This window comes from Oncorhynchus nerka, linkage group LG4 (assembly GCF_034236695.1).
Source record: "Oncorhynchus nerka isolate Pitt River linkage group LG4, Oner_Uvic_2.0, whole genome shotgun sequence".
Taxonomy (NCBI): Eukaryota; Metazoa; Chordata; class Actinopteri; order Salmoniformes; family Salmonidae; genus Oncorhynchus; species Oncorhynchus nerka.
Window position 1 is genome coordinate 95413716 of NC_088399.1, and position 62417 is coordinate 95476132.

At 48.1% G+C, this 62417-nt stretch overlaps 1 protein-coding gene across 1 annotated transcript; it reads right to left on the reverse strand.

The window, feature by feature from the left end:
• Positions 1 to 31141: 31141 nt before the first annotated feature.
• On the reverse strand, positions 31142 to 58467 carry khdrbs1b (KH domain containing, RNA binding, signal transduction associated 1b). The gene is made up of 9 exons (XM_029653364.2): positions 58187 to 58467; positions 55925 to 56049; positions 53699 to 53815; positions 48027 to 48173; positions 37976 to 38127; positions 37545 to 37749; positions 35771 to 35838; positions 32766 to 32824; positions 31142 to 32488 (listed from the first exon to the last, which is right to left on the reverse strand). The coding sequence occupies exons 1-9, from the start codon at positions 58281 to 58283 to the stop codon at positions 32382 to 32384; spliced, it is 1077 nt and encodes a 358-aa protein (XP_029509224.1). The 5' UTR covers positions 58284 to 58467; the 3' UTR covers positions 31142 to 32381.
• Positions 58468 to 62417: the final 3950 nt, after the last annotated feature.

Consider the following 62417-nt stretch of genomic DNA (forward strand, 5'->3'; position numbering starts at 1 on the left):
TGGGCTATCCTAGTATCTAACAGGGCTCTGGGCTATCCTAGTATCTAACATGGCTATGGGCTATCCAGGCATCTCTAACATGGTTAGTGGTCTGGGCTATGCTAGTATCTAACAGGGCTCTGGGCTATCCTAGTATCTAACAGGGCTCTGGGCTATCCTAGTATCTAACAGGGCTCTGGGCTATCCTAGTATCTAACATGGCTCTGGGCTATCCTAGTATCTAACATGGCTCTGGGCTATCCTAGTATCTAACATGGTTAGTGGTCTGGGCTATCCTAGTATCTAACAGGGCTCTGGGCTATCCTAGTATCTAACATGGCTCTGGGCTATCCTAGTATCTAACATGGGTAGTGGTCTGGGCTATCCTAGTATCTAACATGGCTCTGGGCTATCCTAGTATCTAACATGGCTCTGGGCTATCCTAGTATCTAACAGGGCTCTGGGCTATCCTAGTATCTAACAAGGCTCTGGGCTATCCTAGTATCTAACAAGGCTCTGGGCTATCCTAGTATCTAACAGGGCTCTGGGCTATCCTAGTATCTAACATGGTTAGTGGTCTGGGCTATCCTAGTATCTATCACGGCTCTGGGCCATCCTAGTATCTAACAGGGCTCTGGGCTATCCTAGTATCTAACAAGGCTCTGGGCTATCCTAGTATCTAACAAGGCTCTGGGCTATCCTAGTATCTAACAGGGCTCTGGGCTATACTAGTATCTAACATGGTTAGTGGTCTGGGCTATCCTAGTATCTAACAGGGCTCTGGGCTATCCTAGTATCTAACAAGGCTCTGGGCTATCCTAGTATCTAACAGGGCTCTGGGCTATCCTAGTATATAACATGGCTCTGGGCTATCCTAGTATCTAACATGGCTCTGGGCTATCCTAGTATCTAACAAGGCTCTGGGCTATCCTAGTATCTAAACAAGGCTCTGGGCTATCCTAGTATCTAACAGGGCTCTGGGCTATCCTAGTATCTAACATGGCTCTGGGCTATCCTAGTATCTCTAACAGATTTGAGTGGTCTGGGTTATGCTAGTATCTAACAGGGCTCTGGGCTATCCTAGTATCTAACAGGGCTCTGGGCTATCCTAGTATCTAACAGGGCTCTGGGCTATCCTAGTATCTAACATGGCTCTGGGCTATCCTAGTATCTAACATGGCTCTGGGCTATCCTAGTATCTAACATGGCTCTGGGCTATCCTAGTATCTAACATGGTTAGTGGTCTGGGCTATCCTAGTATCTAACAGGGCTCTGGGCTATCCTAGTATCTAACATGGCTCTGGGCTATCCTAGTATCTAACATGGTTAGTGGTCTGGGCTATCCTAGTATCTAACATGGCTCTGGGCTATCCTAGTATCTAACAAGGCTCTGGGCTATCCTAGTATCTAACAGGGCTCTGGGCTATCCTAGTATCTAACATGGTTAGTGGTCTGGGCTATCCTAGTATCTAACAGGGCTCTGGGCTATCCTAGTATCTAACAGGGCTCTGGGCTATCCTAGTATCTAACAATGCTCTGGGCTATCCTAGTATCTAACAAGGCTCTGGGCTATCCTAGTATCTAACAGGGCTCTGGGCTATACTAGTATCTAACATGGTTAGTGGTCTGGGCTATCCTAGTATCTCTGACATGGTTCAAGGCTCTGGGTTATTCTAGTATCTCTAACACGGTTAGTGCTCTGGGCTATCCTAGTATCTCTGACATGGTTCAAGGCTCTGGGCTATCCTAGTATCTAACAGGGCTCTGGGCTATCCTAGTATCTAACAGGGCTCTGGGCTATCCTAGTATCTAACAAGGCTCTGGGCGATCCTAGTATCTAACAAGGCTCTGGGCTATCCTAGTATCTAACAGGGCTCTGGGCTATCCTAGTATCTAACATGCTTAGTGGTCTGGGCTATCCTAGTATCTCTATCATGGTTCAAGGCTCTGGGCTATTCTAGTATCTCTAACACGGTTAGTGCTCTGGGCTATCCTAGTATCTCTGACATGGTTCAAGGCTCTGGGCTATCCTAGTATCTAACAGGGCTCTGGGCTATCCTAGTATCTAACAGGGCTCTGGGCTATCCTAGTATCTAACAAGGCTATGGGCTATCCTAGTATCTAACAAGGCTCTGGGCTATCCTAGTATCTAACAGGGCTCTGGGCAATCCTAGTATCTAACAGGGCTCTGGGCTATCCTAGTATCTAACATGGTTAGTGGTCTGGGCTATCCTAGTATCTAACAAGGCTCTGGGCTATCCTAGTATCTAACAAGGCTCTGGGCTATCCTAGTATCTAACAGGGCTCTGGGCTATCCTAGTATCTAACAGGGCTCTGGGCTATCCTAGTATCTAACATGGTTAGTGGTCTGGGCTATCCTAGTATCTCTGACATGGTTCAAGGCTCTGGGCTATCCTAGTATCTAACATGGTTAGTGGTCTGGGCTATCCTAGTATCTAACATGGTTAGTGGTCTGGGCTATCCTAGTATCTAACAGGGCTCTGGGCTATCCTAGTATCTAACAGGGCTCTGGGCTATCCTAGTATCTAACATGGCTCTGGGCTATCCTAGTATCTAACATGGTTAGTGGTCTGGGCTATCCTAGTATCTAACATGGTTAGTGGTCTGGGCTATCCTAGTATCTAACAGGGCTCTGGGCTATCCTAGTATCTAACATGGCTCTGGGCTATCCTAGTATCTAACATGGTTAGTGGTCTGGGCTATCCTAGTATCTAACATGGCTCTGGGCTATCCTAGTATCTAACATGGCTCTGGGCTATCCTAGTATCTAACAAGGCTCTGGGCTATCCTAGTATCTAACAGGGCTCTGGGCTATCCTAGTATCTAACATGGTTAGTGGTCTGGGCTATCCTAGTATCTAACAGGGTTAGTGGTCTGGGCTATCCTAGTATCTAACAGGGCTCTGGGCTATCCTAGTATCTAACAGGGCTCTGGGCAATCCTAGTATCTAACAATGCTCTGGGCTATCCTAGTATCTAACAAGGCTCTGGGCTATCCTAGTATCTAACAGGGCTCTGGGCTATACTAGTATCTAACATGGTTAGTGGTCCTGGCTATCCTAGTATCTAACAGGGCTCTGGGCTATCCTAGTATCTAACAAGGCTCTGGGCTATCCTAGTATCTAACAAGGCTCTGGGCTATCCTAGTATCTAACATGGTTAGTGGTCTGGGCTATCCTAGTATCTCTGACATGGTTCAAGGCTCTGGGCTATCCTAGCATATCTGACATGGTTCAAGGCTCTGGGCTATCCTAGTATCTAACAGGGCTCTGGGCTATCCTAGTATCTAACATGGTAAGTGGTCTGGGCTATCCTAGTATCTCTGACATGGTTCAAGGCTCTGGGCTATCCTAGCATATCTGACATGGTTCAAGGCTCTGGGCTATCCTAGTATCTAACAGGGCTCTGGGCTATCCTAGTATCTAACATGGTAAGTGGTCTGGGCTATCCTAGTATCTAACATGGCTCTGTGCTATCCTAGTATCTCTAACATGGTTAGTGGTCTGGGCTATCCTAGTATCTAACATGGCTCTGGGCTATCCTAGTATCTAACATGGCTCTGGGCTATCCTAGTATCTAACATGGTTAGTGGTCTGGGCTATCCTAGTATCTCTGACATGGTTCAAGGCTCTGGGCTATCCTAGCATCTCTGACATGGTTCAAGGCTCTGGGCTATCCTAGTATCTAACATGGCTCTGGGCTATCCTAGTGTCTAACATGGCTCTGGGCTATCCTACTGTCTCTAACATGGTTAGTGGTCTGGGCTATCCTAGTATCTAACATGGCTCTGGGCTATCCTAGTATCTAACATGGCTCTGGGCTATCCTAGTATCTAACATGGTTAGTGGTCTGGGCTATCCTAGTATCTCTATCATGGTTCATGGCTCTGGGCTATCCTAGTGTCTCTAACATGACTCTGGGCTTTAGGCTATCCTTGGGTCCATCAACAGCAGGTATCTCATTTATAATCGTTGCATACATTTACAAAAAAAATATCTACTTGCACTATTTCTGAAAAGACATACCACGTATCCCATTTTTAAAATCAGACCTGTGGTATTACTGTGCTCCCGTGAACAAGCATTAGAACTGAAAAACACCCATCATTCACCTTTCATTGTGACAATAACGCCCTTATAAGGTCAAGACAGTATCTAGCTTAAAGGAAAGAGCAAAGGCCAACTTGGCATGTTTCCTCTTGCTGTATCTGACCGTTTCTGAAAACAAAGTCATTGGTGACCTGTAAACAGATGGTTTGGTACACAATGTTTTTGCATTCACTTTTATACCGAAACTAAATATGCTACACTGCACTTGAACGATTAAACATTGTACTACAGTACTTACAGTAACCTCCTACACTTCACTGCAAAATAAACTGTGCACCTGTTCAATACTACTGTCTGTTTTTAACTGTTCTGCCTGTCGGATGCATAGAGGAAAAATTTAAATTCTAATAGCCTCTCTAATAGGCCCAATTAAATGAGATGCGCATGCTAATTTGTTGTATGGCTACTTGGGGAATATGAACATCATGGCCAGAAAAGGAGGAATTTATTTTTGCAATGATCATGGAAATTAAATAAATAAATAAATAAAAATGCCTATTTCTAATTATATGATATGTATATTAAAATGCAAAAGATAAAATAAATATTTTATTTTCCTCACCAATAGAAAATGATTGCATCTTGTTATTATATTTAGCACCTTGTTTTATTTGTTCTGAATAAGAGTCTGTCTTCACATATCTCAACTAGACAACAACAAGGCTACTAGACTACTACTGTACTACTACTAGACTACAACTAGACTACTACTAGACTACTGTACTACAACTAGACTACTACTAGACAACAACAAGGCTACTAAACTACTACTGTACTACTTCTAGACTACAACTAGACTACTAGACTACTACTAGACAACAAGGCTACTAAACTACTACTAGACTACAACTACAACAACAACAAGGCTACTAAACTACTACTGTACTACTACTAGACAACTAGACTACTACTGTACTACTACTAGACAACAACAAGGCTACTAGACTACTACTGTACTACTACTAGACTACAACTAGACTACTACTGTACTACTACTAGGCTACTAGACTACAACTAGACAACAACAAGGCTACTAGACTACTACTGTACTACTACTAGACAACAACAAGGCTACTAAACTACTACTAGACTACAACTAAACTACTACTAGACTATTAAGCTAAAACTAGACTACTACTAGACTATTAGGCTAAAACTAGACTACTACTAGACTATTATGCTAAAACTAGACTACTACTAGACTATTATGCTAAAACTAGACTACTACTAGACTACTACTAGACTATTAGGCTAAAACTAGACTACTACTAGACTATTAGGCTAAAACTAGACTACTACTAGACTATTAGGCTAAAACTAGACTACTACTAGACTATTATGCTAAAACTAGACTACTACTAGACTATTAGGCTAAAACTAGACTACTACTAGACTATTAGGCCACAACTAGACTACTATTAGACTACAACTAAACTACTACTAGACTAAAACTAAACTACTACTAGACTATTAGACCACAACTAGACTACAACTAAACTACTACTAGACTAAAACTAGACTACTACTAGACTACTAGGCTAAAACTAGACTACTACTAAACTACTACTAGACTACAACTAGACTACTACTAAACTACTACTAGACTACAACTAAACTACTACTAGGCTAAAACTAGAGTACTACTAAACTACTACTAGGCTAAAACTAGAGTACTACTGGACTACTACTAGACTACTACTAGACTAAAACTAGACTACAACTAGACTACTAGGCTAAAACTAGACTACTACCTGTCTAAAACTAGACTAAACTAGACTATTAGGCTAAAACTAGACTACTACCTGTCTAAAACTAGACTAAACTAGACTATTAGGCTAAAACTAGACTACTACTAGACTACTACTGTACTACTACTAGACTACAACTAGACTACTAGGCTAAAACTAAACTAGAGTACTACTAGACTATTAGGCTAAAACTAGACTAAACTAGACTATTAGGCTAAAACTAGACTACTACTAGACTACTACTAGACTGCATCTTGACTACAAATAGACTACTACTAGACTACTAGGCTAAAACTAGACTACTACTGGACTATTAGGCTAAAACTAGACTACTACTAGACTGCAACTAGACTACAAATAGACTACTACTAGGCTAAAACTAGACTACTACTATACTATTAGGATACTAGACTATGATTGCGCTGCTAGACTACTACTAGGCTACTACCAGACTACTACTATGCTACTGCTAGGCAACTACTAGACTGTGCTACTTCTAGACCTCTAGACTACAATTAGACTACTACCAGGATACTAGAATACTACTACCGGGCTACTACCAGACTGGGCTATCGGCATAGATCCAAAGGGTTTATGAATATTATGAGTGCAGACAGGATCAGACCCCCTCTATCATGCAATCCTATTTGTTGTGATCTAAAAGGCAATGATTGCCCTAGATCAGCACTCCTACTATGAGACACTGTAAGGCAAAACTGGCTTCTATTCACCCCCTCAAAGTCAATAGTTTGTAGATCCACCTTTTGCAGCAATTACAGCTGCAAGTCTCTTGGGGTATGTCTCTATAAGGTTGGCACATCTAGTCACTGGGATTTTTGCCCATCCTTCAAGGCTCCAGCTCCTTCAAGTTGGATGGGTTCCGCTGGTGTACAGCAATCTTTAAGTCATACCACAGATTCTCAATTGGATTGAGGTCTGGGCTTTGACTAGGCCATTCCAAGACATTTTAATGTTTCCCCTTAAACCACTTGAGTGTTGTTTTAGCAGGATGCTTAGGCTCATTGTCCTGCTGGAAGGTGAACCTCCGTCCCAGTCTCAAATCTCTGGAAGACTGAAACAGGTTCCCCTCAATAATTTCCCTGTATTTAGCGCCATCCACAATTTCTTCAATACTGACCAGTTTCCCAGTTCCTGCCGATGAAAAACCTCAGTTTTCTCTGGGTGATGAGTTGTTGGGTTCGCGCCAGACATAGCATTTGTCCTTTACGGGTGATTTTTGTCTAATCTAACCAGAGTACGTTCTTCCATATGTTTGGGGAGTCTCCCATATGCCTTTTGGCGAACAGCAAACGTTTGCTTATTTTTTTCTTTAAGCAATGGCTTTTTTTTCATAGCAAAGGGGAGAATACCACTTTTACATTTTTTATTTTTTGAAACAAGTTTTTTTTTTTTCATTTCACTTCACCAATTTGGACTATTTGTGTCTGTCCATTACATGGAACCCCCCCCCCCCCCCCCCCCATAAAATCTATTTAAATTAGTTTGTGATGCAACAAAATAGGAAAAATGTCAAGGGGGGTGATTACTTCTGCAAGGCACTGTGTGTGTGTGTATACAGTAGAGATGAATATGTGAATACTGTAGAGATGACATTCTGTGAATACTGTAGAGAGATGACATTCTGTGAATACTGTAGAGAGATGACATTCTGTGAATACTGTAGAGATGACATTCTGTGAATACTGTAGAGATGACATTCTGTGAATACTGTAGAGATGACATTCTGTGAATACTGTAGAGAGATGACATTCTGTGAATACTGTAGAGATGACATTCTGTGAATACTGTAGAGATGACATTCTGTGAATACTGTAGAGAGATGACATTCTGTGAATACTGTAGAGAGATGACATTCTGTGAATACTGTAGAGAGATGACATTCTGTGAATACTGTAGAGAGATGACATTCTGTGAATACTGTAGAGATGACATTCTGTGAATACTGTAGAGAGATGACATTCTGTGAATACTGTAGAGAGATGACATTCTGTGAATACTGTAGAGAGATGACATTCTGTGAATACTGTTGAGTGATGACATTCTGTGAATACTGTAGAGAGATGACATTATGTGAATACTGTAGAGAGATGACATTCTGTGAATACTGTAGAGAGATGACATTCTGTGAATACTGTAGAGATGACATTCTGTGAATACTGTAGAGAGATGACATTCTGTGAATACTGTAGAGAGATGACATTCTGTGAATACTGTAGAGATGACATTCTGTGAATACTGTTGAGAGATGACATTCTGTGAATACTGTAGAGAGATGACATTCTGTGAATACTGTAGAGAGATGACATTCTGTGAATACTGTAGAGAGATGACTATGTGAATACTGTAGAGAGATGACATTCTGTGAATACTGTAGAGAGATGACATTCTGTGAATACTGTAGAGAGATGACATTCTGTGAATACTGTAGAGAGATGACATTCTGTGAATACTGTAGAGAGATGACATTCTGTGAATACTGTAGAGAGATGACTATGTGAATACTGTAGAGAGATGACTATGTGAATACTGTTGAGAGATGACTCCACATCTTCATTGCCTCCATTTGACTTACCTAATTAAAAGATGACTATTAGCTTAAGGGCATTCTCTCGTCGCGTTGAGACAGCGAAGAGCGATACCAATGTCATCTATGGTGTTTATGATTGATAGATGTAGCTTGGCAAGGTGCTGTTTTTCCCCTGTTCTATACAATACATCATTCAGACAACTATCTAAACGCTGCTCTATCATGTATAACTTCGGGTGGAAGTCGTGCTGCTTTTAGTTTCTGGTGAGGTTGTTGCTAACTTTTAAAACAGAGAGTAGAATGAGGTGTGTCCTAGTCCCTGATCTAAGGCCAGTTTTGTGATTTCCTCCCTCAAGGATTATTAGGATTTGAATAGGTTCGCCGAGCTTAGATCAGGGTAGGTTTTTATCTAGAGTAAAAAGGCATGAGGAAGAGGAGCTGAACAGATGTGACTTTGAAACATCTTCATCGTCCTCTTCCTCAGTGTAATAGCAAGCTGTGAATGTGGAATAATGTAATAAATTGCACCATTCTATCACCAACCCCAGTGGCAGACTTACCATTATGCAAGAGAGGCAATTGCCTCAGGCCTCACATCATGAAGGGGCCTCGTGAGCTAAGCATAATAAAAAATATATACACTTATCCTCGCTTGAGCTCCCCCCCCTGCAAAATCTGCAGGAAGTTCCAAAGTTGCAAAGGACATGGGGGGGGGTTTGACTGGCCCAGGTTAATGAGGCCACATTGTTGACAAAAAAGGCCCCCAAAAAAAGTGAATTAATTCATCCATACAGCCGAATAATAATTCACATTTGTTATTTACATACATATATTTCATATCGATATTAATATAATCCAAGTGTTTCTCCTAATAGTGATAGTGTCATTAATCACCCCCAGACTGGCTTATAATAATGGACTATTCCACCCGGACAGAGTTGGTTTTTTTGCATTGTTTTACGCAAACGTAACTTTCATTGAAATTAAGCTGCAGCAATGAAGCGCTTTCAGAGCGGGTCCTCCAAACCACTGACCAACGCACACAGCCAGATGCCCGGCCCAGACAGAGTTGGTCTATTCCACCCTGACAGAGTTGGTCTATTCCACCCTGACAGAGTTGGTCTATTCCACCCTGACAGAGTTGGACTATTCCACCCTGACAGAGTTGGTCTATTCCACCCTGACAGAGTTGGTCTATTCCACCCAGACAGAGTTGGTCTATTCCACCCAGACAGAGTTGGTCTATTCCACCCTGACAGAGTTGGTCTATTCCACCCTGACAGAGTTGGTCTATTCCACCCTGACAGAGTTGGTCTATTCCACCCAGACAGAGTTGGTCTATTCCACCCAGACAGAGTTGGTCTATTCCACCCAGACAGAGTTGGTCTATTCCACCCAGACAGAGTTGGTCTATTCCACCCAGACAGAGTTGGTCTATTCCACCCAGACAGAGTTGGACTCTTCCACCCTGACAGAGTTGGACTCTTCCACCCTGACAGAGTTGGACTCTTCCACCCTGACAGAGTTGGACTCTTCCACCCTGACAGAGTTGGACTCTTCCACCCTGACAGAGTTGGACTCTTCCACCCTGACAGAGTTGGACTCTTCCACCCTGACAGAGTTGGACTCTTCCACCCTGACAGAGTTGGACTCTTCCACCCTGACAGAGTTGGACTCTTCCACCCTGACAGAGTTGGACTCTTCCACCCTGACAGAGTTGGACTCTTCCACCCTGACAGAGTTGGACTCTTCCACCCTGACAGAGTTGGACTATTCCACCCTGACAGAGTTGGACTATTCCACCCTGACAGAGTTGGACTATTCCACCCAGACAGAGTTGGACTATTCCACCCAGACAGAGTTGGACTATTCCACCCAGACAGAGCTGGTCTATTCCACCCAGACAGAGTTGGACTATTCCACCCAGACAGAGTCTGGACTCTTCCACCCAGACAGAGTTGGACTATTCCACCCAGACAGAGTTGGACTATTCCACCCAGACAGAGTTGGACTATTCCACCCAGACAGAGTTGGTCTCAATTCCACCCAGACAGAGTTGGACAATTCCACCCAGACAGAGTTGGTCTATTCCACCCAGACAGAGTTAGTCTATTCCACCCAGACAGACTTGGACTATTCCACCCAGACAGAGTTGGACTATTCCACCCAGACAGAGCTCAGACAGATCGCTCAAGAGTGACTTCGAAATTGGATGTCTATCCATGTCTGGTGGAGGTCAGGAAATGCATTCAAAACCGGTCACTAGGGGCAACAGTGAGCGCTACTACAATCAAGTAGTCTTGGGTTTTGCACACGGTGACAGATGGGCGTTTGACACTGGATCAGAAGGTTGCGTGTTCTATCCTTGTGGTGAAAACTCTTTTATTATTTTACCCTGAGAAATTTGACAATTTAGAGCAACTTGTTGCCCTGGCCCCACAGCATCACATCCACTCCCTTTAACATACCTTCTGAAGTTAATGTCTTTCACCCAGTCCCACTGGTCTCCATCCCTTCCCACACAGACACCTCTAGTTCCAACCCCCCCTCCATTATTATCACCCAGTCCCACTGGTCTCCATCTCTTCCCACACAGACACCTCTAGTTCCAAACACCCCCCCATTATTATCACCCAGTCTCACTGGTCTCCAGAGGGACACAGACACAAGGAGTTCCAACCCCCCCCCCCCATTATTATCACCCAGTCCCACTGGTCTCCATCTCTTCCCACACAGACGGGGGGGAAGGAGAGAGCTCTAGTTCCAAGGAGACCCCCCAGGGATTATCACCCAGTCCCACTGGTCTCCAGGAGAGACAAGGACACAGACACCTCTAGTTCCAAACCCCCATTATTATCACCCAGGACTGGTCTCCATCTCTTCCCACAAAGACAGGGAGGAGGAGGGGAGACCCCCCACCAGGATTATCACCCGTCCGAGTGTGAAAACATGGGGGCCGTGCCACTACTAGCTGACAACCAGGGAGTGAGAAGACGGAAAATGCTCCAACCCACAGCAATGAGTAAAAGCAGGACTCACAGGAGAAAAGGCAGGACTCACAGGAGAAAAGGCAGGACTCACAGGAGAAAAGGCAGGACTCACAGGAGAAAAGACAAAAGGCACAACTAACTCGTATCATTTAAAAAATACACTACATGGCCAAAAGCACATGGACACCCCTTCAAATGAGTGGATTTGGCTACGTCAGCCACACCCATTGCTAACAGGTATATACAATCAAGCACACCGCCATGCAATCTCCATAGACAAACATTGGCAGTAGAATGGCCTTAGTGAAGAGCTCAGTGGCGTTCAAACGTGGCATCATCATAGGATGTCACCTTTCCAACAAGTGAGATCGTCAAATTTCTGTCTTGCTAGAGCTGGAGGGACTCGGGGGGAGGAGAGACAGGAGGGAGGAGGAGAGAGGGAGGAGGAGAGACAGAGGGAGCAGGGAGGAGGAGAGACAGGAGGAGGAGAGACAGGGAGGAGGAGAGACAGAGGGGGGGGGGGAAGGGGGGGGGGGAAGGAGAGACAGGAGGGGGAGGGAGGAGGAGAGACAGGGAGACAGGAGGAGAGACAGGGGAGGGAGGAGGGAGGAGAGGAGGAGGGGGGGAGGAGAGACAGGAGGAGGAGAGACAGAGGGGCGGGGGGGAAGGAGAGACAGGAGGGAGGGGAGAGAGAGGGAGGAGGAGAGACAGGGAGGAGGAGAGACAGGGGGGGCGGGGGGAAGGAGAGAAAAGGGGGAGGGAGGGGAGAGGGGAGGAGGAGAGACAGGAGGGAGGAGGGAGACAGGGAGGAGGAGAGACAGGAGGGAGGGGGGCGGGGGGGAAGGAGAGACAGGGGGGGGGGGGAGGGGGAGAGAGGGGGGAGGAGAGACAGGAGGAGGGAGGAGGGAGGGAGAGACAGAGGGGCAGGAGGGGGGGAAGGAGAGAAAAGGGGGAGGGGGGAGGGGAGAGACAGGGGGAGGGGGAGAGACAGGAGGAGGGAGACAGGGAGGAGGAGAGACAGGGGGGGCGGGGAAGGAGAAGGGGGAGGGGAGAGGGGGGAGGAGAGGGAGGGAGGGAGGAGGGAGGAGGAGAGACAGAGGGGGCGGGGGAAGGAGAAAAGGGGGAGGGAGGGAGGGGAGGAGAGACAGGGAGGAGGGAGAGACAGAGGAGGAGGAGGCAGGGGGAAGGAGAGACAGAGGGGGAGGGGGAGAGAGGGGAGGGAGGGGGAGGAGGGGGAGGGGGAGAGGGAGGAGGAGGACAGAGGGGGACAGGAGGGGGCGGGGGGAGGAGAGACAGGGGGAGGGGAGAGGGGGAGGAGAGACAGGGGAGGGAGACAGGGAGGAGGGGAGGGAGGAGGAGAGACAGAGGGGGGGGAGGAAGGAGAGACAGGAGGGAGGAGAGACAGGGGGGGGGGGGAAGGAGAGACAGGAGGGAGGGAGAGGGAGAGAGGGGGAGGGAGAAGGGGACGGGGGAGAAGGAGAGACAGGAGGGAGGGGGGAAGGAGAGACAGGAGGAGGAGAGACAGGAGAGGGGGAGGAGAGAGGGGGCGGGGGGGGAGGAGGAGGGAGAGAGGGAGGGAGGAGGAGAGACAGAGGGGGCGGGGGAAGGAGAGACAGGGGGAGGGGAGAGGGGGAGGAGAGACAGGGAGGAGGAGGACAAGGGGGGCGGGGGAAGGAGAGACAGGAGGGAGGGGGGAGGGAGGAGAGACAGGGGGGGGGGGGAGAGACAGGGGAGGGAGAGAGGGGGAGGAGAGACAGGGAGGAGGAGAGACAGGGGGAGGGGGGGGGAGGGAAGGGGGAGGAAGACAGGGGGAGGGGAGACAGGGGGAGGGGAGACAGGGAGGGGAGAGACAGAGGGGGCGGGGAGACAGGGGAGGGGAGGAGGGGGAGGAGAGAGGGGGAGGAGAGACAGGAGGGGGGGGAGAGAGGGAGGAGGAGAGACAGGGAGGAGGGGAGCCGGGGGGAAGGAGTGGAGGAGCAGATGCTGGCGCTCTCAGACACACTTCCCTCACAGCATTATGATACTTGGACGTTAAACTGAGGTGAGCCAACATTATTAAACTGAGGTGAGCCAACATTATTAAACTGAGGTGAGCCAACATTATTAAACTGAGGTGAGCCAACATTATTAAACTGAGGTGAGCCAACATTATTAAACTGAGGTGAGCCAACATTATTAAACTGAGGTGCAAGCCAACATTATTAAACTGAGGTGAGCCAACATTATTAAACTGAGGTGAACAAGCCAACATTATTAAACTGAGGTGAGCCAACATTATTAAACTGAGGTGAGCAAGCCAACATTATTAAACTGAGGTGAGCAAGCCAACATTATTAAACTGAGGTGCAAGCCAACATTATTAAACTGAGGTGAACAAGCCAACATTATTAAACTGAGGTGAGCAAGCCAACATTATTAAACTGAGGTGAGCCAACATTATTAAACTGAGGTGAGCCAACATTATTAAACTGAGGTGAGCCAACATTATTAAACTGAGGTGAGCCAACATTATTAAACTGAGGTGAACAAGCCAACATTATTAAACTGAGGTGAGCCAACATTATTAAACTGAGGTGAGCAAGCCAACATTATTAAACTGAGGTGAGCCAACATTATTAAACTGAGGTGAGCCAACATTATTAAACAACATTATTAAACTGAGGTGAGCCAACATTATTAAACTGAGGTGAGCAAGCCAACATTATTAAACTGAGGTGAGCCAACATTATTAAACTGAGGTGAGCAAGCCAACATTATTAAACTGAGGTGAGCCAACATTATTAAACTGAGGTGAGCCAACATTATTAAACAAGCCAACATTATTAAACTGAGGTGAGCCAACATTATTAAACTGAAGCCAACATTATTAAACTGAGGTGAGCAAGCCAACATTATTTAAACATTATTAAACTGAGGTGAGCAAGCCAACATTATTAAACTGAGGTGAGCCAACATTATTAAACTGAGGTGAGCCAACATTATTAAACTGAGGTGAGCCAACATTATTAAACTGAGGTGAGCCAACATTATTAAACTGAGGTGAGCCAACATTATTAAACTGAGGTGAGCAAGCCAACATTATTAAACTGAGGTGAGCAAGCCAACATTATTAAACTGAGGTGAGCAAGCCAACATTATTAAACTGAGGTGAGCAAGCCAACATTATTAAACTGAGGTGAGCAAGCCAACATTATTAAACTGAGGTGAGCAAGCCAACATTATTAAACTGAGGTGAGCAAGCCAACATTATTAAACTGAGGTGAGCAAGCCAACATTTGTTGCGAAAGCTTTGCACATTTAGGGGGAAAGTACATGCAAATGCATTTCACATTAGCATTTCATCTCCTCAGAGCAAAATAGACTGGGTTATGCCAGGGTGTGTGTGTGTGTGTGTGTGTGTGTGTGTGTGTGTGTGTGTGAACGATGTGGCTAGCAGCAGAGGACTCTAGTAGAACAGATACAGAACATAATTCACCATGAAGACACAGAAACAAAGACATGGACACCGGCTGTATCTGTTAAAGAGTATAATGAACATTCTGTAGACTGCATTAACCAGTGTTAACTAATGTATGTCTATGAGGGTGATAGGAAATACAGTTTGCCTTGCAGAGAGTACAAATGTGCTCAACCCCTCAACAAAAAAACAACACAAAACAACCCATAAGACGTTAAATTTCACCGTTCCTTACGGCGTGGGTGGGTATTTTCATAACAATATAGATTCACTTACTAGAAACTAACGTTTGTTGGTTCACATTAGAAAAGCAAAAACAAGTTATATACAATACATAAAGCAGCGCAATATGACAACGCCACAGTTAAACACACAGACAGACCTCATATAGAAAGCCTTCTAGGACAGTGTCACGGCTAGTGTCATAGTGTCATAGTGTCACGGCTAGTGTCATAGTGTCACGGCTAGTGTCAGTGTCATAGTGTCATAGTGTCATAGTGTCACGGCTAGTGTCATAGTGTCATAGTGTCACGGCTAGTGTCATAGTGTCATAGTGTCACGGCTAGTGTCATAGTGTCATAGTGTCACGGCTAGTGTCATAGTGTCACGGCTAGTGTCATAGTGTCATAGTGTCACGGCTAGTGTCATAGTGTCACGGCTAGTGTCATAGTGTCACGGCTAGTGTCATAGTGTCATAGTGTCATAGTGTCACGGCTAGTGTCATAGTGTCACGGCTAGTGTCATAGTGTCACGGCTAGTGTCATAGTGTCATAGTGTCACGGCTAGTGTCATAGTGTCACGGCTAGTGTCATAGTGTCACGGCTAGTGTCATAGTGTCATAGTGTCACAGCTAGTGTCATAGTGTCATAGTCTCATAGTGTCACGGCTAGTGTTATAGTGTTATAGTGTTATAGTGTCATAGTGTTATAGTGTCATAGTGTTATAGTGTCATAGTGTGTTATAGTGTCATAGTGTCACAGCTAGTGTCATAGTGTCATAGTGTCACGGCTAGTGTCATAGTGTCACGGCTAGTGTCATAGTGTCACGGCTAGTGTCATAGTGTCATAGTGTCACAGCTAGTGTCATAGTGTCATAGTGTCACGGCTAGTGTCATAGTGTCACGGCTAGTGTCATAGTGTCATAGTGTCATAGTGTCACGGCTAGTGTCATAGTGTCATAGTGTCATAGTGTCATAGTCTCATAGTGTCACGGCTAGTGTTATAGTGTCATAGTGTCATAGTCTCACAGCTAGTGTCATAGTGTCATAGTGTCATAGTGTCACGGCTAGTGTCATAGTGTCATAGTGTCACGGCTAGTGTCATAGTGTCATAGTGTCACGGCTAGTGTTATAGTGTCACGGCTAGTGTCATAGTGTCATAGTGTCACGGCTAGTGTCATAGTGTCACGGCTAGTGTCATAGTGTCATAGTGTCACGGCTAGTGTCATAGTGTCATAGTGTCACGGCTAGTGTCATAGTGTCATAGTGTCACGGCTAGTGTCATAGTGTCACGGCTAGTGTCATAGTGTCATAGTGTCATAGTGTCACGGCTAGTGTCATAGTGTCATAGTGTCATAGTGTCACGGCTAGTGTTATAGTGTCATAGTGTCATAGTGTCACGGCTAGTGTCATAGTGTCACGGCTAGTGTTATAGTGTCATAGTGTCACGGCTAGTGTTATAGTGTCACGGCTAGTGTCATAGTGTCATAGTGTCATAGTGTCATAGTGTTATAGTGTCACGGCTAGTGTCATAGTGTCATAGTGTCATAGTCTCACGGCTAGTGTCATAGTGTCATAGTGTTATAGTGTCACGGCTAGTGTCATAGTGTCACAGCTAGTGTCATAGTGTCACAGCTAGTGTCATAGTGTCACGGCTAGTGTCATAGTGTCAGTCTCACAGCTAGTGTCATAGTGTCATAGTCTCACAGCTAGTGTCATAGTGTCACGGCTAGTGTCATAGTGTCATAGTGTCAGTCTCACGGCTAGTGTCATAGTGTCATAGTGTCAGTCTCACGGCTAGTGTCATAGTGTCATAGTCTCACAGCTAGTGTCATAGTGTCATAGTCTCACAGCTAGTGTCATAGTGTCATAGTCTCACAGCTAGTGTCATAGTCTCACAGCTAGTGTCATAGTGTCATAGTCTCACAGCTAGTGTCATAGTCTCACAGCTAGTGTCATAGTGTCATAGTCTCACAGCTAGTGTCATAATCTCACAGCTAGTGTCATAGTCTCATAGTGTCACGGCTAGTGTCATAGTGTCATAGTGTCAGTCTCACAGCTAGTGTCATAGTGTCATAGTGTCACGGCTAGTGTCATAGTGTCAGTCTCACAGCTAGTGTCATAGTGTCATAGTGTCACGGCTAGTGTCATAGTGTCATAGTGTCAGTCTCACAGCTAGTGTCATAGTGTCATAGTGTCACAGCTAGTGTCATAGTGTCATGGCTAGTGTTATAGTGTCACGGCTAGTGTCATAGTGTCACGGCTAGTGTCATAGTGTCATAGTGTCATAGTGTCACGGCTAGTGTCATAGTGTCATAGTGTCACTAGTGTCATAGTGTCATAGTGTCACAGCTAGTGTCATAGTGTCATAGTGTCACGGCTAGTGTCTAGTGTCATAGTGTCACAGTCTCACGGCTAGTGTCATAGTGTCATAGTGTCACGGCTAGTGTCATAGTCTCATAGTGTCACGGCTAGTGTTATAGTGTCACGGCTAGTGTCATAGTGTCACGGCTAGTAGTGTCATAGTGTCATAGTGTCACGGCTAGTGTCATAGTGTCACGGCTAGTGTCATAGTGTCATAGTGTCACGGCTAGTGTCATAGTGTCATAGTCTCACAGCTAGTGTCATAGTGTCAGTCTCACAGCTAGTGTCATAGTGTCATAGTGTCATAGTCTCATAGTGTCACGGCTAGTGTTATAGTGTCACGGCTAGTGTCATAGTGTCAGTCTCACAGCTAGTGTCATAGTGTCAGTCTCACGGCAGCTAGTGTCATAGTGTCAGTGTCACAGCTAGTGTCATAGTGTCATAGTGTCTAGTGTCAGCTAGTGTCATAGTGTCATAGTGTCACGGCTAGTGTTATAGTGTCACGGCTAGTGTCATAGTGTCACGGCTAGTGTCATAGTGTCACGGCTAGTGTCATAGTGTCAGTCTCACAGCTAGTGTCATAGTGTCATAGTGTCACGGCTAGTGTCATAGTGTCACGGCTAGTGTCTAGTGTCATAGTGTCACGGCTAGTGTCATAGTGTCATAGTGTCATAGTGTCTAGTGTCATAGTGTCACGGCTAGTGTCATAGTGTCATAGTGTCATAGTCTCATAGTGTCACGGCTAGTGTCATAGTGTCACGGCTAGTGTCATAGTGTCACGGCTAGTGTCTGCTAGTGTCATAGTGTCATAGTGTCACGGCTAGTGTCATAGTGTCACGGCTAGTGTCATAGTGTCACGGCTAGTGTCATAGTCTCACAGTCTCACAGCTAGTGTCATAGTGTCAGTCTCACAGCTAGTGTCATAGTGTCACGGCTAGTGTCATAGTGTCAGTCTCACAGCTAGTGTCATAGTGTCATAGTGTCACGGCTAGTGTCATAGTGTCACGGCTAGTGTCATAGTGTCATAGTGCCAGTCTCACAGCTAGTGTCATAGTGTCATAGTGTCACGGCTAGTGTCATAGTGTCAGTCTCACAGCTAGTGTCATAGTGTCATAGTGTCATAGTGTCACAGCTAGTGTCATAGTGTCAGTCTCACAGCTAGTGTCATAGTGTCAGTCTCACAGCTAGTGTCATAGTGTCATAGTGTCAGTCTCACAGCTAGTGTCATAGTGTTATAGTGTCACAGCTAGTGTCATAGTGTCATAGTGTCACGGCTAGTGTCATAGTGTCATAGTGTCACAGCTAGTGTCATAGTGTCACGGCTAGTGTCATAGTATCACAGCTAGTGTCATAGTGTCATAGTGTCACGGCTAGTGTCATAGTGTCATAGTGTCACGGCTAGTGTCATAGTATCACAGTCTCACAGCTAGTGTCATAGTGTCATAGTGTCACAGCTAGTGTCATAGTGTCACAGCTAGTGTCATAGTGTCACAGCTAGTGTCATAGTATCACAGCTAGTGTCATAGTGTCATAGTATCACAGCTAGTGTCATAGTGTCACGGCTAGTGTCATAGTGTCACGGCTAGTGTCATAGTATCACAGCTAGTGTCATAGTATCACAGCTAGTGTCATAGTGTCACAGTCTCACAGCTAGTGTCATAGTGTCACGGCTAGTGTCATAGTGTCATAGTCTCACAGCTAGTGTCATAGTCTCACGGCTAGTGTCATAGTCTCACGGCTAGTGTCATAGTCCCACGGCTAGTGTCATAGTCCCACGGCTAGTGCCATAGTCCCACGGCTAGTGTCATAGTCTCACGGCTAGTGTCATAGTCTCACGGCTAGTGTCATAGTCTCACGGCTAGTGTCATAGTCTCACGGCTAGTGTCATAGTCTCACGGCTAGTGTCATAGTCTCACGGCTAGTGTCATAGTCTCACGGCTAGTGTCATAGTCTCACGGCTAGTGTCATAGTCTCACAGCTAGTGTCATAGTGTCATAGTCTCATGGCTAGTGTCATAGTCTCATAGTGTCATAGTCTCAGTGTCTAGTGTCATAGTCTCACAGCTAGTGTCATAGTCTCACAGCTAGTGTCATAGTCTCACGGATAGTGTCATAGTCTCACGGCTAGTGTCATAGTCTCACAGCTAGTGTCATAGTCTCACGGCTAGTGTCATAGTCTCACAGCTAGTGTCATAGTCTCACGGCTAGTGTCATAGTCTCACGGCTAGTGTCATAGTCTCACAGCTAGTGTCATAGTCTCACAGCTAGTGTCATAGTGTCATAGTCTCACGGATAGTGTCATAGTCTCACAGCTAGTGTCATAGTCTCACAGCTAGTGTCATAGTCTCACAGCTAGTGTCATAGTGTCACAGTGTCACGGCTAGTGTCATAGTGTCACAGTGTCACGGCTAGTGTCATAGTGTCATAGTCTCACAGCTAGTGTCATAGTATCACAGCTAGTGTCATAGTCTCACAGCTAGTGTCATAGTGTCACAGTGTCACGGCTAGTGTCATAGTGTCACAGTGTCACGGCTAGTGTCATAGTGTCACGGCTAGTGTCATAGTCTCACAGCTAGTGTCATAGTGTCACAGTGTCACAGCTAGTGTCATAGTGTCACAGCTAGTGTCATAGTGTCACAGCTAGTGTCACAGTGTCACGGCTAGTGTCACAGTGTCACGGCTAGTGTCATAGTGTCACAGTGTCACAGCTAGTGTCACAGTGTCACGGCTAGTGTCATAGTGTCACAGTGTCACAGCTAGTGTCATAGTGTCACAGTGTCACGGCTAGTGTCATAGTCTCACAGCTAGTGTCATAGTCTCACAGCTAGTGTCATAGTGTCATAGTGTCACAGCTAGTGTCATAGTGTCACAGTGTCACGGCTAGTGTCATAGTGTCACAGTGTCACAGCTAGTGTCATAGTCTCACAGCTAGTGTCATAGTCTCACAGTCTCACGGCTAGTGTCATAGTGTCACAGTCTCACGGCTAGTGTCATAGTGTCACAGTCTCACGGCTAGTGTCATAGTGTCACAGTCTCACGGCTAGTGTCATAGTCTCACAGTCTCACGGCTAGTGTCACAGTCTCACGGCTAGTGTCACAGTCTCACGGCTAGTGTCACAGTCTCACGGCTAGTGTCATAGTCTCACGGCTAGTGTCAGTCTCACGGCTAGTGTCATAGTCTCACGGCTAGTGTCATAGTCTCACGGCTAGTGTCATAGTCTCACGGATAGTGTCATAGTCTCACGGCTAGTGTCATAGTCTCACGGCTAGTGTCATAGTCTCACGGCTAGTGTCATAGTCTCACGGCTAGTGTCATAGTCTCACGGCTAGTGTCATAGTCTCACGGCTAGTGTCATAGTCTCACGGCTAGTGTCATAGTCTCACGGCTAGTGTCATAGTCTCAGTCTCACGGCTAGTGTCATAGTGTCTCACAGCTAGTGTCATAGTGTCATAGTGTCATAGTCTCACGGCTAGTGTGTCATAGTCTCACGTGCTAGTGTCAGTCTCACAGGCTAGTGTCAGTCTCACGGCTAGTGTCATAGTCTCACGGCTAGTGTCATAGTCTCACGGCTAGTGTCATAGTGTCTCACGGCTAGTGTCATAGTCTCACAGCTAGTGTCATAGTCTCACGTGCTAGTGTCATAGTCTCACGGCTAGTGTCATAGTCTCACAGCTAGTGTCATAGTGTCATAGTCTCACGGCTAGTGTCATAGTCTCACAGCTAGTGTCATAGTCTCACAGCTAGTGTCATAGTCTCACAGCTAGTGTCATAGTCTCACAGCTAGTGTCATAGTCTCACGGATAGTGTCATAGTCTCACGGCTAGTGTAGTCTCACAGCTAGTGTCATAGTCTCACGGCTAGTGTCATAGTCTCACAGCTAGTGTCATAGTGTCACGGCTAGTGTCATAGTGTCACGGCTAGTGTCATAGTCTCACAGCTAGTGTCATAGTGTCAGTCTCACAGCTAGTGTCATAGTGTCATAGTCTCACGGCTAGTGTCATAGTGTCATAGTCTCACAGCTAGTGTCATAGTCTCACAGCTAGTGTGTGTAGTCTCACAGCTAGTGTCATAGTGTCATAGTGTCAGTCTCACGGCTAGTGTCATAGTGTCACAGTGTCACAGCTAGTGTCATAGTGTCATAGTCTCACAGCTAGTGTCATAGTGTAGTCTCACAGCTAGTGTCATAGTCTCACAGCTAGTGTCATAGTGTCATAGTGTCACAGCTAGTGTCATAGTGTCAGCAGTGTCACGGCTAGTGTCATAGTGTCACAGCTAGTGTCATAGTCTCACAGCTAGTGTCATAGTGTCATAGTGTCACAGCTAGTGTCATAGTGTCATAGTGTGTCATAGTGTCACAGTAGTGTCATAGTGTCACGGCTAGTGTCATAGTGTCAGTCTCACAGCTAGTGTCATAGTGTCACAGTGTCACAGCTAGTGTCATAGTGTCATAGTGCTAGTGTCATAGTGTCATAGTGTCACAGCTAGTGTCAGCTAGTGTCATAGTGTCACGGCTAGTGTTATAGTGTCACGGCTAGTGTCATAGTGTCACGGCTAGTGTCATAGTGTCATAGTGTCACGGCTAGTGTCATAGTGTCATAGTGTCACGGCTGGTGTTATAGTGTCACGGCTAGTGTCATAGTCTCACAGCTAGTGTCATAGTGTCACAGTCTCACGGCTAGTGTCATAGTGTCATAGTGTCACGGCTAGTGTCATAGTCTCATAGTGTCACGGCTAGTGTCACGGCTATAGTGTCAGTCTCACGGCTAGTGTCATAGTGTCATAGTCTCACGGCTAGTGCTAGTGTCATAGTGTCACGGCTAGTGTCATAGTCTCACGGCTAGTGTCATAGTCTCACAGCTAGTGTCATAGTGTCATAGTGCTAGTGTCAGTGTCACGGCTAGTGTTATAGTGTCACGGCTAGTGTCATAGTGTCAGTCACAGCTAGTGTCATAGTCTCACGGCTAGTGTCATAGTGTCACGGTAGTGTCGGCTAGTGTCATAGTGTCACGGCTAGTGTCATAGTGTCAGTCTCATAGTGTCATAGTGTCAGTCTCACAGCTAGTGTCATAGTGTCATAGTGTCATAGTGTCACGGCTAGTGTCATAGTGTCACGGCTAGTGTTATAGTGTCACGGCTAGTGTCATAGTGTCACTGCTAGTGTCATAGTGTCATAGTGTCATAGTGTCAGTCTCACAGCTAGTGTCATAGTGTCAGTCTCACAGCTAGTGTCATAGTGTCAGTCTCACAGCTAGTGTCATAGTGTCATAGTGTCACGGCTAGTGTCATAGTGTCATAGTCTCACGGCTAGTGTTATAGTGTCACGGCTAGTGTCATAGTGTCACGGCTAGTGTCATAGTGTCATAGTGTCATAGTGTCACGGCTAGTGTCATAGTGTCAGTCTCACAGCTAGTGTCATAGTGTCACGGCTAGTGTCATAGTGTCACGGCTAGTGTCATAGTGTCACGGCTAGTGTCATAGTGTCATAGTGTCATAGTGTCACGGCTAGTGTCATAGTGTCAGTCTCACAGCTAGTGTCATAGTGTCATAGTGTCACGGCTAGTGTCATAGTGTCACGGCTAGTGTCATAGTGTCATAGTGTCATAGTCTCATAGTGTCACGGCTAGTGTCATAGTGTCACGGCTAGTGTCATAGTGTCACGGCTAGTGTCATAGTGTCATAGTGTCACGGCTAGTGTCATAGTGTCACGGCTAGTGTCATAGTGTCATAGTGTCACGGCTAGTGTCATAGTCTCACAGTCTCACAGCTAGTGTCATAGTGTCAGTCTCACAGCTAGTGTCATAGTGTCACGGCTAGTGTCATAGTGTCAGTCTCACAGCTAGTGTCATAGTGTCATAGTGTCACGGCTAGTGTCATAGTGTCACGGCTAGTGTCATAGTGTCATAGTGCCAGTCTCACAGCTAGTGTCATAGTGTCATAGTGTCACGGCTAGTGTCATAGTGTTAGTCTCACAGCTAGTGTCATAGTGTCATAGTGTCACAGCTAGTGTCATAGTGTCAGTCTCACAGCTAGTGTCATAGTGTCAGTCTCACAGCTAGTGTCATAGTGTCAGTCTCACAGCTAGTGTCATAGTGTTATAGTGTCACAGCTAGTGTCATAGTGTCATAGTGTCACGGCTAGTGTCATAGTGTCATAGTGTCACAGCTAGTGTCATAGTGTCACGGCTAGTGTCATAGTGTCACAGCTAGTGTCATAGTGTCATAGGCTAGTGTCATAGTGTCATAGTGTCACGGCTAGTGTCATAGTATCACAGTCTCACAGCTAGTGTCATAGTGTCATAGTGTCACAGCTAGTGTCATAGTGTCACAGCTAGTGTCATAGTGTCACAGCTAGTGTCATAGTGTCACAGCTAGTGTCATAGTGTCATAGTATCACAGCTAGTGTCATAGTGTCACGGCTAGTGTCATAGTGTCACGGCTAGTGTCATAGTATCACAGCTAGTGTCATAGTATCACAGCTAGTGTCATAGTGTCACAGTCTCACAGCTAGTGTCATAGTGTCACGGCTAGTGTCATAGTGTCATAGTCTCACAGCTAGTGTCATAGTCTCACGGCTAGTGTCATAGTCTCACGGCTAGTGTCATAGTCTCACGGCTAGTGTCATAGTCTCACGGCTAGTGTCATAGTCTCACGGCTAGTGTCATAGTCTCACGGCTAGTGTCATAGTCTCACGGCTAGTGTCATAGTCTCACGGCTAGTGTCATAGTCTCACAGCTAGTGTCATAGTGTCATAGTCTCACGGCTAGTGTCATAGTCTCACAGCTAGTGTCATAGTCTCACAGCTAGTGTCATAGTCTCACAGCTAGTGTCATAGTGTCATAGTCTCACGGATAGTGTCATAGTCTCACGGCTAGTGTCATAGTCTCACAGCTAGTGTCATAGTCTCACGGCTAGTGTCATAGTCTCACGGCTAGTGTCATAGTCTCACGGCTAGTGTCATAGTCTCACGGCTAGTGTCATAGTCTCACAGCTAGTGTCATAGTGTCATAGTCTCACAGATAGTGTCATAGTCTCACAGCTAGTGTCATAGTCTCACAGCTAGTGTCATAGTGTCACAGTGTCACGGCTAGTGTCATAGTGTCACAGTGTCACGGCTAGTGTCATAGTGTCATAGTCTCACAGCTAGTGTCATAGTATCACAGCTAGTGTCATAGTCTCACAGCTAGTGTCATAGTGTCACAGTGTCACGGCTAGTGTCATAGTGTCACAGTGTCACGGCTAGTGTCATAGTGTCACGGCTAGTGTCATAGTCTCACAGCTAGTGTCATAGTGTCACAGTGTCACAGCTAGTGTCATAGTGTCACAGCTAGTGTCATAGTGTCACAGCTAGTGTCACAGTGTCACGGCTAGTGTCACAGTGTCACGGCTAGTGTCATAGTGTCACAGTGTCACAGCTAGTGTCATAGTGTCACAGTGTCACGGCTAGTGTCATAGTCTCACAGCTAGTGTCATAGTCTCACAGCTAGTGTCATAGTGTCATAGTGTCACAGCTAGTGTCATAGTGTCACAGTGTCACGGCTAGTGTCATAGTGTCACAGTGTCACAGCTAGTGTCATAGTCTCACAGCTAGTGTCATAGTCTCACAGTCTCACGGCTAGTGTCATAGTGTCACAGTCTCACGGCTAGTGTCATAGTGTCACAGTGTCACGGCTAGTGTCATAGTGTCACGGCTAGTGTCATAACCTCACAGCTAGTGTCATAGTGTCACAGTGTCACAGCTAGTGTCATAGTCTCACAGCTAGTGTCATAGTGTCACAGCTAGTGTCACAGTGTCACGGCTAGTGTCATAGTCTCACAGCTAGTGTCATAGTGTCACAGTGTCACAGCTAGTGTCATAGTGTCACAGTGTCACGGCTAGTGTCATAGTCTCACAGCTAGTGTCATAGTCTCACAGCTAGTGTCATAGTGTCATAGTGTCACAGCTAGTGTCATAGTGTCACAGTGTCACAGCTAGTGTCATAGTGTCACAGTGTCACAGCTAGTGTCATAGTCTCACAGCTAGTGTCATAGTCTCACAGTCTCACGGCTAGTGTCATAGTGTCACAGTCTCACGGCTAGTGTCATAGTGTCACAGTCTCACGGCTAGTGTCATAGTGTCACAGTCTCACGGCTAGTGTCACAGTCTCACGGCTAGTGTCACAGTCTCACGGCTAGTGTCATAGTCTCACGGCTAGTGTCAGTCTCACGGCTAGTGTCATAGTCTCACGGCTAGTGTCATAGTCTCACGGCTAGTGTCATAGTCTCACGGCTAGTGTCATAGTCTCACGGCTAGTGTCATAGTCTCACGGCTAGTGTCATAGTCTCACGGCTAGTGTCATAGTCTCACGGCTAGTGTCAGTCTCACGGCTAGTGTCATAGTGTCACAGCTAGTGTCATAGTCTCACAGCTAGTGTCATAGTGTCATAGTGTCATAGTCTCACGGCTAGTGTCATAGTCTCACAGCTAGTGTCATAGTGTCATAGTGTCACGGCTAGTGTCATAGTGTCACGGCTAGTGTCATAGTGTCACGGCTAGTGTCATAGTCTCACGGCTAGTGTCAGTCTCACGGCTAGTGTCATAGTGTCATAGTCTCACGGCTAGTGTCATAGTGTCATAGTCTCACGGCTAGTGTCATAGTCTCACGGCTAGCGTCATAGTCTCACGGCTAGCGTCATAGTCTCACGGCTAGCGTCATAGTCTCACGGCTAGCGTCATAGTCTCACGGCTAGCGTCATAGTCTCACGGCTAGCGTCATAGTGTCATAGTCTCACAGGCTAGCGTCATAGTCTCACGGCTAGCGTCATAGTCTCACGGCTAGCGTCATAGTCTCACGGCTAGCGTCATAGTCTCACGGCTAGCGTCATAGTCTCACGGCTAGCGTCATAGTCTCACGGCTAGCGTCATAGTCTCACGGCTAGCGTCATAGTCTCACGGCTAGCATCATAGTCTCACGGCTAGTGTCATAGTCTCACGGCTAGTGTCATAGTGTCAGTCTCACAGCTAGCGTCATAGTCTCACGGCTAGCTTCGTCATAGCCTCACGGCTAGCGTCATAGTCTCACGGCTAGCGTCATAGCCTCACGGCTAGCGTCATAGCCTCACGGCTAGCGTCATAGCCTCACGGCTAGCGTCATAGCCTCACGGATAGCGTCATAGCCTCACGGATAGCGTCATGGCCTCACGGATAGCGTCATGGTCTCACGGCTAGCGTCATAGTCCCACGGCTAGCGTCATAGTCTCTCGGCTAGCGTCATAGTCTCACGGCTAGCGTCATAGTCTCACGGCTAGCGTCATAGTCTCACGGCTAGCGTCATAGTCTCACGGCTAGCGTCATAGTCTCACGGCTAGCGTCATAGTCTCACAGCTAGCGTCATAGTCTCACAGCTAGTGTCATAGTCTCACAGCTAGTGTCATAGTCCACATTCCTGTCATTTGAGCCAGACTATTTTCCCCCTCATACAGAGCCTGTAGCTAGAATCCACCCCTCTTGTTCCACCGGTGCCAAGGCACCCTTCTCGCTCCCTCGTAGGCTCCTTCTGTTCTCTGGTCCTCTTGGCAGCCTGCCCTCCCCCCAGGATTGGTGCTCTCCACTGGGTCGGTCTTTCACTGTGAAGCCTAACGGGACTCGGTCCTGTGGGACCTTGCTACACCACCTCACTGCAGAGGGGGAACACAGAAAACACAACCAATCACCTTAGCATTCATTTTTACAAGAACCAATCTGCATTGGTATATTCAACACACTTTGAGGAAGGAGAACCAAAACCAATCTGCATTGGTATATTCAACACACTTTGAGGAAGGAGAACCAAAACCAATCTGCATTGGTATATTTAACATGCCTTGAGGAAGGAGAACCAAAACCAATCTGCATTGGTATATTTAACATGCCTTGAGGAAGGAGAACCAAAACCAATCTGCATTGGTATATTTAACATGCCTTGAGGAAGGAGAACCAAAACCAATCTGCATTGGTATATTTAACATGCCTTGAGGAAGGAGTTATCTCCAAAATACATCAGTAATACATATAACTAAAGAAAAATAAGCTGCTGTCCTAAACCTTCATTTATAATTTCAACGTGATATATTCAACATTCCCTCCACTCAAGTTTTAGACTACTAGCTGACCAGGATCTTTATTGACAGTATAAATGAGCATTGGATCAGGGCTGGAAGGAAAGCTTGTGTCTCGCCAGGAGGATGGTTGGTCACTCCTCCCCTAACAACCATCTACCCGGCTGTACTGGGAAGGACTGAAGTAGAGCTCATTTAAAATGTCCACCCCCCCCCACACCAAAAAAAAAACTAGCTTCTCAACATCAGCTCTGATGTTATCATCACCTAGTAGCCCTTCACTTCCTGCAGGTTCTATTTCACAATCGACTGGGGGCTCCAGGGTTCCCGTCCTGCCACGACCCACAACCGGGGGCTCCACGGTTACAGTCCTGTCACGACCCACCCCCGGGGGCTCCACGGTTACCGTCCTGTCACGACCCTCCGGGGCTCCACGGTTACCGTCCTGTCGCGACCCACCACCGGGGGCTCCGCGGTTACCGTCCTGTCGCGACCCACAACCGGAGGCTCCACGGTTACCGTCCTGTCGCGACCCACCCCCGGGGGCTGCACGGTTACCGTCCTGTCACGACCCACCCCCGGGGGCTGCACGGTTACCGTCCTGTCACTCCACCCGGTTCCGTCCTGTCACTACCCTCCGGGGCTGCACGGTTACCGTCCTGTCGCGACCCACCCCCGGGGCCCACGGTTACAGTCCTGGCGACCTTCCAGGGCCACGGTTACAGTCCTGTTACCGTCCTGTCACGACCCTCCAGGGCTGCACGGTTACCGTCCTGTCACTACCCTCCGGGGCTGCACGGTTACCGTCCTGTCGCGACCCACCCCCGGGGGCTCCACGGTTACAGTCCTGTCGCGACCCTCCGGGGCTCCACGGTTACAGTCCTGTCACGACCCACCCCCGGGGGCTCCACGGTTACAGTCCTGTCACGACCCACCCCCGGGGGCTCCACGGTTACCGTCCTGTCACGACCCTCCGGGGCCTCCACGGTTACCGTCCTGTCGCGACCCACCCCCGGGGGCCCCGGTTACAGGGGCTCCGGGGCTCCACGGTTACACCTGTCACGACCTGTCACGTTACCGTCCTGTCACGACCCTCCGGGGCCTCCACGGTTACCGTCCTGTCGCGACCCACCCCCGGGGGCTGCACGGTTACCGTCCTGTCACGACCCTCCAGGGCTGCACGGACCCGTCCTGTCACTACCCTCCGGGGCTGCACGGTTACCGTCCTGTCGCGACCCACCCCCGGGGGCTCCACGGTTACAGTCCTGTCGCGACCCTCCGGGGCTCCACGGTTACCGTCCTGTCGCGACCCACAACCGGGGGCTCCACGGTTACCGTCCTGTCGCGACCCTCCGGGGCTCCACGGTTACCGTCCTGTCGCGACCCTCCGGGGCTCCACGGTTACCGTCCTGTCGCGACCCTCCGGGGCTCCACGGTTACCGTCCTGTCGCGACCCTCCGGGGCTCCACGGTTACCGTCCTGTCACGACCCTCTGGGGCTTATAAAAGAAAGTCTGATAGCCAGTGTGTATGGGTCTGGCCAGTGGTTTGGGCCAGTGTGTATGGTTCTGGCCAGTGGTTCTGGTTCTGGCCCGTGTGTATGGTTCTGGTTCTGGCCCGTGTGTATGGGTCTGGCCAGTGGTTTGGGCCAGTGTGTATGGTTCTGGCCAGTGGTTCTGGCCCGTGTGTATGGTTCTGGCCAGTGGTTCTGGTTCTGGCCAGTGGTTCTGGCCCGTGTGTATGGTTCTGGCCCGTGTGTATGGTTCTACATAAGTAGTAACGTGACAAATGGTTAATCAGCCACCCAGTCTTGGAATGTGGATTTCCAGTATGGCTATACATCTGGGCCTGTAGTCATGAAGTGTGTAAGAGTAGGAGTAGTGATCTAGGATCAGGTCCTTCCTGTCCGTATAAAATCACATTTATGTTTTTAAAAAGGTACAACTGATCTTAGATCAGCAATTCTACTCTGTGATGGTTTATGAATATTGGCCTTGGCAAACATGGTTGCGAAACCCCCTTAAGCAAAAAAATAATACAAATTCCTACCGGAGGTACGCATGGTTTCATCTCGCCAGTAAGCCGACCTCTGATTGGTTCTTCACTGACTAATAGCTGGACCTGATGGAAGAGATATTAAATCAATAACCAATGAATAAAAACACTAGTGGATAGTTCAGTTTAAAAAAATACAATAAAATCATGCAAAGTCTAGAGACTAGTTGTGCAACTCAAGCTTTTTGTCCATTACTTTCTACAAGAAGTCGTAACATGTTCACCATTTCAGTAAATTAAATTAAACAACATTTACAAACATATTACCAAAGAAAAAGTAGCACTCGTTCAGAAGATAAAGAGTTTCGGCTTTGCAGATTTTCATTTTAGCATTAATAAAAAACGAATAAAAAAAAAAACTATTATAGGATATTTTGTAAAGTACACAACAATGTTGTTTTAGTAAATTAAAATCTTACAACTGCAATAATATATTTGACGTTACATTATTTTCCGTACTTTGTCTTTTTAATTTTGCATGACTAGAATTCTTCTTTTACTAAATTACACGCATTTACTAGCAGTTTAATACACTGTGTAAACACACTATCAAAAATGACTCATTTAGGGTTAAGGTTACCTTTATAGTGGAACGATTACAGTTTAAACCATCCTCTCCCATTGCACTGCCATTACTCTCTTTCCTAAAGAAGCCACCGCGTCGGCCCACTACACATGACATGTGAACATCGAGGTCAAACCCTGAAACCTAAAAGACTTCAAATGGTCGGAGTTCAGTTCAATTTACTAACAAAGAGTCTTAGCAATGCATTTCTCATTAAAGTCGTTCTACGACCACAGGTAAGATGGATTGAGAAAAGTCGTTATACATACCCAAGGCACTCAATGCTTTAGAGCTTTAAAACATATTAGGAATCAGGTTATTTTACAGGTTTAACCTCTGGCTCCTTTTTTAAAAAAGTATAGAAAGAGAGAGAAAGAATAAGTCGTGGTATTTTTAAATAATAAATAAAAAAAACATTAAAAATCAAGACATCATTTAAGTATACGTTAACGACCTCAGACTACAATACAATTCATTTAAAAATTTTAACATGTGTTTGAGGAGAAATAACAAGAAAAACACCTCCCAAATAGCTGCCAAATAGGCTGTTAAATGCTATTTAAAAAATGACATTTCAAAATTTGTCTTGGACAGGAAATAGAAATAAACCAAGTTAAGGGAAGTTTCATAGAAAAACAAACTAGTCTTTATTGACAAATTGCTGCAAAAACATTGTTTGGACAGATTTAGTAGTTACCTATTTAGGCAAGCCTTACACATAGAGCATAATGCATTTTAATGCATATACCAGTGGCAGAATAGTGGATGTGCAATTTGGACGATTTAAAGTATGTACAAGAGCTCAGATTGATAAACTGCAGGATCTTCCGTCATGTGGAGATTTGTCCCAATCCTTCATTGCATCGTTTTTACATGCAGTTTTATAGAATCAGATTCAACCAATAAGATCCTGTACTGACACGTGATATTATTTATCATGACATGAGGCCGACCTAAGGCCATATTCTACTTAAATAAATAATAAGACATCGACTGTAGAGACATAATAAAAATGAACTTATTGTTGAACCAACTTTAATAAAAAAATACAAAACAAAAAGTAGTATGTGAGGACAGTCCATCTCAACAGGGGATAATCAGGCCTATATTTCAAAACTCTAAATGTACAATGAGAAAATTTCATTATGTAAAAAAAGTCTACATTGACAACTTTTAATTAAAAACTATTTAAAACAAATGGGATTACTAAATCAAAATTCCATTAACATTTGTTTTGTTTTTCCTGTTTCCTTGGCGTTTTATGTTTGGTCTATATTACATAATGTTTCTTTTACTTTGCTATATTAAAAAAAAAAAAAATCTTTGAAATGTAGCCTAAATGGGAATCTGCAACTGTCCCTCAAAGTAATAGTTTTAAACAAAATAATGAATGGTTCTACTTCATATTCGTCATCTCCAGAACCAACATCAATACTTGTGAAAATAAGAAGATAACCGTTTCCAATAACATCAACCAATTAGTTGCACACCAACGTCGTCATCGGAAACAGTTTTATTTATTTTTTACTTACAAAAACATAGAAACGTACCATGTTCACATATGTTGATGTTGAACTGGAGATAATGAATATGAAGTAGAGCGTTTTTGAAATGTCCCTTTAAAGACGACAACAAGTGGATAAGTCGTCTAACTCCACTAGAAGTGAGTCGTCTAACTCCACTAGAAGTGAGTCGTCTAACTCCACTAGAAGTGAGTCGTCTAACTCCACTAGAAGTGAGTCGTCTAACTCCACTAGAAGTGAGTCGTCTAACTCCACTAGAAGTGAGTCGTCTAACTCCACTAGAAGTGAGTCGTCTAACTCCACTAGAAGTGAGTCGTCTAACTCCACTAGAAGTGAGTCGTCTAACTCCACTAGAAGTGAGTTTAAATCCAAACATTAAAAATAAAAAACCCTTAAAAAAGGTCAACAGCGCAAAAGAAAAGGCAAGAGGGAGACCAGGGTCAGAGAGAAAAACAGAAATCAACTAAAACTTCAAATCCCCCCCCCCCCACCCCCATCCAAAAAAAAACGGTCTGAATTAAATATAAAATAGGCTTCGATCAGTTATGATCCTGATTTTCGGCTCATAAAAGTCCAGTGTAGAAAATTCCAAACCAAAACCAAAAACGGACAATTACTTTTGTCGAGGGTTGCTTAGAGCAAGAGCTGCCGTGGTAGACAGGTTGATGGTTGGTTGTCGGGGCAACGCGTTAACGGTGGTAGCGTTGGTCGCTAGGCGTTGGCACGGTGAGGAGTTCAGTATTGTCTATAGGGGTGTTCTCGGTAAGGGCCCTTAGCCGCTCTGGCAGTGGGGGCCTTACCCCCCGGCGCCGCTCTCTGGGTCCCGTTCCAGTCGTCCTGGGCTAGAAGGGTGAAACGGACAGAACAGATCAGACAAACGTAAAATGTCATTACAAAATGAGCTTGAGCGACAAGTAGAAATCTCTAACCAACACAATTTTCCGTTTGAATCTCAGAATTGTGTTTCCCAAGCATTTTAACAAGGATGTATTGCGAGGAACGTTGCCATTCATGTGATTTACCAATTACAGAACCAATAATAAAAACAGTAAGATGATATCCCATAAAGGGTGAGCGCTGGGACGAGAGGTTTTTGGCTTGAGACTATTGACGTCTTACCATAGGGTTCGTATGCTTCCTGTGTTTCTCCATGTCCGTAGTCGTAGTACTCTGGCTCTCTAAGAGCAGAACAGAGGAGAAAGAACATTTCAAATTAGAAGCAGAACAAGCTAACCAAGTTCGAAAATAAGTATGAAAATGTCTGCACTCACTACTGTGTAAGTCGCTCTGGATAAGAGCGTCTGATAAAAGACGAATAAATAATGAGAAAAATATATAAACGCAACATGTAAAGTGTTGGTCCAATGGTTCATGAGCTGAAATAAAATATCCAAGAAACCTACCTAGCCATCAAACCAAGCCTACCAGAAAAACCTACCTAGCCATCAAACCAAGCCAACCAGAAAAACCTACCTAGCCATCAAACCAAGCCAACCAGAAAAACCTACCTAGCCATCAAACCAAGCCAACCAGAAAAACCTACCTAGCCATCAAACCAAGCCAACCAGAAAAACCTACCTAGCCATCAAACCAAGCCAACCAGAAAAACCTACCTAGCCATCAAACCAAGCCAACCAGAAAAACCTACCTAGCCATCAAACCAAGCCTACCAGAAAAACCTACCTAGCCATCAAACCAAGCCAACCAGAAAAACCTACCTAGCCATCAAACCAAGCCAACCAGAAAAACCTACCTAGCCATCAAACCAAGCCAACCAGAAAAACCTACCTAGCCATCAAACCAAGCCAACCAGAAAAACCTACCTAGCCATCAAACCAAGCCAACCAGAAAAACCTACCTAGCCATCAAACCAAGCCAACCAGAAAAACCTACCTAGCCATCAAACCAAGCCAACCAGAAAAACCTACCTAGCCATCAAACCAAGCCAACCAGAAAAACCTACCTAGCCATCAAACCAAGCCAACCAGAAAAACCTACCTAGCCATCAAACCAAGCCAACCAGAAAAACCTACCTAGCCATCAAACCAAGCCAACCAGAAAAACCTACCTAGCCATCAAACCAAGCCAACCAGAAAAACCTACCTAGCCATCAAACCAAGCCAACCAGAAAAACCTACCTAGCCATCAAACCAAGCCAACCAGAAAAACCTACCTAGCCATCAAACCAAGCCAACCAGAAAAACCTACCTAGCCATCAAACCAAGCCAACCAGAAAAACCTACCTAGCCATCAAACCAAGCCAACCAGAAAAACCTACCTAGCCATCAAACCAAGCCTACCAGAAAAACCTACCTAGCCATCAAACCAAGCCAACCAGAAAAACCTACCTAGCCATCAAACCAAGCCTACCAGAAAAACCTACCTAGCTATCAAACCAAGCCAACCAGAAAAACCTACCTAGCTATCAAACCAAGCCAACCAGAAAAACCTACCTAGCTATCAAACCAAGCCAACCAGAAAAAACCTAGCCTCAAACCAAGCTATCAGAAAAACCAAGCCTCAAACCAAGAAAAACCTACCTAGCCATCAAACCAAGCCTACCAGCCATCAAAAAACCAGAAAAACCTAGCCATCAAACCAAGCCAACCAGAAAAACCTACCTAGCTATCAAACCAAGCCCACCAGAAAAACCTACCTAGCTATCAAACCAAGCCCACCAGAAAAACCTACCTAGCTATCAAACCAAGCCTACCAGAAAAACCTACCTAGCCATCAAACCAAGCCAACCAGAAAAACCTACCTAGCCATCAAACCAAGCCAACCAGAAAAACCTACCTAGCTATCAAACCAAGCCAACCAGAAAAACCTACCTAGCCATCAAACCAAGCCAACCAGAAAAAAAATCCCAAGCCAACCAGCCATCAAACCAAGCCAACCAGAAAAACCTACCTAGCCATCAAACCAAGCCTACCAGAAAAACCTACCTAGCCATCAAACCAAGCCAACCAGAAAAACCTACCTAGCCATCAAACCAAGCCAACCAGAAAAACCTACCTAGCCATCAAACCAAGCCAACCAGAAAAACCTACCTAGCCATCAAACCAAGCCAACCAGAAAAACCTACCTAGCCATCAAACCAAGCCAACCAGAAAAACCTACCTAGCTATCAAACCAAGCCAACCAGAAAAACCTACCTAGCTATCAAACCAAGCCAACCAGAAAAACCTACCTAGCCATCAAACCAAGCCTACCAGAAAAACCTACCTAGCCATCAAACCAAGCCAACCAGAAAAACCTACCTAGCCATCAAACCAAGCCTACCAGCAGTCATGTTCAATACAAATTCCATTAATAAAATATGCCCTCACTTAATAAGATAGACAAACTAATACAAAAAATATTAAAATAATAGCTTTAATAACTGATTTCATCTGATTTCCAACATAGCGAAGGTTAGCTCAATTAACCAACTTAAAAACAGACTCCTATCACAGGGAAAGTTTCTCCTTATGAATTCAGAACTATTTCAGTCCCAACATTCTCCATTACGTGAGACTCCAGTTAGTAAGTAGGGTGTAACCGTGGAGATGGCGTGGTGTGTGTGTGCGTGTAACCGTGGAGATGGCGTGTTGTGTGTGCGCGTGTGTAACCGGGGAGATGGCGTGTTGTGTGTGCGCGTGTGTAACCGTGGAGATGGCGTGTTGTGTGTGCGCTGCGTGTAACCGTGGAGATGGCGTGGTGTGTGCGTCTGCGTGTAACCGTGGAGATGGCGTGGTGTGTGCGTCTGCGTGTAACCGTGGAGATGGCGTGTTGTGTGTGTGCGTGTGTAACCGTGGAGATGGCATGGTGTGTGTGTGTAACCGTGGAGATGGCATGGTGTGTGTGTGTGCGTGTAACCGTGGAGATGGCATGTGTGTGTGTGCGTGTAACCGTGGAGATGGCATGGTGTGTGTGCGTGTAACCGTGGAGATGGCATGGTGTGTGTGCGTGTAACCGTGGAGATGGCATGGTGTGTGTGCGTGTAACCGTGGAGATGGCATGGTGTGTGTGCGTGTGTGTGTGTGTAACCGTGAAGAGCAAGGATGTGACAGCCAATGCATGGTGAGTGTGTGTGTGTGTGTGTGTGGTTTGTTGCCAATAGATGGAGGAGATGGGTGACTCACGCCTGTGGCTGACCGTAGTAACTGTCGTATGACTCGTACGCTGGCTCAGTGTAGCTCTCATCATAGGCCTAGTGAGAAGGGGAGAGAGCGAGAGAAAGGGAGAAGAGAGGGAGAATAAGGTGGGGGTCAGAAGTAGGAGCAGAGAGAGAGAACAAAATAAACGTGTGAGAGGTCATCCTGAGCTTGTGAAGTGAATTTCATTCACCAGTTGATGTGAGATCTAGACTGTAAATAAGTTGGCAGAAAAGGAAGACCTTTCATTAACTGCTGCAATGCTGTGGACCACGAGCCCCGTTACCGACCCTAAACCCAGGAGGGCCCGTTACCGACCCTAAACCCAGGAGGGCCCGTTACCGACCCTAAACCCAGGAGGGCCCGTTACCGACCCTTAACCCAGGAGGGCCCGTTACCGACCCTTAACCCAGGAGGGCCCGACCCTTAACCCAGGAGGGCCCTTACCCAGGACCCCGACCCTTAACCCAGGAGGGCCCGTTACCGACCCTTAACCCAGGAGGGCCCGTTACCGACCCTTAACCCAGGAGGGCCCGTTACCGACCCTTAACCCAGGAGGGCCCGTTACCGACCCTTAACCCAGGAGGGCCCGTTACCGACCCTTAACCCAGGAGGGCCCGTTACCAACCCTTAACCCAGGAGGGCCCGTTACCAACCCTTAACCCAGGAGGGCCCGTTACCAACCCTTAACCCAGGAGGGCCCGTTACCAACCCTTAACCCAGGAGGGCCCGTTACCAACCCTTAACCCAGGAGGGCCCGTTACCAACCCTTAACCCAGGAGGGCCCGTTACCAACCCTAAACCCAGGAGGGCCCGTTACCAACCCTAAACCCAGGAGGGCCCGTTACCAACCCTAAACCCAGGAGGGCCCGTTACCAACCCTAAACCCAGGAGGGCCCGTTACCAACCCTAAACCCAGGAGGGCCCGTTACCAACCCTAAACCCAGGAGGGCCCGTTACCAACCCTAAACCCAGGAGGGCCCGTTACCAACCCTAAACCCAGGAGGGCCCGTTACCAACCCTAAACCCAGGAGGGCCCGTTACCAACCCTAAACCCAGGAGGGCCCGTTACCAACCCTAAACCCAGGAGGGCCCGTTACCAACCCTAAACCCAGGAGGGCCCGTTACCAACCCTAAACCCAGGAGGGCCCGTTACCAACCCTAAACCCAGGAGGGCCCGTTACCAACCCTTAACCCAGGAGGGCCCGTTACCAACCCTTAACCCAGGAGGGCCCGTTACCAACCCTTAACCCAGGAGGGCCCGTTACCAACCCTAAACCCAATAAAATAAAAGGTGAATCCAATTATAAACCAGGGGTAGTTCTTAAAAAATGTAATTAAAAATGTAATTAACAATGTAATTAACATTGCCTTTGTACAGATGTCTTATGATAAAGGTAGACCCTAGCAACGCTGTTGCTCTCTACAATAACACATTACTAGTCGGCTCCAGCTACTACTGCTGTCTTGACCTAGATCTGATCTCCCCGGTGAAATAGAGAACTAACCGGGATCAATTAAAAGGTTAAATAAATAACCAGATTGGAATGTTAATTACAGGCTCCAACGTGTGTTACACGATGCCGGTTTGACCCTACGTGTTCTCTGAATTGCAATGTGTGCATTGTTACAATGTAACTTGATCCCTTTAACATAAAAACTCAAATCAGCTGGATAACATCAAACATGTAGGAGGATGATTAAGACCCTAAAAAATAAAAAGTTAAAATGTCACGGAATAATAAAGTTATTTTAAACTTACATATTCCTCATATTGTTCCGGTGCTGGGGCGTGTTGGTGGGGGGGAGGAAGGGTTCTTGGAGGCCCACCAGGGGCAGTGAGTCTGGCTCGGGGCGCTGTTGCCCCTCTGGCAGGGGTTCCTCTTCCTGCTGGTGCCCCCCTCGCTACCCCGCCTCTGGCTGGACCTCCCCTGGTGGTACCTCCACGTTGGGGAATACCTCTACCCCTGGAAAGATGGAGGAAGAGAGACAGAGCGAGCAAGCGAGAGAGAGTAGAGAAGAATGCAGACAGAAGAGAGAAGAATGCAGACAGAGAAAAAAGAGGGCGAAGACAATGCACAGAAAAGAGGAACGAGACAGAGGATGAAGTGTTATTTGAACAGACATACTGTAGACAGACCAGACAATAACTTCTCATCAGCCACCTTGATTAATTTCTTCCTGAGTCTTTACCTGGGTGCTCCTGGTTGTCCCGGAGGCCCTCCTCGGCTCCTTGGGCCCGGTGGTCCTCCTCTGCCTCGTGGGACCCCTGGCCCGTGCTCCTGGCCCCCGTTCAAATAACCCATCTCCATGAACTGTTCCTGACAGATGTCATCCATCATATCCTGAGAGAAAGAGAGAGACAGAGGACAGACAAAAAGGATGAGGGTTGGTAGTAGAGATGGGAGGATCGGGAAGGAGGGAAAAGGTCATTATACTGAACAAATATCAAATGCAACATGGTCAAATTTTACTGAGTTAGTTTATAAGGAAATCAATTCATTAGACCCTAATCTATGGATTTCACATAACTGGTTAGGGGCACAGCCATGGGTGGGCCTGGGAGGGCATAGGCCCACCCAGTGGGGAGCAAGGCCCAGCCAATCAGAATGAGTGCTTCCTCACAAAAGGGCTCTATTACAGACAGAAATAAGCATCAGTTTCATCAACAGTCTTGGATGCTGGTCTAAGACGATCGCACAGGTGAAGAAGTGGTGGATGTGGAGATGTGGAGGTCCTGGGCTGGCGAGGTTACACGTGGTTTGCGGGTTGCGAGGCCGGTTGGATGTACTGCCAACTTCTCTAAAATGTTTGGATTATGGTACAGAAATTAACATACAGTTGAAGATGGAAGTTTACATACACGTCAGCAAATATATTTAAAAACTCTAGACTTGCAAGCATCCCCGTTTTTCCTCCAAACATAATGGTCATTATGGCCAAATAGTTCCATTTTTGTTTCATCGGATCAGAGGACATTTCTCCAAAAAGTACGATCTTTGTCCCCATGTGCAGTTGCAAACTGTAGTCTGGCTTTTTTTATGGCGGTTTTGCAGCAGTGGCTTTCAGGTTATGTCGATGTAGGACTCGTTTTACTGTGGATATAGACACTTTTGTACCCGTTTCCTCCATCATCTTCACAAGGTCCTTTGTTGTTCTGGGATTGATTTGCACTTTTTCACTTTTCACACCAACGTACATTCATCTCTAGGAGACAGAACAAGTCTCCTTCCTGAGCGGTATTACGGCTGCGTGGTCCTTTGGTGTTTTTCCTTGCGTACTCTTGTTTGTAAAAAAGAACGAGGTACCTTCAGGCATTTGGATATTGTTCCAAAGGATGAACCAGACTTGTGGAGGTCTACAAAAAAAAATTCTGAGGTCTTGGCTGATTTCTTTTGATTTCCCCCTGATGTCAAGCAAAAAGGCACCGAGTTTGAAGGTCGGCCTTGAAATACACCCACAGGTAAACCTCCAATTGATTCAAATGATGTCAATTAGCCTATCAGAAGCTTCTAAAGCCATGACATCATTTTCTGGAATTTTCCGAGCTGTTTAAAGGCACAGACAACTTACTGTATGTAAACTTCTGACCAACTGGAATTGTGATACAGTGAATTACAAGTGAAATAATCTGTCTGTAAACAATTGTTGGAAAAAGGACTTGTGTCATGCAAAGTAGATGTCCAAACCGACTTGCCAAATCTATAGTTTGTTAAGAAGAAATTTGTGGACTAGTTGAAAAATGAGTTTTAAATGACTCCAACCTAAGTGTATGTAAACTTCCAACTTCAACTGTACATCAGTGACCCGAGCTGGCAACAGTCACCATGCCAACTCCCTCAAAACTTGAGATATCTGTGACATTGTGTTGCATGACAAGGTGCACCTGTGTAATGATCATGTTGTTAAAATCAGCTTCACGTTGATACACCTGTCAGGTGGATTATCTTGACAAAAGGATCCTCACTAACATGTATGTAAACTTCCGACTTCAACTGTAGGTAGTTGGGTGGACTGTTTACAGATGGAAGTGTACAGATGGGGTGTGTACAGATGGACTGTTTACAGATGGACTGTGTACAGATGGGCTGTTTACAGATGGAGTGTTTACAGATGGAGTGTTTACAGATAGACTGTGTACAGATGGGATATTTACAGATGGGCTGTTTACAGATGGGATATTTACAGATGGGCTGTTTACAGATGGGCTTGTTTACAGATGGGCTATTTACAGATGGACTGTGTACAGATGGGTTATTTACAGATGGACTGTGTACAGACATGGGGGAACAGAGGGTTACATAAAGAACAAGTAATTGGGGAATTGAAACTAGGTATGTAAGACAAAAGACAAAACAAATGAAAAATGAAAAATGAAAAGTGGCTCGGCGATGGTTAGAAGGCCGGTGACGTCGTCCGCCGAACGAACAAGGAGAGGGACCGACTTCGGCGGAAGTCGTGACAAGTATACTGAGCCACAAAGCATTCCACTAATGACTATAAGAGCAAGGCAATGAGAGCCGGTCTCAAAAAGCCCTAAAAACAGTGTGTGCGTGCCCTAATAGTGCACGTACCCTAATGGTAAATCTTCCTCAGTTTAGTGGAGAGGTTGGACCCGACAGATACATAATGACAGATTCCTGCAGTAGAGAACCATTCACAACCAGCAACAAACAGTATTTCTCCAGTCCCTTTGTGGGTACATTCTTTTTCTTTTATTTCTTTAAATAAACTAGGCAAGTCAGTTAAGAACAAATTTTACAATGACGGCCTATCATGGCCAAACCCGGACAACACTGGGCCAATTGTATGCCAGCCTATGGGACTCTCAATCACAGCCAGATGTGATACAGCCTGGAAGCTAAACCATGACCCCATCAATGCTTTTCATAAATCTGTTCCCATGCAGGGGCCCCTGGGTAGTGCACTATTTAATAGGGAATATGGTGCTTTTTGAGAGCCTGACTCTCCTCTAGTGATCCCGACAGCCAAAAGGAAATATTCAGTGTTCTGACCCTATTCGGGTCAAAAGTAGTGGACTATATAGGAAACAGGGTTCCATAGGGCTCTGGTCTAAAGTAGTGCACTACGTAGGGAACAGGGTTCCATAGGGCTCTGGTCTAAAGTAGTGCACTATATAGGGACTAGGGCTCTGGTCTAAAGTAGTGCACTATATAGGGAATAGGGTTCCATAGGGCTCTGGTCTAAAGTAGTGCACTATATAGGGAATAGGTTTCCTTAGGGCTCTGGTCTAAAGTAGTGCACTATATAGGGAATAGGGTTCCATAGGGCTCTGGTCTAAAGTAGTGCACTATATAGGGAACAGGGTTCCATAGGGCTCTGGTCTAAAATAGTGCACTATATAGGGAATAGGGTTCCATAGGGCTCTGGTCTAAAGTAGTGCACTATATAGGGAGTCATTTGGGACGCAAATGTGATACTATAATATGCAGCGCAGGCAGGCTTGGCTGCGCTCCATTCATCTCTAGAGTGACAACTCGCAGAAAACAACCTTTTGTCTGATTCCATAATTAATCCATCAGCACCACGGCGTCGCCTTCGTTTAACAAGATAGACCGTTAATATGCTGCTAAACATTAAACCGTTCCTACCTAAGCCAACTAAACATGGAAAGATTTGTTTGGGGGGGGCAGGGAGAAGAACAGACTGCCTTTCAGAGCAACAGCCAATCAAAACACCAGACAAATGAAGCTCACTAACCTAGAATTATTTTCAGAGGGAAAATGGCTGCAAATACAGAGCACTACAATAACTTCTAAAACAGAGTCGTCTGGTGAAAATCACAGATTTACATTCACCCACACCAACCAAACAAACTTGTCTAACCTCCATGATTCATGCGTAGTCTTTCCAGGGAAATTAAGTTCTGCAATTACGTCATAGCTAGACTAGCAATGACCAAACAAGTCCTGCCGATTATATAGTACCGTAGGTAACCCACCACAACAGTCCTGACGATTATATAGTACCGTAGGTAACCCACCACAACAGTCCTGCCGATTATATAGTACCGTAGGTAACCCACCACAACAGTCCTGCCGATTATATAGTACCGTAGGTAACCCACCACAACAGTCCTGCCGATTATATAGTACCGTAGGTAACCCACCACAACAGTCCTGCCGATTATATAGTACCGTAGGTAACCCACCACAACAGTCCTGCCGATTATATAGTACCGTAGGTAACCCACCACAACAGTCCTGCCGATTATATAGTACCGTAGGTAACCCACCACAACAGTCCTGCCGATTATATAGTACCGTAGGTAACCCACCACAACAGTCCTGCCGATTATATAGTACCGTAGGTAACCCACCACAACAGTCCTGCCGATTATATAGTACCGTAGGTAACCCACCACAACAGTCCTGCCGATTATATAGTACCGTAGGTAACCCACCACAACAGTCCTGACGATTATATAGTACCGTAGGTAACCCACCACAACAGTCCTGCCGATTATATAGTACTGTAGGTAACCCACCACAACAGTCCTGCCGATTATATAGTACCGTAGGTAACCCACCACAACAGTCCTGCCGATTATATAGTACCGTAGGTAACCCACCACAACAGTCCTGCCGATTATATAGTACCGTAGGTAACCCACCACAACAGTCCTGCCGATTATAAACCGTAGGTAACCCACCACAACAGTCCTGACGATTATATAGTACCGTTAAAGGTAAAACAACAATAAATTATTATATAGTACCGTAGGTAACCCACCACAACAGTCCTGCTGATTATATAGTACCGTAGGTAACCCCCAGGAACAACAGTGCCTGACAGGATTATATAGTATCCATAGGTAACCCCCAGGAACAGTAGCTGCTGATTATATAGGACCAAATGTGGATCCATAATACAACCCTCAGGAAAAAGGTGCGTCATACCAAGTGTGTTGTGAAATCTGTTATGAATGTCATGTTAAAAAGAAAATAATAATAAATTACCTTAATATTACCGGACCCCAGGAAGAGTAGATGCTGCCTTGGCAGGACCAAATGTGGATCCATAATAAACCCCAGGAAGAGTAGATGCTGCCTTGGCAGGACCAAATGTGGATCCATAATAAACCCCAGGAAGAGTAGCTGCTGCCTTGGCAGGACCAAATGTGGATCCATAATAAACCCCAGGAAGAGTAGCTGCTGCCTTGGCAGGACCAAATGTGGATCCATAATAAACCCCAGGAAGAGTAGCTGCTGCCTTGGCAGGACCAAATGTGGCTCCATAATAAACCCCAGGAAGAGTAGCTGCTGCCTTGGCAGGAACTAATGGGGATCCATAATAAACCCCAGGAAGAGTAGATGCTGCCTTGGCATCACCTAACGTGGCTCCATAATAAACCCCAGAAAGAGTAAATATACCGAGGCATCACCAAATGTGGCTCCATAATAAACCCCAGAAAGAGTAGCTGCTGCCTTGGCAGGAACTAACGGGGATCCATAATAAACCCCAGGAAGAGTAGATATACCGAGGCATCACCTAACGTGGCTCCATAATAAACCCCAGAAAGAGTAGATATACCGAGGCATCACCTAACGTGGCTCCATAATAAACCCCAGAAAGAGTAGATATACCGAGGCATCACCTAACGTGGCTCCATAATAAACCCCAGAAAGAGTAGATATACCGAGGCATCACCTAACGTGGCTCCATAATAAATGGAAGTACAGCAGCACAGCTAGCAAGATGGTGTGGCATGTTGCAGTGCACAACCTCAATAGTATTTTACAGTCAGCCATTGTTGCCGTTAACAACCAGACATGAGGGAGTGGAGCAATTAGATGAGGGAATTATTCCACGGTAACAGAAATTAGAATAATTCCACGGTAACAGAATTACGAGTTCTCAAATATTTCACTTTAGAATGTACGTCAAACAAAAAACAATTAATGAATCACAACTCCATGCTCAATGGCTACATTGAACAATTAAAATAATCAAATAAACCATTCACTGTAAAAACTGCACAGATGCAAAGTTTGGTAACAGAATTCAGTCAAATCCGACTGTTTTATTAAATTTACCAAACTTTGTATCCCTCCAATGCATTAGAGGCCACATGGCAGTCCCCAATGCTCCAGGAATGGGCCACCAGAGTTGAGCTGGGGACCCTAGAATGCTGTAGCTCGAGGTCTCCTCAGAAACAGATAGATCTGTACCTGAGGGAAACCTATAGCAACCTCTATACGAAAAACCTTTGCTAAATAATATACAAAACTTAGGACGTGCACCAATAACATTTTCTTTAGGATTGGTGCACGTCAGAACAAACGCCTCTCTAGGCGTCACGACTTCTGCCGAAGTTGGTCCCTTTCCTTGTTCGGCGGTCGACGTCACCGGCTTTCTAGTCACCACCGATCAATGTTTCATTTTCGTTTCGTCTTGTTTACCTGGTTTCAATTCAATTAATGAATGTTCCTTATTTAACCCTCGGGCTTCCCTCTCGGTTTTGTGCGTTATTGTTCGTCATGCGGATTAGTTCTTTTGTCCTCTGTGTTTTCCCTTGTTGGAACATTACATTTCAAGATTATTACTCATTTCTGTGTCCTGCGCCTGACTCCACATTTTTCCATTCACCAACAACCTCGCACTAGGTCCCAAGTCGTCCCCGCCCACCCTCCTCCCCAGGACAGGGATGGACAACACTATGGCCATCTGCAGACACGGACTAGGTCCCAAGTCGTCCCCGCCCACCCTCCTCCCCAGGACAGGGATGGACAACACTATGGCCATCTGCAGACACGGACTAGGTCCCAAGTCGTCCCCGCCCACCCTCCTCCCCAGGACAGGGATGGACAACACTATGGCCATCTGCAGACACGGACTAGGTCCCAAGTCGTCCCCGCCCACCCCCCTCCCCAGGACAGGGATGGACAACACTATGGCCATCTGCAGACACGCACTAGGTCCCAAGTCGTCCCCGCCCACCCTCCTCCCCAGGACAGGGATGGACAACACTATGGCCATCTGCAGACACGGACTAGGTCCCAAGTCATCCCCGCCCACCCCCCTCCCCAGGACAGGGATGGACAACACTATGGCCATCTGCAGACACGCACTAGGTCCCAAGTCGTCCCCGCCCACCCCCCTCCCCAGGACAGGGATGGACAACACTATGGCCATCTGCAGACACGCACTAGGTCCCAAGTCGTCCCCGCCCACCCCCTCCCCAGGACAGGGATGGACAACACTATGGCCATCTGCAGACACGGACTAGGTCCCAAGTCGTCCCCGCCCACCCCCTCCCCAGGACAGGGATGGACAACACTATGGCCATCTGCAGACACGGACTAGGTCCCAAGTCGTCCCCGCCCACCCTCCTCCCCAGGACAGGGATGGACAACACTATGGCCATCTGCAGACACGCACTAGGTCCCAAGTCGTCCCCGCCCACCCCCTCCCCAGGACAGGGATGGACAACACTATGGCCATCTGCAGACACGCACTAGGTCCCAAGTCGTCCCCGCCCACCCCCTCCCCAGGACAGGGATGGACAACACTATGGCCATCTGCAGACACGCACTAGGTCCCAAGTCGTCCCCGCCCACCCTCCTCCCCAGGACAGGGATGGACAACACTATGGCCATCTGCAGACACGGACTAGGTCCCAAGTCGTCCCCGCCCACCCCCTCCCCAGGACAGGGATGGACAACACTATGGCCATCTGCAGACACGGACTAGGTCCCAAGTCGTCCCCGCCCACCCTCCTCCCCAGGACAGGGATGGACAACACTATGGCCATCTGCAGACACGCACTAGGTCCCAAGTCGTCCCCGCCCACCCTCCTCCCCAGGACAGGGATGGACAACACTATGGCCATCTGCAGACACGGACTAGGTCCCAAGTCGTCCCCGCCCACCCCCTCCCCAGGACAGGGATGGACAACACTATGGCCATCTGCAGACACGGACTAGGTCCCAAGTCGTCCCCGCCCACCCCCTCCCCAGGACAGGGATGGACAACACTATGGCCATCTGCAGACACGGACTAGGTCCCAAGTCGTCCCCGCCCACCCTCCTCCCCAGGACAGGGATGGACAACACTATGGCCATCTGCAGACACGCACTAGGTCCCAAGTCGTCCCCGCCCACCCTCCTCCCCAGGACAGGGATGGACAACACTATGGCCATCTGCAGACACGGACTAGGTCCCAAGTCGTCCCCGCCCACCCCCTCCCCAGGACAGGGATGGACAACACTATGGCCATCTGCAGACACGGACTAGGTCCCAAGTCGTCCCCGCCCACCCCCTCCCCAGGACAGGGATGGACAACACTATGGCCATCTGCAGACACGCACTAGGTCCCAAGTCGTCCCCGCCCACCCCCTCCCCAGGACAGGGATGGACAACACTATGGCCATCTGCAGACACGCACTAGGTCCCAAGTCGTCCCCGCCCACCCCCTCCCCAGGACAGGGATGGACAACACTATGGCCATCTGCAGACACGGACTAGGTCCCAAGTCGTCCCCGCCCACCCCCTCCCCAGGACAGGGATGGACAACACTATGGCCATCTGCAGACACGGACTAGGTCCCAAGTCGTCCCCGCCCACCCTCCTCCCCAGGACAGGGATGGACAACACTATGGCCATCTGCAGACACGGACTAGGTCCCAAGTCGTCCCCGCCCACCCTCCTCCCCAGGACAGGGATGGACAACACTATGGCCATCTGCAGACACGCACTAGGTCCCAAGTCGTCCCCGCCCCCCCCTCCCCAGGACAGGGATGGACAACACTATGGCCATCTGCAGACACGGACTAGGTCCCAAGTCGTCCCCGCCCACCCCCTCCCCAGGACAGGGATGGACAACACTATGGCCATCTGCAGACACGGACTAGGTCCCAAGTCGTCCCCGCCCACCCCCTCCCCAGGACAGGGATGGACAACACTATGGCCATCTGCAGACACGCACTAGGTCCCAAGTCGTCCCCGCCCACCCCCTCCCCAGGACAGGGATGGACAACACTATGGCCATCTGCAGACACGGACTTGTGTTCATGCTGAGCTGGAACAAAAACCTGCACTCTATAGGCCCCCTGTCCCAGGGTAGAAAAGTGGATGTAGGCAGCGCAGCTTCACACTGCTCAGTGGAAAATTATACTCCATTTTCAAGAATTCAGCTCATGCTGGCGTATGGTGAAGCAGTTCACCTACTGGTTTTCCGATGCCACAGTGTACCACGGGAGTTAGATGAGTGTCTGGGGTGGGGGGGGAGCACCTCCCGCCTCGTCGCTAGTCCATCTACTGATGTGGTGCTCGCTCAGTGTACCACGGGAGTTAGATGAGTGTCTGGGGGGGGGGCACCTCCCGCCTCGTCGTCCTCGTCTTAACGCAGGAGGCTAACGGACATTTAGAACCATAAGGGTGCCACCCTGTTGGCACTGTGAAAGTCACCGAATTGCTCCTAAGCTGATTGGCTAAGGCAGCGAGCCTAATAAGCCAAACGGGTAATTCCATGTAACCAGGCGCCGTCGGCTAGTCCATCTACTGATGTGGTGCTCGCTGGGTGTATTGTTCAAACAGACCAATCAATACCATGATCACAAAAAAAAAAATTTGGGGCCTGAAAAGTAATCTGCAGTTTCCTAATACAAAATACTAGCTAGTGTCCTCAACTGATCACAACCGGGACAAGGTACACTTAAAACATTTTTTCCTTTGAAAATTCTTGCCAGAAAAAGAACCTCTTAAGTTAAGTGTGGGGTTCTTGACGTGGAATCTACGGTTCTTCAGAAGTATGGAGATATGTCCCCTTTCATAGCACATTGGTCCGTGTAAAATATTGTTGATTTTTCTGTGTAACTTCTCTAGTGTGAATTCAGTTTACACTCAGTGGTGTAAAAAACGCTCCAGTGTTAATGTCACTAGCGAACACAGTAGAGGCTGGTACCTCTAAAATTCACTCCAAAGGCACACTGGGAAATATGCAAATAAGACTAAAAACCCTACAGCAAGGCTATTATATATAACATTTATTTTATGATTCTTCAAAAAGAAACATCCCATTTATGATTCTTTGGAGGGGCCTAAAGATGGTTTCCTGTGGCGTCGCTCTCAACGCCCTTATTTGGTTTCAACTCGCACATTGATTTGATGTGTTTATTTATTTGTGTAAAAGACTGCAGGGTCGGAACAAGGAAATGAAAGGTGCCAAACAAAAACAGCAGCTTACAGAGGACCACCACACTTAAGAGTCGAATCCACTCACAGGAAACAGGAACTTCTTGACTTCCTCCATGGCGTGCGCCATACGTAGGTAAGCCTCGGGCACGGGGGCAAACACCTCGATGAAGACATGCAGCTCCATAGACAGGTGTGCGTACTTGGCCTCGCCACCTTTCCTCAGACCCTCCTCCTGAAAACACAAGACAGTTCCAGAGCCTGTTGAGGAACACAAGCCACCTGGGTCCGGGTCTATGTAACCTATGACACAGTCTTTTAGACAACATGGCCTTTATCAGGTGACCATGGACTGTTCATAACCTTTATAAAAGGTGTTAACCAGGTGAGATACATCTACCCTCACTTTCTGGGCTAGGCAGGTGCAACTAACAATCCCTTCATACAGCTGTGGCCAGATTCCCTCCCTCCCTCCCTCCCTCCCTCTGTAGGACAGCTGTGGCCAGATTCCCTCCCTCCCTCCCTCCTCCCTCCCTGTGCTGTAGGACAGCTGTGGCCAGACTCCCTCCCTCCCTCCCCCTCTGTAGGACAGCTGTTGCCAGATTCCCTCCCTCCCTCCCTCTGTAGGACAGCTGTGGCCAGACTCCCTCCCTCCCTCCCTCTGTAGGACAGCTGTGGCCAGACTCCATCCCTCCTCCCTCCCTCTGTAGGACAGCTGTGGCCAGATTCCCTCCCTCCCTCCCTCCTCTGTAGGACAGCTGTGGCCAGACTCCCTCCCTCCCTCCCTGTGCTGTAGGACAGCTGTGGCCAGACTCCCTCCCTCCCTCCTCTGTAGGACAGCTGTGGCCAGATTCCCTCCCTCCCTCCCTGTGCTGTAGGACAGCTGTGGCCAGACTCCCTCCCTCCCTCCCTGTAGGACAGCTGTGGCCAGACTCCCTCCCTCCCTCCCTGTGCTGTAGGACAGCTGTGGCCAGACTCCCTCCCTCCCTCCCTGTGCTGTAGGACAGCTGTGGCCAGTCTCCCTCCCTCTGTAGGACAGCTGTGGCCAGACTCCCTCCCTCCCTCCCTGTGCTGTAGGACAGCTGTGGCCAGACTCCCTCCCTCCCTCCCTGTGCTGTAGGACAGCTGTGGCCAGATTCCCTCCCTCCCTCCCTGTGCTGTAGGACAGCTGTGGCCAGACTCCCTCCCTCCCTCCCTGTGCTGTAGGACAGCTGTGGCCAGACTCCTCCCTCCCTGTGCTGTAGGACAGCTGTGGCCAGACTCCCTCCCTCCCTCCCTGTGCTGTAGGACAGCTGTGGCCAGACTCCCTCCCTCCCTCCCTGTGCTGTAGGACAGCTGTGGCCAGATTCCCTCCCTCCCTCCCTCCTCTGTAGGACAGCTGTGGCCAGACTCCCTCCCTCCCTCCCTGTGCTGTAGGACAGCTGTGGCCAGACTCCCTCCCTCCCTCCCTCCTCTGTAGGACAGCTGTGGCCAGATTCCCTCCCTCCCTCCCTGTGCTGTAGGACAGCTGTGGCCAGACTCCCTCCCTCCCTCCCTGTGCTGTAGGACAGCTGTGGCCAGACTCCCTCCCTCCCTCCCTGTGCTGTAGGACAGCTGTGGCCAGACTCCCTCCCTCTGTAGGACAGCTGTGGCCAGACTCCCTCCCTCCCTCCCTGTGCTGTAGGACAGCTGTGGCCAGACTCCCTCCCTCCCTCCCTGTGCTGTAGGACAGCTGTGGCCAGACTCCCTCCCTCCCTCCCTGTGCTGTAGGACAGCTGTGGCCAGACTCCCTCCCTCCCTCCCTGTGCTGTAGGACAGCTGTGGCCAGACTCCCTCCCTCCCTCCCTGTGCTGTAGGACAGCTGTGGCCAGACTCCCTCCCTCTGTAGGACAGCTGTGGCCAGACTCCCTCCCTCCCTCCCTGTGCTGTAGGACAGCTGTGGCCAGACTCCCTCCCTCCCTCCCTGTGCTGTAGGACAGCTGTGGCCAGACTCCCTCCCTCCCTCCCTGTGCTGTAGGACAGCTGTGGCCAGACTCCCTCCCTCTGTAGGACAGCTGTGGCCAGACTCCCTCCCTCCCTGTGCTGTAGGACAGCTGTGGCCAGACTCCCTCCCTCCCTCCCTGTGCTGTAGGACAGCTGTGGCCAGACTCCCTCCCTCCCTCCCTGTGCTGTAGGACAGCTGTGGCCAGACTCCCTCCCTCCCTCCCTGTGCTGTAGGACAGCTGTGGCCAGACTCCCTCCCTCCCTCCCTGTGCTGTAGGACAGCTGTGGCCAGACTCCCTCCCTCCCTCCCTGTGCTGTAGGACAGCTGTGGCCAGATTCCCTCCCTCCCTCCCTGTGCTGTAGGACAGCTGTGGCCAGACTCCCTCCCTCCCTCCCTGTGCTGTAGGACAGCTGTGGCCAGACTCCCTCCCTCCCTCCCTCCCTCCCCCATCCTCTGTAGGACAGCTGTGGCCAGATTCCCTCCCTCCCTCCCTGTGCTGTAGGACAGCTGTGGCCAGACTCCCTCCCTCCCTCCCTGTGCTGTAGGACAGCTGTGGCCAGACTCCCTCCCTCCCTCCCTGTGCTGTAGGACAGCTGTGGCCAGACTCCCTCCCTCTGTAGGACAGCTGTGGCCAGACTCCCTCCCTCCCTGTGCTGTAGGACAGCTGTGGCCAGACTCCCTCCCTCCCTGTGCTGTAGGACAGCTGTGGCCAGATTCCCTCCCTCCCTCCCTGTGCTGTAGGACAGCTGTGGCCAGACTCCTCCCTCCCTCCCTGTGCTGTAGGACAGCTGTGGCCAGACTCCCTCCCTCTGTAGGACAGCTGTGGCCAGACTCCCTCCCTCCCTCCCTGTGCTGTAGGACAGCTGTGGCCAGACTCCCTCCCTCCCTCCCTGTGCTGTAGGACAGCTGTGGCCAGATTCCCTCCCTCCCTCCCTGTGCTGTAGGACAGCTGTGGCCAGACTCCCTCCCTCCCTGTGCTGTAGGACAGCTGTGGCCAGACTCCCTCCCTCCTCCCTCCTCTGTAGGACAGCTGTGGCCAGACTCCCTCCCTCCCTCCCTGTGCTGTAGGACAGCTGTGGCCAGACTCCCTCCCTCCCTCCCTCCCTCCTCTGTAGGACAGCTGTGGCCAGATTCCCTCCCTCCCTCCCTGTGCTGTAGGACAGCTGTGGCCAGACTCCCTCCCTCCCTCCCTGTGCTGTAGGACAGCTGTGGCCAGATTCCCTCCCTCCCTCCCTGTGTTGTAGGACAGCTGTGGCCAGACTCCCTCCCTCCCTGTGCTGTAGGACAGCTGTGGCCAGATTCCCTCCCTGTGCTGTAGGACAGCTGTGGCCAGACTCCCTCCCTCCCTGTGCTGTAGGACAGCTGTGGCCAGACTCCCTCCCTCCCTGTGCTGTAGGACAGCTGTGGCCAGACTCCCTCCCTCCCTCCCTGTGCTGTAGGACAGCTGTGGCCAGACTCCCTCCCTCCCTCCCTGTGCTGTAGGACAGCTGTGGCCAGATTCCCTCCCTCCCTCCCTGTGCTGTAGGACAGCTGTGGCCAGACTCCCTCCCTCCCTGTGCTGTAGGACAGCTGTGGCCAGACTCCCTCCCTCCCTGTGCTGTAGGACAGCTGTGGCCAGATTCCCTCCCTGTGCTGTAGGACAGCTGTGGCCAGACTCCCTCCCTCTGTAGGACCCTCCCTGTGCTGTAGGACAGCTGTGGCCAGACTCCCTCCCTCCCTGTGCTGTAGGACAGCTGTGGCCAGACTCCCTCCCTCCCTGCTGTAGGACAGCTGTGGCCAGATTCCCTCCCTCCCTCCCTCCTCTGTAGGACAGCTGTGGCCAGACTCCCTCCCTCCCTCCCTGTGCTGTAGGACAGCTGTGGCCAGACTCCCTCCCTCCCTGTGCTGTAGGACAGCTGTGGCCAGACTCCCTCCCTCCCTCCTCTGTAGGACAGCTGTGGCCAGACTCCCTCCCTCTGTAGGACAGCTGTGGCCAGACTCCCTCCCTCCCTCCTCTGTAGGACAGCTGTGGCCAGATTCCCTCCCTCTGTAGGACAGCTGTGGCCAGACTCCCTCCCTCTGTAGGACAGCTGTGGCCAGACTCCCTCCCTCCCTCCTCTGTAGGACAGCTGTGGCCAGATTCCCTCCCTCTGTAGGACAGCTGTGGCCAGACTCCCTCCCTCTGTAGGACAGCTGTGGCCAGACTCCCTCCCTCTGTAGGACAGCTGTGGCCAGACTCCCTCCCTCTGTAGGACAGCTGTGGCCAGACTCCCTCCCTCTGTAGGACAGCTGTGGCCAGACTCCCTCCCTCCCTGTGCTGTAGGACAGCTGTGGCCAGACTCCCTCCCTCCCTCCTCTGTAGGACAGCTGTGGCCAGATTCCCTCCCTCCCTCCCTGTGCTGTAGGACAGCTGTGGCCAGACTCCCTCCCTCCCTGTGCTGTAGGACAGCTGTGGCCAGACTCCCTCCCTCCCTCCTCTGTAGGACAGCTGTGGCCAGATTCCCTCCCTCTGTAGGACAGCTGTGGCCAGACTCCCTCCCTCCCTCCTCTGTAGGACAGCTGTGGCCAGATTCCCTCCCTCTGTAGGACAGCTGTGGCCAGACTCCCTCCCTCTGTAGGACAGCTGTGGCCAGACTCCCTCCCTCCTCCCTCCTCTCCCCAGGACAGCTGTGGCCCTCCCTCCCTCTGTAGGACAGCTGTGGCCAGACTTCCCTCCCCTCTGTAGGACAGCTGTGGCCAGACTCCCCTCCCCCTCTGTAGGACAGCTGTGGCCAGACTCCCTCCCTCTGTAGGACAGCTGTGGCCAGACTCCCTCCCTCTGTAGGACAGCTGTGGCCAGACTCCCTCCCTCTGTAGGACAGCTGTGGCCAGACTCCCTCCCTCCCTCCTCTGTAGGACAGCTGTGGCCAGACTCCCTCCCTCTGTAGGACAGCTGTGGCCAGACTCCCTCCCTCCCTCTGTAGGACAGCTGTGGCCAGACTCCCTCCCTCCCTCCCTGTGCTGTAGGACAGCTGTGGCCAGACTCCCTCCCTCCCTCCCTGTGCTGTAGGACAGCTGTGGCCAGACCCTCCCTCCCTCCCTGTGCTGTAGGACAGCTGTGGCCAGACTCCCTCCCTCCCTCCCTGTGCTGTAGGACAGCTGTGGCCAGACTCCCTCCCTCCCTCCTCTGTAGGACAGCTGTGGCCAGACTCCCTCCCTCTGTAGGACAGCTGTGGCCAGACTCCCTCCCCTGTAGGACAGCTGTGGCCAGACTCCCTCCCTCCTCTGTAGGACAGCTGTGGCCAGACTCCATCCCTCCTCTGTAGGACAGCTTTGGCCAGACTCCATCCTCTGTAGGACAGCTGTGGCCAGAATCCATCCCTCTGTAGGACAGCTGTGGCCAGACTCCCTCCCCTGTAGGACAGCTGTGGCCAGACTCCCTCCCTCCTCTGTAGGAAAGCTGTGGCCAGACTCCCTCCCTCCTCTGTAGGAAAGCTGTGGCCAGACTCCCTCCCTCCCCTGTAGGACAGCTGTGGCCAGACTCCCTCCTCTGTAGGAAAGCTGTGGCCAGACTCCCTCCCTCCCTCCTCTGTAGGACAGCTGTGGCCAGACTCCCTCCCCTGTAGGACAGCTGTGGCCAGACTCCCTCCTCTGTAGGACAGCTGTGGCCAGACTCCCTCCTCTGTAGGACAGCTGTGGCCAGACTCCCTCCTCTGTAGGACAGCTGTGGCCAGACTCCCTCCGCTGTGTGCGCAACAGGTGGATAACGTGTGTGTGTGTGTGTGTGTGAGAGTAACAGGTGGATAGCAGGTGTGAAGTATACATGTCAGCTCTCTCACCTTGGCTTTGTCCCTCATGGAGCCTTTGCCCAGTACAGAGATCTTGGCCCCAGTCTCTTCCTGAAGGCGTTTGATTGTGTTGCCCTGAGGGCCAAGAATCTTCCCCACAAAGTTGAACTGGAAACAGGACAAACAAGACCAGGTTTAGACTACAGAACATGAGTCCTTGTGTAACAGCATGTGGAGAAGCATATGGCTTCAGAAGTCTGGAGGTTCTGGTATGGTACTTGAGACAGAACAAACAAGACCAGGTCAGCCAACAATTTTTATTTATTTAACTTGGCAAGTCAGTTAAGAACAAATTCTTATTTTCAATGACGGCCTAGGAACACTGGGTTAACTGCCTGTTAACTGCCTGTTCAGGGGCAGAACGACAGATTTGTACCTTGTCAGCTCGGGGATTCGAACTTGCAACCAGTGAATAAGGCTTCTAGAGAGTGTTGAAAAGACGCTGTGTGTTCTGTACCTGTTACGTAAAGCAGTGTTTTCAGAGTGGGTCATATGACCTTTTCCAATAAAACATGCGGAAGACCTTCACTAGGTGTAAGGAATTAGAAGGGGCGGCAGGGTAGCCTAGTGGTTAGAGTGTAGAGGCGGCAGGGTAGCCTAGTGGTTAGAGTGTAGAGGCGGCAGGGTAGCCTAGTGGTTAGAGTGTAGAGGCGGCAGGGTAGCCTAGTGGTTAGAGTGTAGAGGAGGCAGGGGAGGCTAGTTGTTAGAGTGTAGAGGTGGCAGGGTAGGCTAGTTGTTAGAGTGTAGAGGTGGCAGGGTAGCCTAGTGGTTAGAGTGTAGAGGCGGCAGGGGAGGCTAGTGGTTGGTTAGAGTGTTAGAGGCGGCAGGGTAGCCTAGTGGTTAGAGTGTTAGAGTGAGGCGGCTAGTGGTTAGAGGGAGCCTAGTGGTTAGAGTGTAGAGGGGCTAGTGGTTAGAGTGTAGAGGCGCAGCAGGGTAGCCTAGTGGTTAGAGTGTAGAGGCGGCAGGGTAGCCTAGTGGTTGGTTAGCCTAGTGTAGAGGTGGCAGGGTAGCCTAGTGGTTAGAGTGTAGAGGCGGCAGGGTAGCCTAGTGGTTAGAGTGTAGAGGAGGCGACAGTGGTTAGAGTGTAGAGCCTAGTGGTTAGTAGGCGAGGCCTAGTGGTTAGAGTGCAGGGGAGGGTGGTTAGAGTGTAGAGGTGGCAGGGTAGCCTAGTGGTTAGAGTGTAGAGGTGGCAGGGTAGTCTAGTGGTTAGAGTGGAGGGCCGGGAGGAGGCAGTGGGAGTGTAGAGGTGGCAGGGTAGTCTAGTGGTTAGAGTGGAGGGCGGCAGGGTAGCCTAGTGGTTAGAGTGGAGGGCGGCAGGGGAGCCTAGTGGTTAGAGTGTAGAGGCGGCAGGGTAGCCTAGTGGTTAGAGCGTTGGACTAGTAACCGGAAGGTTGCAAGTTCAAACCCCCGAGCTGACAAGGTACAAATCTGGGTTAACTCCCATGAACAGGCAGTTGGCCTAGGAACAGTGGGTTGTCATTGAAAATAAGAATCTGTTCTTAACTTTTTTATTTTATTTTATTTTATTTCACCTTGACTTGACTAGTTGGCAGTAAAAAAAAAAAAAAAAGTCTATAACTGACTTGACTAGTTAAATAAAAGGTCAAATTAAATAACGGAAACAATTGTGCAAGCCGCCAGACTGGCCGAAGGCTTGTGGACACACACACACACACACAGTGTTCGCACTGTAAAGCGTCCCGCCAGCCATGTAATCACCATGGAAACACAGAGGTTTAGTACTTTAAATAATGAGGGTGGAGGAAATCTATTAAAAAAAACACTGATTGTCCCTCGGGGAGAAACATTTAACTGAGACATGTTTTACCTCCCGCTGAAACGCTTCCTTACAAAGGCCTTAACCCAACAGTTTCTTAACTCTTAGTTGTTGTTTTTTAAACAAGAGCTGTTGGATAAGGGCTTGTAAAATAAGCGTTTCCCGGGTAATGTCTACATTTATATTCGTCTCACGTGGCTGAGAGCTTGCATACTCCCAGACACCTGCTGCTGAAGGAAGGTCAGGAGACGAGAGAGGTGGAAGGCTTACCCTCGGATACTGTTTGACCCCCCCCCCCCAGTCACCCAACTCCCAGACACCTGCTGCTGAAGGAAGGGGAAAAGAGAGGTGGAAGGCTTACCCTCGGATACTGTTTGACCCCCCCCCCAGTCACCCAACTCCCAGACACCTGCTGCTGAAGGAAGGGGAAAAGAGCTTACCCTCGGATACTGTTTGAAGGGTATGAGCACGCGTTCCTTCAGTTTGATATTCTTGACGGTGAAAAGGTCCAGATACGCGTCTCCTCCTTCCTTCTTGGGTTCACCTTTCTGGATTCTCTCGATTTCTACAAGGGAGAATTCAAACCACGAAATCTTACTACTATGTTATAACGATGCAGTTACCGTTAGAAGTCATACACGTGAAAGAGCCTCAAGTCACGACAGCGTCTCAGTATGTCACGCGCAAACGTGTCAACTACACTAACAGCCGGGAGCCAGAGGTTCGCTATCAGCCAGAGGTTCGCTATCAGCCAGAGGTTCGCTAGCAGCCAGAGGTTCGCTAGATGCCAGAGGTTCGCTAGCAGCTAGAGGTTCGCTAGCAGCTATGTCTTCTGTACTAATCTAAACTTCATGGACCTGCCACACACTGACACACAGGTACTGTACCACTCAAAGGCACCTAGGCATGTATATTGTTATATACTATCCTTTGACCAGCCAGTGACACTGACGCGTTGCATTGTCCCACTACAGTAGCCACCCTCTAACAGGCTAGCCACCCTCTAACAGGCTAGCCACTATCTAACAGGCTAGCCACATCTAGCACTATAAAGAGAAGACGTTTTACAATGGTAATTAGTAGCAGTACTGGACAAAAGTTCTATGAGGGACAAAGTGAGATATACAGAAGATTTTTTTTTTTTTTGCATTGTGACTCACTGATAGACCTGGTGGCAACCCACCTGAAACGTTTTGAGTATACAGTATTTTACGAGACAATAAACCGGGACACTTTTCAATTTCAAGCAACAATGAACCATCATTCCTTCATCTGTGAACTCAAAAAAGGTACTGACAGCCAACAGAGGGTCTTGATACGGTCATAAGGCTAAACCATTTATAAACTACCTCCACCAAGTGGTAGGTTACGGTACTGCACTAGATGTCCATTCCAGGAGGTCTGGATTATAACGCAAAACACATGGGTGGAAAGGACAGAGGGGAAAACTAATTGCCCCATGGAAAAGTGTCAGAACAGCTGGAGCACCAGGCTACACACGTTAAACCACTCATTGCTGTGCTTCTCCGGATTTCAGCCTTTCAAAATACAGTTCAGCTGTAATATTTTACACATTTGACTGAACTGAAAGGGCCTGTTTCCCGGACAGAGTAACCGTTATTTCCTTGGAGAATCCCCACTGAGCCTGCCATTTAGTCCAGGACTAGTGTTAAAATGTGTTCGTGAAACCAGCCCCCCAAAATATAAAATATATATAATAAGAAGAAATAAACCCAGAAATGGTAGCATCTCGTAACTGACCGAATAACTTCCACCGTGTTTAGGCAGACAAACTGCTTAATTGTTACACTGCTATCGTCACACAGTTACACTGTATCAAACTGACCCCGTTGCAAAAAAATATATAATTAATTACAAATACATTTACAGATGTACCTCACGTATTAACATGAGTTTCTTGTGCATTTTTAAATAAAATAAAATGGAATGGAATAAAATACACTCCAGAAATATTTGAAATGTTTTTGTTTTCTCTTAAACGTCAATAAATCAGCCCTTGTGCGGTTGTTTGCTAGTCAAACCATGAGTCCGAACAAAACGTGCTCGTCTCGCCACACACACACCTTTTGCTTCAATAGTAGGCTACTCAAAATGAACCATCACAAAGGGTAATATGCGATTTATAAAAACGTTTTAAAGCGACATGCAACTATTAATTGTTTTTCTCTGTGCAATCACCCACATTAGAAATACAAAAGGTTTCTGGACCACCTGCCGAGGGGGCAGAAAACATGGTATTTTGTGCTTGTTTGCTGTGGGCAACGACCACACAATTAAGGGAGTTATCTGCCACACAAAGACGCCAGAACGTCCCACCACGGTCTCTGGTTTGAGCGCACAGAAAGACCACTGAAAATAGAGATGCATCTGAGTATGTGCGCATGGAAATCCACAAACTCGATAAAAGCTATATTTCACAGTATCATTCAACCGGGTAGTTAACCCGTGTCTAGACCGTGTCACCCTGTAAATGCAGTGGGATGACGGGTCGTAGCACAGACCATGAAAAGAAAGAGTCTACTGTTTGCAGACCCACGTTAGCAGTCCCGTCTAGTCAAGGTGCGTCGTTGTCAAAACGCACCATTTAAAAAAATACATATATATATATATCTTATCGCAATAGCTAAAATATCAATCATTTTACTCGAGGCAGGACATTTGCCAATAAAATGTGTTTTTACCTGTAGATAAAAGTTTCATAGCGTGCGTAAACGAGACATCCATACTGTCCTTCTCCGCGAGAAGCTCCGGGAGATACTCGCTTTCTTGATTCTCCATTTTTGAGTTTAAAAATCAGTTCGTAATGCAAAATGTGCAATTAAAAATCAAGCTTTCAGTGGGTAGAAAAAGATAAATAAACAGAAGAAGAAATAATCCAGTTTAATGTCCACTTCTTCGCATGTAGAGCTCTCGCTGCTATAGCGCACCGCTACTGACAACTGCGGATAGGTGCTCCTGTCGCGGCGCCTTGACTTTATGAAAATGGGGACGGAAGCATGCGTCCGTCGAATAAAGAATACACGGAAGTGAGCTCAGCGCGATGCAGCCAATGATGTATATAAACCATGGATCACTGATGCTATGTATTGGCCAATGAGAGGCTGTAAAACCCACTCGACGGCCATATTGGCACGCCTCTGAAACACAGTCCCATAGGAATGAATGGACTTCGACAGTGCTTCATTTATATGTTTCAAGGACAAAATTACATGTATTTATGTTGTAGTGGGGACAGTAGCATTAGTACTTTCGAAAAGATTATACTTTAGGATATTTGTTTAATATATGTTTTTGTTTGTACATTTAGCTTACATAGCCTGATATAATTTCAAAGTATGTTAATTTAAAATATTTTATTAACATTTATTTAACTAGGACAGTGAGTTATTAAGAAAAAAATCTTATTTACAATGACAGCATACCCTGGCCAAACCCTAACACGTACGATGCTGGGCCAATTGTGCACCGTCCTATGGGACTCCCAATCACAGCTGGTTGTGATACAGCCTGGAATCAAACCAGGGTCTGTAGTGATGCCTCTAGCACTGAGATGCAGTGCCTTAGACCCCTGTGCCACTCGGGAATCTGTATTAGATTAAACATGGCCATTTTTAAAGCTAATTTCTGCACAGAGCTTTTGGTATAATGGTTATGTATGGCTTCAAAGTCTGGTACAACCTACAGTGGAGATGGTCAGGTAGCCTAGTCATAGTCTATATAGTTCATGGTCTACCTATAGGGAGGTGGGTGGGAAGAAGAAGAATCTCTCTCTCTCTCTCTCTCTCTCAAACAAATCAAAATATATTTTATATTCATTAAAGTAGCCACCCTTTGCCTCGTCTTCAATATTATTCTACAATGGGGAAAATAGTTTTAAAAAATAAAAAATAAAATACAAATAACTTGAATGAGACTGGCCATCACACACCTGTCCCATTCATTACGCGCATCGGCGCTTCATTGGACTCACCTGTCCCATTCATTACGCGCATCGGCGCTTCATTGGACTCACCTGTCCCATTCATTACGCGCATCGGCGCTTCATTGGACTCACCTGTCCCATTCATTACGCGCATCGGCGCTTCATTGGACTCACCTGGACTCCTTCACGTTTTTGATTGCCTTCCATATATCTGTCCTTTCCTGCATTTCATCCCTGCGTGAGCATTGATGTCGTTAGGTTTTCCCCGGGCCTATACGCTGTCCTTGTTTGTGTCTGGTCTATTATCCATTAAATGTTCACTCCCTGTACTTGCTTCTCGTCTCCCAGCGTCTGTCCTCACACCATGAGACAACATGAAGACAAAAGTGGCAGAATAAATTCAACCACACTTTTGTTTCATCAGAAAACCGGAGAGCAACATCTGTCCAGGGAAGTCCAGAAAGCATATTGCATGTAACAAACAGTTACATGACCTACAGCACGGTCGAGCAAGTTCATGTTTCTGACATTTTCAGACTATTTCTCTAGATGCGATAGGAGTGAAGCAAAATTTAAACTGGCTTTACACTTTTTTTTGTGTGCGCCAGGACCATTCACATTCTCATTCAGTTTAGCTCAATGCTAGTTGGCTATTATTTAAATATTTATTTTTTAATCAAGGGAGACCAAAAGCTTGCTTGCTTCCCTCACATTCAACGCTGCGGGCAGGAACAGTGTCATACTCTTTTTGACCAGACAGCATCAGATAGATACAGAGAGAGGGGCGCTGTCTCGTTGGCTCGGATGCATTCTTTGGTGAGATACATTGAGCCTGTTGTGAATGAAAGGAAAATGATAAAAACACAGATTTTTTGTTGTTGTTGGGGAAAGCATGAATACACGCCACTGGTCAACTCTACTGCCAAGCCACTGGTCAACTCTACTGCCAAGCCACTGGTCAACTCTACTGCCAAGCCACTGGTCAACTCTACTGCCAAGCCACTGGTCAACTCTACTGCCAAGCCACTGGTCAACTCTACTGCCAAGCTACTGGTCAACTCTACTGCCAAGCCACTGGTCAACTCTACTGCAAAGCTACTGGTCAACTCTACTGCCAAGCCACTGGTCAACTCTACTGCCAAGCCACTGGTCAACTCTACTGCCAAGCTACTGGTCAACTCTACTGCCAAGCTACTGGTCAACTCTACTGCCAAGCTACTGGTCAACTCTACTGCCAAGCTACTGGTCAAGTCTACTGCCAAGCTACTGGTCAACTCTACTGCCAAGCTACTGGTCAACTCTACCTCCAAGCCACTGGTCAACTCTACTGCCAAGCTACTGGTCAACTCTACTGCCAAGCTACTGGTCAACTCTACTGCCAAGCTACTGGTCAACTCTACCTCTAAGCCACTGGTCAACTCTACTGCCAAGCCACTGGTCAACTCTACCTCTAAGCCATTGGTCAACTCTACCTCCAAGCCATTGGTCAACTCTACCTCTAAGCCACTGGTCAACTCTACCTCCAAGCCACTGGTCAACTCTACCTCCAAGCTACTGGTCAACTCTACCTCCAAGCTACTGGTCAACTCTAATGTCACAGTAATGTCCAGGGAATTACCCGAGAGCAGCTCCTCAGGATGGACCTAGCACCTTGGTTCAGCTCAAGTCAAACAGTGATTGTATATAGGGCCCTGAATGCCTTGGGGTGTGTTCAGGTATGTGCAGCATTTAGAACATTTAACACATTTTCTTCTCTCAGAACAATTCTCTCTCTCTCTCTCTCTTTCAATCTCACTCTCTCTCTCTCTCAATTCTATTCAATGGGCTTTATTAGCATGGGAAACATACGTTAACATTGACAAAGCAAGTGAAATAACTAATAAACAAAAGTGAAATAAACTATTAAAAATTAACAGTAAACATTACACATACAACAGTTTAAATGGAATACAGACATTACAAATGTCATATTATGGCTATGTACAGTGTTATAATAATGTGCAAATGGTTAATGTACAAAAGGGAAAATAAATAAGCATAAATATGGGTTGTATTTACAATGGTGTTTGTTCTTCACTGGTTGCCCTTTTCTTGTGGCAACAGGTCACAAATTGTGTTGCTCTCTATCCTCTGTCTCTCTCTCTCTCTCCTCTCTCCTCTCTCTCTATCATCTGCCTAGTGGTTAGAGTGGAGGGGCGGCAGGTAGCCTAGTGGTTAGAGTGGAGGGGCGGCAGGTAGCCTAGTGGTTAGAGTGGAGGGGCGGCAGGTAGCCTAGTGGTTAGAGTGTAACAAAGTGGGCGGCAGGTAGCCTGTCATATTAGTGGCTATGTACAGTGGTTAGAGTGGAGGGCGGCAGGTAGCCTAGTGGTTAGAGTGGAGGGGCGGTAAGGGTATCCTCTGTCTCTCTCTCTCTCTCCTCTCTCCTCTCAATCTATCATCTGCCTAGTGGTTAGAGTGGAGGGGCGGCAGATACCAGCCCTAGTGGTTAGAGTGGAGGGCGGCAGGGTAGCCTAGTGGTTAGAGTGGAGGGGCGGCAGGGTAGCCTAGTGGTTAGAGTGGAGGGGCGGCAGGGTAGCCTAGTGGTTAGAGAGGAGGGGCGGCAGGGTAGCCTAGTGGTTAGAGAGGAGGGGCGGCAGGGTAGCCTAGTGGTTAGAGTGGAGGGGCGGCAGGGTAGCCTAGTGGTTAGAGTGGAGGGGCGGCAGGGTAGCCTAGTGGTTAGAGAGGGGAGGCGGCAGGGTAGCCTAGTGGTTAGAGTGGAGGGGTGGCAGGGTAGCCTAGTGGTTAGAGAGGAGGGGCGGCAGGGTAACCTAGTGGTTAGAGCGGTGGACTAGCAACCGGAAGGTTGCAAGTTCAAACCCACGAGCTGACAAGATACAAATCTGTCGTTCTGCCCCTGAACAGGCAGTTCCTAAGCCGTCATTGAAAATAAGCAATTGTTCTTAACTGACTTGCCTAGTAAAATTAATTATGGTTTTATTATAAATGGGCTT

Bases quoted from the DNA above. Each gene is read 5' to 3' on its own strand.
- khdrbs1b (XM_029653364.2), bottom strand. From the start codon at position 58,283: ATGGAGAATCAAGAAAGCGAGTATCTCCCGGAGCTTCTCGCGGAGAAG. The intron at 56,050-58,186 runs GTAAAAACACAT...TCTCCCTTGTAG, and splicing joins TATGAAACTTTTATCTACAG to AAATCGAGAGAATCCAGAAA. The intron at 32,825-35,770 runs GTGAGTCACCCA...TTCTGCTCTTAG, and splicing joins TACTACGGTCAGCCACAGGC to AGAGCCAGAGTACTACGACT.